Genomic DNA, 53,829 nt, shown 5'->3' with positions numbered 1-53,829 from the left:
GTCTTGACTCGTACTCGACAAAGGTGGACTCGGACCCAACTCTAGTAACCAATGAAGTCCATTGTTAGAAGAAAAATCCAGAAATGTTTTCCTCAAAAAACATCATTTATCGCCCACTGAGGAAAGAAAGACATCTTGGATGGCATTGGGTGAGTAAATTATTAGAAAATTTTCATTTTGGGGTGAAATAATCCTTTAACCATACAATGAACACTCACAGTAGCTTTTAGTCAATATAAAGCATTATGTTATGTTATGTTCTTACACTGCAGTAAGTAATGCATTCATAAAGTGATTCTCTATTAAAGTTGTTTAAATGTGAAAAACTTTGTTTATTAAAGTTTATTGCAAACGAAGATTGTGGCTGTACCTCGGGGGTACCACCCCAGCGATGAGCTATTCAGTGGGTGTGTAAAAAAAAAAAAAAAAAAGTTTATATTGTTGTCATGAAGACAAGAGCCTGGTTTTTCTGCGGCCTCCCTCTGTCACCTACAGCAGCAGCAGCGCGCCAGTGCCGCGTCAGGCCCGCTTCTGGTGTGTAAAGACAGAAAACGCGAAGCAGCCACCACGCTTCTGGCACGCAGCAGAGACGCCACGGAGCCAGTGTGTCACCGGCCTTAAAATGATTCACGCTACGAACTCCCAAACTGACAAATGATTCGCGAACCCGCTCCGAACTCCGAACTCCGAACGGACTCAAATGATTCACGCTACGAACTCCCGACCTGACAAATGATTCGCGATCCCCAAAATGACTCTAATGATTCGCGATCCCGCTCCGAACTCCCAAGTTGACTCAAATGATACGCGATACCCAAACTGAATCAAATGATTTGCGATCCCGCTCCGAGCTCCCGAACTGATTAAAATGATTCGCGCTCCGAACTCCCGAACTGAGTCAAATGATTCGCCATCCCCAAACTGACTCTAATGATTCGCGATCCCGCTCCGAACTCCCAAACTGACTCTAATGATTCGCGATCCCGCTCCGAACTCCCAAACTGACTCAAATGATTCGCGATCCCAAAACTAAATCAAATGATTTGCGATCCCGCTCCGAGCTCCCGAACTGATTAAAATGATTCACGCTCCGAACTCCCAAACTGACTCGAATGATTCGCGATCCCCCAAACTGACGATAATGATTCGCGAACCCGCTCCGAACTCCCGAACTGACTCAACTGATTCGCGATCCCCAAACTGACTCTAATGATTCGCGATCCCACTCCCAACTCAAAAAAAAAACTGACTCAAATGATTCGCGATCCCGCTCCGAACTCCCGAACTGACTCAAATGATTCACAATCCGAAGTTCCCATCCAAATCAAATGACACCGCCAGCGCTACTATTGGCTTAGTTCTCTAATTTCATAACATTTACTGGAATTTAGGTAGGAAAAGAATGTTGTTAACAAATAAAATATCAATATTTCCATTCTGAACTGCTTTCTATGTCAAAACATCCACGACCATAACCAGGTGAGCAGATCTCTCTCTCACTATTTGATTGCTCTAGTCTTTATCCACTCATCATCATCATCATCATCCACCAATCAGAACACAGGAGAACTCTTTGACCACAGCTGCTGTGCTTCAAAAGCTCTGCAGCTCAACACTGGTTTTCTCTGAGGTGGTCAGATCACATCAGATTGTGGTTAATCTTGCAGATCATGACTTTCATCTACTCTTCCTCTCCCTGCAGTTTGGTAATTTAAAGATTCCTCCTTTGAACTCCCACCTCTTCTGTGGGTTTTATTGTTCTGGGTCTGAATTTGGGCTTCTGGGGTCTCAAAAAAGAAACATTTTCAATCTCCAAGGTGAACATTATGACAACAACAGTGTTGTGCTAGTTACTAAGAAATAGTAACTAGTTACTAGTTACCTAATTCAAAAAGTAATTCAATTACTTTGTTGATTGCTTACACCAAAAAGCAATGCATTACTGTTAAAAGTAACTTTTTAGTTACTTTTTTAAAGAACTTTTTTTTAATGTTCCCATTAATGCGCTTTTATGTGTTATGGTCTATACAACCACAAAGTAAAACAGAAAGTAATTTTAAACACTATTTAGATTACGTCGGACCAGCACAAACTGAATATTGTATATCACAAGGATTTCTGAAATAAATAACAAAACACCTGAATAATATATTCAGAATCAAAAACTAAAGTGGCTTCTGCATCATAAAAGCTGTTGTGTTGAGCCCTTAAAAATATTCCTTTCCCAGCATAAGTATGAATACTATCAACAATGGACAACATAACATTTTGAAATAAATAAAAGCAATCTGAATTATTCAGAATCTGTTTCGAGAAACATACACACAGGCTGCATGTTTTCAAAAATGTTTCACCTGTATGAGAAAAACAAACAGAGAATCACTTAAGACACTTTGCTGTAGACCCATTCCACATAATAATATTCATTAAAACTATGTTAAAACTGTATGTTTGGATGGAGTGCATGTATGGACAGCATCCCAAATGCAAACTGAAAAGCTTGTTAATTTATTGACTTCTCACAGTAAAAATAATAATGACTTTTGGTTTATAAAGCACATTTATAAAACCCAATGCACTTGTATCAGTATAGATCTGTAACCTCAACATATTTTAGCCTACCTATCAGTAGAATAAATAAAAACCATGATTTTTTGGGGGTGAAAACTTTAAAAACATGTATATTATGTATAATATTTGTAAGAAAGGTACGTCTGTTAAAATTCTCAGTCATCCAGGTCATAGTTATCCAAGAAGGGTTGGATAACACAGAGGTTAAATACCTGGCACTCCCCATCAGTCATTTAGAAATGAAGAAACCCCTTGGATGAGAGGCAATATCTTCAAATATGGACCTACCAAGTCCAGTTGCCCTTGATTTAACCCTTTTTGGGTATACAAAGACAAAAGGCACAAACACAACCCCAAAAGAATTTAACAATCTTCAACAGTTTCATGTTTAAAACATGTTGAGAGGTTTAATCCAGCATCACCCCTACTTGATCAAGACTCTCAAGGCTTCAGATAAATTATTTAATAAAATATCATTATCCCTAGGTGATAAATGAACTTCGTCCTTTAGAAACAGTTGAGGCTTGTTAAATTTGAGGGTGATGCACGATACCCCCCTGCACTCCCAAGACAAAGGTAGCCATGACACTGTTCACCCATTTACGGGACTTGTCAATTTTCCCCAGAAGGCCCAATCTCCACCGACGTCTGTGGTAGAGGTCTTCACAGTGCACCCGAGACCCGTCGACTCCGGACCCGACCCGGGACCCGTACGGGTTCGGGTCTATATTTTAAATCATCAGCCGGGTCCGGGTCCGAATCTATTACCTCGGGTCCCGGGTCTGTTTAACATTGTGTGTAATACCCGTGCGATCGAAGTCATCTGACTCGAAGAACATCCGGCCGTGATCAAATACTGCTTGTGTTTTTTGTAACTTGCAACTTGTAAAATTAGGAAAAGAAAAGAGTGAGCCAAAAAAAGTGATCTCTCTCTCTCTCTCTCTCTTGCTCGCACACTCAGAGTTAATATACAAGTGCACGCACGGTATTAATGCTTGCAGACTTGACACACTCATGTTTAATATATTTAAAATCAGCAACACAATCTAAGGTGAACTGTCACATGAATGTTTTCTATTACGCTCAAATTGCGTTAAAGCATTTTAGGTTGATACAGCTAGCATGCATGTGCAGTCTCAAGCGCATTTCATGTTTCTATGGCAAGCAGTGAGGGACACTTCCACCGCCAAACCGCGTTTTACATTTTCTCCCATTTTTATAATATTATAAATGAACCGTTTACTCGTAAAGTTTTAGTGGTTCAGATTCAGACTCGATGCAGAGCAGAGAGCACAGACAGAGATCAGATGATAGTAAATAAATAACGTCAGCGGCCATGGCATTGCACGAGCGATCGTTATTATAGTTCAAAAGGCAAACAGTGTAAGTTATTATGCGAATTAACTCGAGTCAGAATGTACATGTGCACAGTAGCATTTGTCATCCGTCACCGTGACATCAAGTGGACTTCTGAAGCTGAAATAATGAGTGGATTCAGCTTGGACTTGGAATAACGAGAGGAATAACATGAATAACTTTTTGTCGGAGGATTGTAATGCATCACAGGCAGTCGGGTACAAGGAAGAGAGACTACGGCTCTTTAAATTAGGTAAGACAAAAAGCTGTATTCTTCGCAACAGGTTTATTGACTTGTAATAGCAATTTAAGGTGGAATATGTGAACGTCGGGTCCGGTCGGGTCTGTGTCTTCCCGGCGGGTTTGGGTCCAGATTTCAAATAATATACGGGTCCGGGTCGGGTCCGGGTCGGCATTTCTCGGATCTACACGGGTCCGGGGCCAGCTTTTGAAATATTAGACGGGTCCGGGTCGGTTCGCTGTAGTACATTACGGGTCTCTGTCGGGTTCGGGCACAAATTTTTGGACCCGTGAAGACCTCTAGTCTCTGGGTGATGTCAGACAGCACAATGGTCATCTGAGGGAAACGCCGATAGAGATGTTGCAGATCGATGCTCTTCCTGCATCCCGAGTCGTTCCCGCCGCAGTGAATCAGCAGGACATCAGGGGCTGCTCTTCCTCTGAGGGACCGGTAGAAGAAAGGAAGGAGTCTGTGCCATCGAAGTCCACCCCAGCCAAACCAGTGAACCTGGGCCTCTCTTCCCCACGACGAATGTAGCTGCTGCCTATGATCCAAATCACTGCATACAGCAATCACAATCAAAACATTGTTTTGTCAGTGTTTGTACACATATTTTAACACACACAAGTAACTTGTCTCCGGTCATTGATTTCTTTCTATCTGAACAAAACAGAAAAAAGCCTATGCATACAATAAAATACAAATTAATTGATCTTATCTGTTCATTGAATTAATAATATGACAATATAGGTATTACACAAGGTGTAATTTATTATTTTATTCTCTCTTATGGTCAATGTGTTGCTTTCCATATTTTCTAATACATTTCTAAATGATACTATATCTACATGGCTTACCTTTGTTGTAATCCATGTTGTAACAGCTTATACTGTCTGAGAAAATAGTGCAGTTGAAGTTCTAAAAGAAGTTTTCGAAGTTGAGGAAAGAAAAATGAAAAGGGCAACCATTAGTTATAGATGTTATTGGTGACATTCGTAATAACATCTATTGTAATGTCCATCTATTATCTATGTTATTTAACAGGCCAAAGCAGACGTTTTTGTCCATAGCGATTTACAATATAACTTTTTTTTATACAGTATGACTGATTTGTCCATTTCTCTTGCAATGTAGATAACAGTTAACGGCATTTTGTGGTTATATTCGTTAAAACTGCTGCTGCTATTAACGTTATACAACACCATGCATCAATTAACGCTGCAACGTGGGTCAGTACAACTTTGATAAAAATGTAAAGGACCAATATTTTCTGATAAACCTTTTTATTTTTCTAGCGAAATTTTTTATACATAAATGTAAATTTCAGGATGCTAAGCCCTATTTTTTATTTTATATAAGGAACTTAAATCCTACCTGGACACTCTCAGTACATCCAGCAATTCCAAAGCCTTTAAAACTGTCTCATTATGTCATTTGCATAATATTCTTCTGACTATATAATCTGTAGCTGTACTCGCAATTGTATTTACCTTTGGCATTGATTTTGTATGCTGTTAGCATTTCAATTAAAAAAAAAAAAAAAAAAAAATTAAAGAGATTAAAGAGATTAACATGAAACTACCTCTGAAAACTGATGAATTTGATTGATTATTAGTTTAGTTGTTCTTCTTCTACTGTGTGGTTTTTCAGGCCCATATGGGTAAGAAAAGAAAACAGGGATAAGGCTCAGGTTAATACAGACATGGTGACTGACAAATGCAAAAGTGTCGACGAGATGGACACAGAAGAAGAATTGGTGACATCTTTTCCATGCACTCTGAGTAAAAGTCCACCGGGGAGAAAGGGGAAATTAAAGATGAACATTGATGAGAAAATTGATTCACTCATTAATGCTGTCGCTGAACTCACATCGAAATGTGACGGTACACTTCAGAGAGTCGAGTCCATGGAGAGGGTCTTGGAAAATACAGCTTCTTCTATTACCTCTCTTTCTCCCACCGTAAGTGAACTGTTACGTGAGAGCAGATCCCATAAAGAGAAGATTCTGAAACTCAAAAAAATGTTCAACTGAATAAGCGACTGAAGGAGGAGTGTATGGGGATGCAGAACTACTAAAGAAGATGGGATCTCAGGGTTTACGGGGAAAAGGAAAGTAATCCAAACAAGGAGAGTAACACACGAGATACTGTTATCAAGATCCTCTCCAAAGTATCTCCAAAGATTGCGCACAAACTTCCAGATGTGGTGAATTCAGTTCATAGACTGGGACAGAGAAGAGGTGATGGTCACCCCAGAGTGATAATTATTCAGTTCGCCATGCGTCTTATCAATATTATATTGTGAAACAATAACCGATTTAAAGAAGAAGTATTATGATGGATATGTAATTATTGGTGGTGATTTCAACGATGCTCCATATGCTTTCCACCCAAACATTGTTCACAAATTTCAGATTTATTTGATTTTATAACTGACACATTACAAGTTTCTGATGTGTGGAGATATTTGAATCCCAATTGTTGTGACTATACTTGGAATAATAGCACTTTTCTTTCAAATCTAGAATAGATTACAAGTTGATTTCTTATTAATTAATCAATTATGTTTCAGAAACAAAATTACTTGTGCCCCTCTATCAGATCACAAATTGATATCAATCTTTTTTGATGGGAGTAAGAGTAGTATGATTCGTGTATACTGGAAATTTAACAACAGTCTACTTTCTGACAATTATTTTGTGGAACAAGTTAAATTTATAGCAAATATTTTAGAAAATAATAATTTAAATTTTATTCAAAGGTGGGAGTTATTTAAATTTAAAGTCAGGATAATTGCTATGAGAACAGGTAAAGAATTAAAGAAAAATAAACTTAGGAAGATTACAGAGATAACCGAGCAACTTAATACTTTAATCAAACAAAATACTCTATCTGAAGATGACAAGTCTAAATTATATCTTCTTAATTTAGAAATAGATAATCTATATATAGAACTAGCTAAAGGCGCTTATGTGAGATCAAGAGCCAAATGGTTTGAGGAGGTGGAGGGGAATATTAGTTATATCTTTTCTCTTGAAGAAAGAAATTATACAAGAAACTCTATGCTATATCTGAAGCATTAATAGAGATTCTTTCATTTATATTCAAAGATGAAATATTTTGTGTATTCCTTTTATGAAAATCTTTATACTTCCCATTCTGACAATGGAAAAACAAGCACTTTTTTACAAACAGTTAAACCTTTTGTTTCAACAGTTTCTAATGATTATAGTGAATATTGTGAAGATGATATTTCCAAAGCTGAAATCTCTAAAGCTCGTTTTTCAAATCCCCTGGATCAGATGGGTTAACTGTTGAATTTTATTGTGTCTTTTGGGATCTGATAGAAAACCCTTTATTTAGCATGTATAAAGAATGTTTAGAACAGAAATAAATGAGCACAACAATGAAACAAGGTATTATCAGTTTAATTCCAAAACCAGACAAAGACCCCTCTATCATTGACAACTGGAGACCAATAACATTATTAAACATTGATTATAACATTTTAGCCTTAGTTTATGCTATTAGATTAAAGAGTGGTTTAAATAAGATAATTGGAGAATCTCAAACTGGTTTTATGGCGAAACGCCATATTAGTTCAAATATTAGGCTTATATTGGACCTGTATTAATAGTTCTGTTATATTACAGAACATTACTTCTAGAAGATTCTCCATCAACAGAGGAGCGAGGCAGGGTTGCCCAATTTCCCCCTTTTTTTAATTCTTGTGGAACTATTAGCTATTAGTATAGTTAAAAATCCAAATTTACATGGTATAACATTATTTAATAAAGAAATAAAAATATTACAACTGGCTGATGATACAACTTTATTTCTAAAAGATGAGACTCAAATTAAGAATGCAATCACATTAGTTTTTCTGATGCCTCAGGTCTCCAGTTAAATATTACAAAGTGTGAAATTCTTCCAGTACATGATTCTTCTGAACATTAGATGTTTAACATTCCAGTGAAAGAATACGTTAAATATTTAGGAATTTATATATCGAAAAATTTGACAGACAGCATCTTAATTTTAATAACAAGATTTAGAAAACAAAAATGAATTTTTGACAATTGGTTAAGAAGGGATTTAACTATTTTAGGCAGAATCTTATTAACAAAAGTAGAAGGTTTATCCAGATTCATTTTTCCTGGGCTGTCTTTATTTGTTCAAGATTCTACTGGTAAAGAAATTAATAGGTTATTAGTTTATTTTTTTATTTATATTTGGGAGTCTAAGACCTTTCCAACGATATGTTGTTTGTTTAAGATTAGATTAGATTTGATTGTAATATAGTGAAGTAACCGTAGTGACAGTTAAGGGGTTAATTACCTCAGAAAGGATTTCTAGTGCACCCCAACACTTATGAACAATAATAATGTTAAATGGTGACTAATAATTATATATTTTTTGTAAAAAAACAAACTGTGATTAGTTTTTTTCATACGCCACAGCTATGCATGACTTCACACTAGACAAATTCAGCTAAGATGAATACTTCTCAATATTCAGTTAAGTAATGAATGAATGCATGTGTTAATGAAAAAAAAAGACTACATTTTATTTACTGATAACAACAGGAGACATGAATAAACAAGTAAAATAAGAAAAGTAACCATCACAATAAATAAATACAGGTCAACAACACATGAAACAAAGCTTTATTCAAACATTGTTCTGTTTTTGAAAGTGAACAGACCGTGAACTCACATCAGGTCCATCACTGCTGCAGTCAGACTGAGTCTGATCATGATGATAGAGAGACATCGAGTCCTGTCTGAGCACAGAGAGGATGAGGAAGACCATGATGAAGACCCTGAACACGAGCAGGAGAACGTGTGTGGGACGATCTGAATCTGATCATGATGAGAGAGAGACATCGAGTCCTGTCTGAGAGCACAGAGAGGATGAGGAAGACCATGATGAAGACCCTGAACACGAGCAGGAGAACGTGTGTGGGACAATCTGAATCTGATCATGATGAGAGAGACATCGAGTCCTGTCTGAGAGCACAGAGAGGATGAGGAAGACCATGATGAAGACCCTGAACACGAGCGGGAGAACATGTGCTGCTGTGTCTGCTCCAAACATCTGTGTCTGTTCTCCGTGAGCACCACGACCTGGAAAACATTTACACATAGTAAAACACTCTATATCATGTTGTCAGCGCTCTATTTACTGCTAAATTTAATTTAAGTTTATATTTTTACAGTTGCATGTTAACTTGATTAAGCTTAATTTCTTCTGTGGTGTAGTGAAGTGGACTGGTCAGCAGAAGGTTTCTGGATCAATCTCCAGCGGTGTGTCTTTACTCCCGGTGACTCCAGAGGGATCGAGGTCCTGTAATAATATATATAATACAGTTTCTGTTTGGGGTTTTAAAGGGTCAGTTCATCTAAACATATAAATTCAGTCATTAATGACTTGCCTCCATTCTGTTCAATCCTTTCTCCAAACACAAAAGGTGATTTTGGTCAAGTTTCTCCTGCTGGTTTGTGTTCATACAGTATCAGTCGATGGAGTCTGACTTCCAGATTCTTCAGGACATTATTTGATGATGCTTAAGAAGCTTTCATTGACTGATTTATGAACAGAAGCCTGACCAGTCTCACATCCTCAGTGTCTTCTGGTCTTTCTCTAGATGCTCTCTCTGCTCTGGAGTCACTGAGGATGAAGAGACCACAGCAGCATCCGGCTCAGATGAAGCAGTAAGAGCTGGAGAGACAGGGGCGGACTGGCCATCTGTGTGATCTGGAGAATCACAGAACGGCCGGTACTCCAGGACGGCCGGTGGGCTGGCCCACCACCCGCCAAGCATGCAGTCATCACCGTTTTTTTTAGTCCCAGTCCGTCCCTGTGGAGAGATGGAGCTCTTCACTCTTGACACTTCATCTTCTCCATCCTCAGATCACACAGCCGTCTGCAGACATTTCAGATCCTGCAAAGATGCACAAACACAAAACAAAAGCAGTCATTTTAACAGCACAGTGACATTTCATTTCTGTATTAGAAGTAACAGAATGATCTTACTTTATATGTTGGTTTCAGGTTTTTTCCACAAATGACACTATCACCTTCTTAATCACAAAAGATCTGCATCAAATGAACAGCAATCAAGAATCAGAAAAGTGCTCTAATAACTCTGTTTGACATAATTAAAATAAACCACAGCTTAAGATGTAAAAGATGTTTTATTGATTACTGTAGTGTACAGCATTCCTTCATCAGTCTCTCTTCATCAGATAAACACACGTGTGTCTCATCTGTCCCTGTAACATCCAGACAAGAGTCAGTCTCTGTCATTTATCTGTGATATACTGTATTCACATGTTGAGATAGATGCTGATGTGTTCACTCACTTTTCATCCAACACAAATGTTCCTCAGTTTATCAACAATACTAATGGTCAAGTGAAATAGATAACTTATGTTTACTTAATGTATTTAGATTTATTTATTTACATTAATCTAAAACAGTGTAGACCGTGAATTCTACATAATAACACACATCTCTCACTCAGATGTCTGTTCATGTTGTGATTTGTTCTTCTGCAATGCTCTTAGAACATTTTCCTGTCTCATATTAAATAGATATTTAATCGTCTTTAAAGTATATATGGTTTATGTAAATCCACTTTGGAGACGTGCATGTGCTTATTGGAGCTCTGCTGATCGCTTTACGTAATAAAACAGTTTTTTTATTTTTTACAAATATACTGTAATGTTACTGGCTAGCGTCTTTACACCTTAACAAATCAACAGTTTATTCTACAGTAACTCAACAAATACGATTTTAACACGTGAACCGTGTTTTGTTTTATCCCTGCAGAATCTGGGCTGAAGCAGTAGGACATCCGGGGATTTCTCGCCTACTGTTTTATGAATACTGAGATTTCGAACGTACTTTTTTCCTTTACATACTTTTTTTTCCTCCTACTATATAGTAAGTGAGTAGGCATAGCAGAACGCAAATACGCAAAAGATTAAAACATACTAATTTGTCGCATACTGCTTTTTCCATACTATATAGTAGGGAAGTATGCGATGCGTTATTTCACACACACCATTGCAGCAGGTGGCGCTAAACACATTTAACGATAGACTGACAGCAGACAAATGAACGCAGACAAATGGGCGGGGTTTGTTTGTTATTGACACCTGAGGTCTCTTGCGCATGCGCAGTCTTCATGACGAGGATACGCCTTTGTGTTGAAATCGAAAGTAAACTCTCGATACTTACCGAATGTAACTTCACATTTCGAAGACTTAAAAACTGTCGTAAAAATCTCATTACGGTAAGTTCAGTTATAAGCTTTTGATTTCACGTCATATTATTGTATAATGTTTTCGTTTTTCAGCTTGTTGTCATACTAAACTCGATCTTTAAACCGTTGTAGTGAGTTGTGACGCCTGTAAAATCAGATGATCGGAAGTTCATCTTCAGGATTATATCTTCAGATTAATTCACGGATTATTTACAAATTAATATGCAAAGTTGGGTGTTGAAGTTGAATGATAAACAGGATTTTATTTTTGGCTGATGTTACAGTTTAACTGGTGTCCGTGATAAGTTGTGACAACTTCTTCGTCGTCCTATGTGATGATCGTTTCTTCCATTACAATTAATCTTTCGCACTACATGATGCTGCTACTATTGTAAAGTCCATCACTTATGGACTGAGCTGAATTCATCTAGAAAACAGCTGTGGTTTCAGCAGATCTCGTCCAATATCGTCAAACCACAATTAGAGCTGTAATCGGGCCATAAAAGTTAGGTTTCGGCCCGAGCCCGACAAGTAGTACATTTTGATTGACAGCTTTTTAAAAGCCCGAACCGTTTACAGCCCGACATTATTCAAATATGCGCACGCACAAAGCTCTTTTGCCTTGTCAAGAATGAGTCATTTATACACGTTTTAAAATAATTTATTCATAACTAAAGAAGACCACTTGGAAGTTGGAATAAAGAAATAAAATAAGTCCTCTGTGAAATCTTAACATCTCAGCACTCTAAATAGACATCGGCTCATTTAGCCTCTAAATAGACCAACGCACCAATAAAAGAAAGAGTCTTTTTTTAAAATTAAATTAAGATAAATTTTAAATTAAGATGTGTATTTGGCAATAACGAAATTAAGATAAAGGCTCCTCCGGACATTTAGTAAAAGAATAATGCCAACATTAGCGTAAATACTCTGTCCACATTATGCATTTAATGCTCAATGAATATTTAGTTATCATTTGAAAAACCTTTACTCACAGAGATTAGACTAAGCCTACATGTTTTTGTGGTGAAACATTATTGAGTCCACTGTAGATGTCTTCTTGCTCACTGATGGTGGTCATTAGTCACTCATTATTCTCATTATAAACACGGTCAAAACTTTTCCACACCTCAGACTTTGCTTTAGTTGCTGGTGTAACCAAAACTTAATCGCCAGAGGCAAGCCTCCATTTCACCTTTTCAACCTCCATTTCTCATCTTTCTTGCTATTTGAAACACATCACATGCCCGCTCGTTTACCTCACAAACAGGAGCGCAAGACCGAGCCCGCGTAAGATGATAAAGATCTTCAGCTCTAAACCGCATACAGGTGTGTTATATTTCAGCCTCTCCAAGAAAAAAAGAACGAAGTCCTCAGTTGCGCGTTATTTGTCTTATTTTCCCCAAAAACAACAACCCAGTGAGGAAAAACAGTGTCAATTCTTAATTGCTGAGCTGCTGCTGAATTTAATCTGAAAATAAGCAGAAATGAACCTGTCATCAGATTATAGAAGGAACGAGATTTAAAAGAAAGAAAAGCTCAAATATGAGGCCTGTTTGAGCGACAGATGGAATATATTTGATATTTCTGATCTCTACAGATTATTGTTTTTGATTATTTTAATAATTATCTTCCTCATCACAATTCTCTGAATTATTTAAAGTGTAATGGATATTCTGTCATATAATAATAATTGAAGAATGAATGGATATATAGTCATGTATGATTAGTGAAGTGTTTGATATACAGGCCTCGTGTCAGTCTGTCATTATGGAGATCAGAGAGAGATCTTCATCTCCAGATCACACCAGAGAGTCTCTGAAGAGCCACAGATCCATGAATCCTCCTGAATCCAGTGATGATCCAGTGACCTCTGACCCCAGGTGAGATATGATCCAGTGACCTCTGACCCCAGGTGAGAGATGATCCAGTGACCTCTGACCTCAGGTGAGATATGATCCAGTATTAGAGTCGACAGACTGAACAAGAGACTGTAAGCAGACGTTACGATATGAAGCTCATAGAGGAAATAGTGTATTATCCCTACAGTTATGGCATACAGTGATATTTAAAACTGAAACATGTTCATAGACTAGACAGTAGTAGCAGTAGTTCTAGTGTTTTATCATGAAGAACAGTTAATAACACACTTACCCAGAAGTGCAGCTCAGAATCAGTTTATAGTTGTTTGGCTGCTTTATAATAGTCTTGTAGAGCTTTTCTTTCGTACAGACACTGGGTTTTCCCTCAAGATAAATGTAATTTGAACAATTTGTTTGGATGCTTGACCCCTGTATGACTGAGAGTGCGGGTCAGAAAACCTCACAGCATTGCTAAGAGTTTGTTTATTAGTGGAAGACAAACTGTCTTCTGCTGGAAACCATTCACACATGTGGAGAAGGCGTCCGGATCAGATGATCATGATGTAAATGTGTTTTGGCGTCACATCTGACTGATGCTGCAGATTCTCACTTTCTGTCATCATCACTGTTTACAGCAAAAGAGTGTGATATTTCTGTGTGTTTTCTCAGGATCTGCAGTCAGAGATCTTCATCTCCTGATCACAGCTATGTGTCTCTGAAGAGTGACGGATCCATGATTGATCCTCCTAAACTCAGTGATGAAGCAGTGACCTCTGACCCCAGGTGAGGATAATCGTGTGGTGATGATTGAACTGCTTTATGGGAGTCATACATACTTAGGTGTGCTCCGATCACGATCAGCCGATCGTTATGTGCATCTCGTCAGTAAAGCCGGTTCTCTAATCAGCGGTTAATTCCATCAGGTGCGTGATTTCACATAGAGCAGCTGTTACTACACAGAGCCGTTGTTAATAGAGAAGATGCGCAAATCCACTTCATTTTCAGCGTTTTTTTGGCGCATCTTCTCAGTTAATAACGGCTCTGTGTAGTATAGCTGCTCTATGTGAACTCACGCACCCTGGGGGGGGTAATTGACACAGACCCAAACACTTAAAGGAGTCATGGTGTTCATTTGTTTCTTTTAATGGCAGCTGTGAATGTATTGACTGAACAATTATTTGAACTGTTCATTAAACTAAACATGCAATTTATCCACAAAGTGTGCAGCTTTTGTTACTGCACTGTAACTTTCTGGGCTTCTGGAAGAACATTCCCAGAGCCTCTTGATATGGAAAGTCAGAAACGTCTGGTCCATTTATTGTGATCCTCATGTGTGCTGCAAGATTGTCTCCTTGCAGCCTTTTGCAGATGTTTGTCTTGATCTGCAAATGCATTAACTGTTAAATGTGATAGCTAAACATATCGCTAAAAGCAGCAAATCCTATTGTGAAAAGTTTATATTACACTGTTCATGGTTGAGAAGTCCCTTTCACAGTTTAGCTGGGTCTAAACTTGTCATCCGGTGATGACTGGACTTTTGACGCTTGTCAGGGCCAGGATGTGCAGCACTTACCACAGATGTGTGCAGTGGAAATCAGGGATCAAACAGTGTTGTGTTACAGCTACCGGAGCTGATCGCGGTCACTCTGGTCAATGCTCGTGTTTACACCAGACGCGCCGCGGCACTTTTTAAATGGGCGCATAGTCTATTTTTGATGCACACTCGTCCAAACCGCACAGCAAATACAAAATAAAAGTAAAGAAATCATGTACATTTCAAAATAAACACCTTGTGCAGACTCTCAATCGTATTTCACATTAATATTTATTCATGCTAGGTGGCCAGAAATAGATGACAAGATCTTCATCCTCAAAGTTAAGAAAACCTCACATTATTATGACAACACCATTTTTACAAGGACAAATATATAAAAAAAAGGTGTTGTGGATTTTAATTGAAGGAGTTTTAGGAGTGGAATAAACAGGTGAGAGATGATCGAGTGACCTCTGACCTCAGGCGAGAGATGATCCAGTATTAGATTCGACAGACTGAACAAGAGGCGTTACGTTTACAGCACTGGAGTGCATTGAGGCAGAAAAACTGAAACAAGTGGAAGAAAAAACCCATAAAATAATGAACAAATGTTTTGTGCCTTTTGTTTTTCAGAAAATGCAACAAAACATGATTTTCATTTTTACAGAGCACCGTCATCAAAGACACTTTGAATCGAAACAGTGGTTTATGATTTCAAGCATTAAAGAGACAGACTGCACTGATGAATAAAACATGAATTTGATGTAAACAATAGATCTACATAATATTCACATATGAAATTCATAGAGGAAATAGTGTATTAGCCGTACAGTTATGGCATATTCTGTTGTTAAGTGATGACGTAAGAAGCGCTGTTTCCGGGTCCAAGCCTCAACTCACTTCACTTGAAAATACGACCGCAGCAGCCGTTTATGAGCACCGTTTATTCATATTAATAATTTAAGCTAAATGCTTTCAGACTTACGGTATACACTACAGTCTCCGTGCTCACAGCGTCCCAAACACAAATCATTTTTATATATATTTTTTTATATTTATATTTTCATTGTTTGGCTATCTGGGACTTCGGTATGGAGTTAAAGGTTAAGATTATAACTTTTTAGCTAGTATTCTATCACATTTTGAGTTTATATTAACACCTTTTTGTTGTTTTCTCATGGTAACTGATGGAGCGTTTGGACACGGAAGCGCTGCTACGTGACGTCAGACTTAACAAGCGAATAGTGATATTTAAACCGGAAACATGTCCATAGACTAGACAGTAGTAGCAGTAGTTCTAAGGAGCCAATTTAACGGCATATATAAACGCAAAAAAATGTACGTTTTGCAAACGAAAATTTAAGTACTGAGGAAAATAAATTTGCTTTTTGCAAACAAAAATTAAGAATTGCAAAATATAAATGAAACGGCACGAAAGCAATGATTTTTCAATACGTATTTTCCATGGCAATATCTATTAATTTATCTGCAACGCTGTTTTTATTTTGCGTGTCAGTCTAGTTTGAGCTTGATACCATTTTCCCTTTGCGCTTCACTTTTCTGCACGTCTCTCTTTGTGGCACTGTTTTGACGTGGGGGCGGAGTCAAGGGACGGGGGCGTGTACAACATGACTCCCTGGAAGTGACGTCATCGGCCCGAGACGCAGCTCTCTGACCCAGGTCCTGTCATGATGAGCGAGACTTTCGAGTGGATCGTTTCTTTTTATTCAATAGCATTAAAACATTCATGTTATCATTTTATTTACTTTATTAACAAATGTATGTGTATTAGCAGCGTTTGCGCAAGCTAAAGAAGTTGTTACCATGAACATCTGCTGTTTATTTCTCTCGATGTGCAAACCTTTATAGCATTAAAGGGTGTATTGTTTCATTTGGTTAACTGCAAGTGTTTGTTTAAAATCTCTTAACTTGTGGAGGACGCCAGTGCACAGAAGCGTTAAAAGCAAATTTATATTCCTCAATACTTAAATTTTCGTTTCCAAAATGTAATTTTTTTGTGTATATATACTAGGGCTGCACGATATTGGGAAAAATGTACATTGCGATATTTTATTTTTCTGTGATATATATTGCGATATGAAATAAAAAAAAATTGTTACAAACAGAAATGGGGTGAGCACACTTACATTCTCATTTTAAATGATTTAAACATCGACACCATCGTGTCAATTGATTAATATGCGCGAGGGAGAGAGAGCAAGACAGTGCTCGTGTTGTTTGAAGACATTGAGCGTGCGGCCAGGGCTCGCTTTGCGCGCGAGCTCTTTCTCTCAGGCCGGTGACAGGTGTAATAAATAGGCGTCGGCTCTATTTCTAGCATGCACGTGTTTTCCACGCGTCTTGAGCCGCACCTGAGACGCGCGTCTCACGCAGGCAGTCTGCAAGCTCTAACCAGTTAACATGGGAGCCGAATTAAAAACGGACACGCCACTGAGCTGAGACGCTTGCTCCACGCATCTAGTTTGTCGCCGGCCGCGCGTTCGTGCTCTCTCTCTCCCAACTAAGCAAGCCAGAGGCGACAGCGGCAAGGAACCGAAACTCCATCTGTGACAGAATGGAGAAAAAAACCTTGGGAGAAACCAGGCTCAGTTGGGGGTCAGTTCTCCTCTGACCAGACAAAACCAGTAGTTCAATTCCAGGCTGCAGCAAAGTCAGATTGTGCAGAAGAAAAAAAATAGACTAGACAGTAGTAGCAGTAGTTCTAGTGTTTTATCATGAAGAACAGTTAATAACACACTTACCCAAAAGTGCAGCTCAGAATCAGTTTATAGTTGTTTGGCTGCTTTATAATAGTCTTGTGCCGCGTTTCCACCGCAGGAACTTTACCCAGGAACTAGGGACTTTGGCCTGGTACTCGGTGTGTTTCCAATGCAGGAACCAGGAACTAAATAAAGTTCCGGGTAAAAAAAAATGCCCCTCAGAAAGTCCCTGCTGGCGAGGTGGTACTTTTTCAAAGTTCCGGAACTTTCGGGGGCGGTACTTGGACGCTAAACATGCTGATTGGTTGAGTTCACGCAGCATTGGTTGAGTTTAACCATCATTTATTCGGATCATTTTCAAAATATTGCTATTATTGTGTCATGAAATGTGATTTTAAAAGTATTTCAAGCGAGAATTTAGTTGTTTAAAACTCAAATCTGTGGTTTATTTATAAAGACAGCGCTTTTTTAAAAAATGTGTTTTGCTGATCTCAGAGACAGTGAGCTCCAGGCGATCAGCGAGAGATCAGTCCTCATGTATCCTCCGAGAGCAGACTCACTTTGGATAGACCTTTTGATGTGTGCCGCTGGCTCTGATGTCTCTTTAGTGGTTAAACATAACATATAATTTGTTTTGGGTAAATCTAACAGGTTATATTTGGTCTGTATTCAATTTATCTATTTGTTAAAATGAAAATAAAAAAGGCAAATTTATGTAATATTTCGTTTCATTGTAATGGCTGTATATATACACACATCCTTGAACTAAGTAAATTTCTGCAGCTGTTATTATGTTTAAATGAAAATGAAAGGAGCCAGTGGTATTTAATATCATTTTTCGTTTAATTGTAAATATACAGAGAGGAAAATTGCAGTAGCCACGGTCAGCTGACTGAAGTTATCAAGTACGCTGCTGTTTGCAGATTTACTGGACTTGCGTCGTCGTGGACATCACACTGCCGAGTCAAATGCACAAAGTCTAAACTACCGAGAATGCATGTCCAAAATCAGCGTACTTCGTATGGAGAAAAGCGCGCACCCGCACAGACCTACATCACCAGACTATTTGGCTAATCTTCCCGGTACATTACAACGCGGTGGAAAAGCAGAAAGCAACAGGTCTGGGGGGAAAAAAAGTTCCTGGTACAAATGTTCTGGGTAATTTCGGTGGAAACGCGGCATTGTAGAGCTGCGGTAAGTGTTCTTGTCACTAGACTGTACTTCAGTTTGTAATAGACAAATATCATTGGGCAAATATCAGTATTCAGTGTGCTAGACGTGATTGTAAAATACTTTGTTATATGACTATGTAGAGATCTGAAAGCCTTGAGCTTTACTTTCGTACAGACACTGGGTTTTCCCTCAAGATAAATGTAGTTTGAACTATTTGTTTGGATGCTTGACCCCTGTATGACTGAGTGTGGGTCAGAAAACCTCACAGCATTGCTAAGAGTTTGTTTATTAGTGGAAGACAACCGTCTTCTGCTGGCAAACCATTCACACATGTGGAGAAGGCGTCCGGATCAGATGATCATGATGTAAATGTGTTTTGGCGTCACATCTGACTGATGCTGCAGATTCTCACTTTCTGTCTTCATCACTGTTTACAGCAAAAGAGTGTGATATTTCTGTGTGTTTTCTCAGGATCTGCAGTCAGAGATCTTCATCTCCTGATCACAGCTATGTGTCTCTGAAGAGTGACGGATCCATGTTTGATCCTCCTAAACTCAGTGATGAAGCAGTGACCTCTGACCCCAGGTGAGGATAATCGTGTGGTGATGATTGAACTGCTTTATGGGAGTCATACATATTTAGGGGTGCTCCGATCACGATCGGCCTATCGTTAATGCGCATCTCGTCAGTAAAGCCGGTTCTCTAATCAGCGGTTAATTCCATCAGGTGCGTGATTTCACATAGAGCAGCTGTTACTACACAGAGCCGTTGTTAATAGAGAAGATGCGCAAATCCACTTCATTTTCAGCGTTTTTTGGCGCATCTTCTCAGTTAATAACGGCTCTGTGTAGTAACAGCTGCTCTATGTGAAATCACGCACCCTGGGGGGGGGGGGTGGAGGGGTATTGACACAGACCCAAACATTGGAGAAAAAAACCTTGGGAGTGTAGGGGAATTTACAGTTAAAACCCAAGGACCAGATATGTTGCAATGAAGACCAGGACTCAGAGATGAGTTCAATTAATAATAATAATTTTACTTGAAGAAAATAGTTTGCAATTTCATCAGCAGAAGTCAGCTTCAACACTCTCGAAGGAGTTCGCAGGCCGCCCCCCAGTACAATACAAAATCAACCACAGTTATTAGGCCAGTGACAATGCCCCTGAATTTTCGAGATACCCCTACCGGAGGTAGAACTAAACCCAACAATGTTTTTCCTCATCTCTAAGGTCTCCCATATATGAAATGGATTCTTGGCTAAAAATATTTTACTGCTAAGATTGTTAAATTAACAGATATTGTTATACACCACAAAACCAATAAAGGACTAAAATATAGCCTGTCCGTATGGGAGTTAAGGCATATAAACTAATGCAGATCAATCACACAAGCTCTGAGAGCTTTGAAACTTGACATGTTTGTAGTCAGGAAGTTGATTTAACTACTACAAAAGACTGGATGTGAATATCTTGATGTATGGAATAAATAGAGACATGTAAACACATATCTAAAATAAGCGGACATGCACAAATTCAATATCTATGCAGAATGTTTTCATTTACTTTGTGCTTGCTTTGCCTGGCATTATCATAGAAACACATATGATGGCTTGTTGGAAAGGTGGGGTTGTGCTGAATCCAGCAATACCAAATATGTAAATATATGATAAAAGAGAAGTGTTTTGTCACTCAATGTATGAGGTGTCCAAAATGAATGAAAATGGAACACTGACATAATTGAGTCCAAACCCATTCATTATCAGTGGTGAGAAGAATGTTGAGAAATTCAAATATAAGAGACATCAAAAAATATTTAATATGGCACCTTGTACTATATGGAAACAAAGATTGAAATCGAAAGATAACACCTTACCATAGCACAAACAGGAGACCAGGAGTTTTAACTTAATGAACTTTTTAATAAAACTATAACTTAACTTCACACAATACAACTTAAATTACTGTCTTAAAACAAATGGCAATCTAACTAAAGAAACAAACACTCTTCGGGGAAATGAGCCCTGTCTTCTCAGGCTGTTTAGTTTATTTTCTAGCAGCAACCATTTGGAACATCAACTGCTTTTAGTCACCATTGGAGAAGGGTCTGGCTGCAGACTTGCACTTGCACTCTCAGACACTGCTTCTGCTAGCGACTTCACTTGCAGTCTTTATTTTTTATTTTGTTCTATTTATTGATAACTTTTTGTTTGATTTTCCCAACATTTTATAACAGTTGCCATGTGGCGAAGACAAGAAAAAATAAACTAAATTACAATGTCAATTGCAATCGCTACTTGCACTCTCCGCTACCTGTGACTTCACTTGCAATCAACACAAATCGTGCATGTTGCCACTGGAGACAAGACGCTGTGGTTGTGATTAAACGATTAAAACTAATTTAGTACTATAATGTACAGGGTCCTGCAAGAAAAAGACAAGCACAGACCTTGGCCACAGAACAGCAGAATATGAACGCAATGCACAAAGTCTTTCGTTAAGCTTTTCGTTAAAAACTAACACTTAATATGGCATAATGTATTCAGACACATTAAGTTCAATTAAAAGAATAAATTCGATATAGAGTTATTATTCAATGTACTGCAAGTCAAGCAGATGGCTATGAACACAATGTGCAAACTTTGTCCTCCCATACAACATAACACTTAATGTGGCCTAATAACAGACTAAGATGATAAAGACAATTTAGTAGGCCTAGCCTAGCCTATATGTCTTGTTGTTGACTCTAAGTATATACAGACCAGCAAATATGAACGGGCATTATGCATTAAGTGATTGTTTAATTGTACATTAAACGTTTTCCTCCTATAGAAAATCATTATAAATAAAACGCATAATGTAGGTTAATGGACAAAGACAGTGAAATAAACAAGTTGTAGACAGTTTATTCTATATGGAAAAATGCTTAATGTGAAACTTTGCGTGTTGCGTTTATTCTGGGCTCACCTGCTTGCCTGTACATATTAGTTATGTATTTTAATAAAGTAGAGAAGCATGAGTTTGGCCTTTCTCATCTATGTCCATTATGCCACATTTTGCGGTATGTGAGGAAAATACTATATACATATTCCTTATATTAATGAACTGTACATTTAATTTGATATTTTAATAGCATCTTAATATATTAAGCCATGTTAAACGTTTTTTTTCTACGCTTAGCTAGAGACTTTGCGCAAACGTTCATATTCTGGTGTTCTGGCCATGGATTTGCCGATCTTGTCTTTTTCTTGCAGGACCCTGTACGTTATAGTACTAAATTATTTTTAATAATTTAATCACCACCACAGCGTCTTGTGTCCATTGGCAACATGCACGATTTTTGTTGATTGCAAGTGAAGTCACAGGTAGCGGAGTGTTCAAGTAGCAATTGCAAGTGACATTGTAATTTAGTTTCTTTTTTCTTGTCTTCACAACCTGGCTTTATAAAATGTTGGGAAATTCAAACGAAAAGTAATAAAAAAAAATAAACAAAATAAAAAATAAAGACTGCAAGTGATGTCACTAGCGGAAGTGCAAATGTCTGAGTGTGCAAGTCTGAGAGTGCAAGTACAAGCCTGCAGCCAGAGCCTCTTGAAACATTTTGGGGTCAACCCCCCATGTTGTTACAACTGCAACACACCACGCATCCACATTGTCATCAGTGACAGAGTGGGTCATATTTGGACAGTCAGGGCAAGAGCAAAACCCTGTGCAGGTCAAGCCCACGGAAAGACACTGGCATTTGGTGGCATCGGTGCAGTTTCCGCATTTACAGTAGAGGTGGGTGAGGTCTCTAACTCCTTTAGGTGCTGGTGCCTTCTGGAACATCACAGATTAAATGCAGCCACCTTCTCTGAGCCTCCATCCTCTACCAACTGGGTTCCAGAGAAGAGTTTTGGCCAGGTGGCTGTGATGCCACACTGCTGTTTGGTACATGGCTCTCAGCACATGTTGCTGGAAGCCATCTTCTGTTGGGGGTAGATTTGCTGCTGACACCTCAGCTCATCCAGGTTGGTGCTAGGATGCCCATCTTGGTGCCTCTTCTTTGTCTTTCAAGATCTTTTATTGAGTGTTGGTGGTCATATCTATCAAAAACTATAACGACACAGCTGTTACCTTTCTTTCCCATTAAAGTTTGCGATCTTTTTCCAGACACACTGACCCAGGTCACTGTACGTTTGAAAGGCTGAATCATTGAGACTTTGAAGAAGATCCATGCCATCAATGATATATGCTGATGGTTCTTTTACACTTGGCAGCTGCTGTTGTCTTCTTTATGCTTCCATCATCAAAAAACAAAGAGGGTGGGACAAAATCATGTTTAATCTGAGATACGAGATTTTTATGACTTGGGAGTGGGGAGATACGAGGTTATGCACTCATTGATAAGAATGATACAGACACAGACGTCGCTGCTGCCAGCAGTGTTTATCAAAGTCTGCGGTCGTGTCGAGCCTTTTGACAAGAGATAAGGCTTTAAGGGGTAACTAAACCCCTGGTCAGAGCCTGACTCCACCCACTGGCAATATTTGAAAAATGCTGAAAAGTGGGCAGAGCACAGCGGAGATAGAGGGGACAAACCAAGGGCAGGGCTGAGCCGGTGGGGCGTGAACCTGAGACCCTCAGTGACAGATTAATTGACAGCTGCTGTTAGAGTCGCTAAAATGGAGAGTGACTCTAGTGACGCAAGTAGTTTTGCAACAGAGCGTTTGAAGTAGAGGACTTTTCTCCCCCACCTTCACCTGAAGTGGAGGATGTCGAGGTGTCCGAGGACACAGGGCCAGGGTCTGAGCCATATCAATTCAAGCCACTGGCTCAAACTGCGGTCTTAACTCCCGGAATCTGATAGGCATCCGATGATGCTAGCGAAGCAGCCGTGCAAGAGAGAATGTGGCCAGTCTCCGAGTAAGGCACTGCGTCGCTTTTCAGCATGAGCTGTGTGGAGCATTACAGCTGTGTGGAGCATTACCGAAGCATTACAGCTATGGATTTTTAACAAAACAAGCCTACTCAAATGTATCTAACCTAACGATTTTCATTCGTTATTGTAAGAAATGAAAAAGAGTTATGCAAAGATAGGCTTACTTGGCGCCAGTAGACAGACCTTTTTTCTCCCATAAATAAAACCTGTTAGCCTACTTGCACAGTGCCAACTTTGAGTCAGTAAAATAATAATAAAAACAATAATTTAATACTGGTATCCAAAACATTTAATTCAATACAAGTATAATTAGAAATTAGATACATTTTAAAACTTCAATGCACATGTATAATAAGCCTAGTAATAATAACCCTAGTACTATTGATCATAACATACTTCTACAGAGACTGGAAAACTGGGTTGGGTACTCAAATGGTTCAGGTCATACTTAGAAGGGAGAGGCTATTATGTGAGTCTAGGAGAGCATAAGTCTAAGTGGACGTCCATGACATGTGGAGTGCCACAAGGGTCAATTCTTGCACCGCTCTTGTTTAGCCTGTATATGCTTCCACTAAGTCAAATAATGAGAAAGAACCAAATTGCCTATCACAGCTATGCTGATACCCAGATTTACCTAACCTTATCTCCAAATTACTACAGCCCAATAGGAGGATCTTTGATGACATCTTTGTACGCATACGCGAGTGGTTGTGTGGCAACAAAACAAACAGTATGGCGGGCTGTAAAGACGCAACGAGCACTTTCAAGTGAGTTAAGGCCCGTTCACACCAAGCACGATAACTATAAAGATAACTATAAAGATAACGATATTAGCGTCCACACCAGCGAATGATATTGTCTGTGTATTTTAAGCGGACGCGGCACGTCTGCTGCTTTAAATTCTCGAGCTCATTACAGCAGGATTGATTCTGATTGGTTGGCAATGTTTTGTCGTTCATCAGGGGGAAAAATCGTTCTGAAAGTGATTCTAACGATATCGTTTCTTTATCGTTATAGTTATGGTGTGGACTCTGCTATTCTTTAATATTGAGAACGATTTTTAGAACTATATCTTTATCGTTATCTTTGTAAATATCGGCCTTGGTGTGAACGGGCCTTTAGCGGGCAAAATCCTCAATATATAAGCACTTTAACATCTGAAGACCGGAGGAGGTTTGGAGAGAAGCTCAAAATTTGTATTGGTGACAAAATCGAAGCTATTCAAAGCCCATATGAGATCTGGGATGACAAAAAACGTTGGTCCGACTCGCCCGTGTCTTGGCCACCAATCTGCTGGGGAGACATTTATTCTTATTTAATAGAAACCCCTGGACCCTTCACTCATGAAAGATTAAAGGCTTTCAAAAGTCTGAAGGCCTATGATTATTTTGTTTCTCGAAAAGTTGGGCCAATCTTTTCTGCCAAACAGAAAGCAGTGATCGTGCTAAAAGCAGAGGTTAGACCTGGCCAAGGACACACAGCATGATTCGCATCTCCCGTGGGTGATCTCCCAATGTTCAATCGCCTAATTGCACGCAACCATTTCTTTCATTTTTCGCTATCCTTTTTGGAGAGAATTCGAAAAGACTTTTTATCAGGCCCTCAACTAACCGTACAATTGACCACACAGCAAGAGTGAACCATCCTCTTCTCTAAATCCTCCTCCAAACGTGCAAAACAATCAAATTACAGGTATCTAGCGGTGTTTCCTGCCACACGATTCCCATGATGCAACGCGACAAACATAAACAATGATGTCACAAAAGATCCGCCTATTGACTCCCTCTGCCAATGCATTGATAAAATTAATAGTTGGATGTGCCAGAGCTTTCTTCAGCTAAACAAGGAAAAAACTGAAGTCATTGCATTTGGAAACAAAGATGAAGTGTTCAAGGTGAATGCATACCTTGACTCTAGGGGTCAAACAACTAAAAATCAAGTCAGGAATCTTGGTGTGATTCTGGAGACAGACCTTAGTTTCAGTAGTCATGTCAAAGCAGTAGCTAAATCAGCATACTATCATCTCAAAAACATTGCAAGAATTAGAGGTTTTGTTTCCAGCCAAGACTTGGAGAAACTTGTTCATGCCTTTATCGCCAGCAGGGAGACTAGTGTAATGTGCTCCTCACCGGCCTTCCCAAAAAGACCATTAGACAGCTGCAGCTCATCCAGAACACTGCTGCCAGGATTCTGACTAGAAGCAGAAAATCTGAGCATATCACACCAGTCCTCAGGTCCTTACACTGGCTTCCAGTTAAATATAGGATTGATTTTAAAGTACTTTTACTCTTATATAAGTCACTAAATGACCTAGGACCAAAATATATTGCAGATATGTTCACTGAATATAAACCTAACAAGAGCACTCAGATTACTAAGATCAAGTCAGTTAGAAATACCAAGGGTTCACACAAAACAAGGGGAGTCCTCCTTTAGTTACTATGTCGCCCGCAGTTGGAATCAGCTTCCAGAAGAGATCAGATGTGCTAAAACACTAGTAACATTTAAATCTAGACTCAAAACTCATAGACAAGTAGACATTTAAAATACATCAATAACTGATCATAGTTTAAAATAGATAAAATCAGAGTTAAGGCTTGCTTTATGTGTAGCTCGATAAGGATTTCTCAATCGTTGCGACTTTAAATCCTGAGGACACAAAATGGCGTGGAAGTTCCTGCCGCGGAGTGAAGAAGAGGTGGCATTACGAGGATTCTCAGCCAGTTGAAATGTCCAATGGAGTTAAGAGATTTGCTCTCAATCTATTTTCAACACTTTAGATTGTTTACCACGTGGGGTTTGACCAATAGCATTGAATTGTGAAAAAATATGAAATAGACAAAATTTGGACATGCGAGGATTCAGTGACGATATTTTAATAGAGGTGTTCCGTTCCAATGTTAACCTGATTCAATTGGATCTGTGGTTCATATGAATTGTATAGTATACTGTGCCTTATGAAATGTATCATTATTAAATGTATCATAAATATAGATCAGCACTTACCTAATGTAAGTTACTTTGCAGTAAACATGAATTTGTCAACCTTCTTCTCACCACTGATAATGTGATTTGGACTTGAGGCTTTTTTATCCAGCGTTCTTTCATTTTGGACACCTCATACATTGAGTGACAGAACACTTCTCTTTTATTATATATTTACATATTAATAATTTAAGTTGTATTGTGTGAAGTTAAGTTATAGTTTTATTAAAAAAGTTAATTAAGTTAAAACTCCTGGTCTCCTGTTTGTGCTATGGTAAGGTGTTATCTTTTGATTTCGATCTTTGTTTCCATATAGTACAAGGTGCCATATTAAATATTTTTTGATGTCTCTTATATTTGAATTTCTCAACATTCTTCTCACCACTGATAATGAATGGGTTTGGACTCAATTATGTCAGTGTTCCATTTTCATTCATTTTGGACACCTCATACATTGAGTGACAGAACACTTCTCTTTTATCATATATTTACATATTTGGTATTGCTGGATTCAGCACAACCCCACCTTTCCAACAAGCCATCATATGTGTTTCTATGATAATGCCAGGCAAAGCAAGCACAAAGTAAATGAAAACATTCTGCATAGATATTGAATTTGTGCATGTCCGCTTATTTTAGATATGTGTTTACATGTCTCTATTTATTCCATACATCAAGATATTCACATCCAGTCTTTTGTAGTAGTTAAATCAACTTCCTGACTACAAACATGTCAAGTTTCAAAGCTCTCAGAGCTTGTGTGATTGATCTGCATTAGTTTATATGCCTTAACTCCCATACGGACAGGCTATATTTTAGTCCTTTATTGGTTTTGGGGTGTATAACAATATCTGTTAATTTAACAATCTTAGCAGTAAAATATTTTTAGCCAAGAATCCATTTCATATATGGGAGACCTTAGAGATGAGGAAAAACATTGTTGGGTTTAGTTCTACCTCCGGTAGGGGTATCTCGAAAACTAAAGCACTTTTTGACCATTTGTCACTAGCCTATATACCCTGACAGAGGATACTAATTGCGTCAATACATGAGTCAACAAAATTCTGATTGGTTCCAAAACCTAGATAAAACTCTCCAAAGACGTATATCTGATATGCTGGACACTGGCAGTTGATCGTTTTTGTCCTGGGACTGTCTGAGCTTCTCCCTGTACAGACAGATACTAACACACGTACACAGAGAACTTATCTAAAATTCAAGGCTTTCTAGCACTGGCGAGTGTCTTATCATTACGGTTGGATACACACACATAATATGTGGACATTAATCTTGAGGAAAAGAAATACAGCACACATAAGGTTACACATTTCACTCTTGCTATAACTTGATTAATAGTCAAACAAGAAATCATGTAATAAAATAATTAATATCAGTATGAAGGATATGGCAAATCGGCATCCACTCCTTCAGGAGAAACCAGGCTCAGTTGGGGGTCAGTTCTCCTCTGACCAGACGAAACCAGTAGTTCAATTCCAGGCTGCAGCAAAGTCATATTGTGCAGAAGAAAAAAAATAGACTAGACAGTAGTAGCAGTAGTTCTAGTGTTTTATCATGAAGAACAGTTAATAACACACTTACCCAAAAGTGCAGCTCAGAATCAGTTTATAGTTGTTTGGCTGCTTTATAATAGTCTTGTGCCGCGTTTCCACCGCAGGAACTTTACCCAGGAACTAGGGACTTTGGCCTGGTACTCGGTGTGTTTCCAATGCAGGAACCAGGAACTAAATAAAGTTCCGGGTAAAAAAAAATGCCCCTCAGAAAGTCCCTGCTGGCGAGGTGGTACTTTTTCAAAGTTCCGGAACTTTCGGGGGCGGTACTTGGACGCTAAACATGCTGATTGGTTGAGTTCACGCAGCATTGGTTGAGTTTAACCATCATTTATTCGGATCATTTTCAAAATATTGCTATTATTGTGTCATGAAATGTGATTTTAAAAGTATTTCGAGCGAGAATTTAGTTGTTTAAAACTCAAATCTGTGGTTTATTTATAAAGACAGAAAGACTTTTTAAAAAATGTGTTTTGCTGATCTCAGAGACAGTGAGCTCCAGGCGATCAGCGAGAGATCAGTCCTCATGTATCCTCCGAGAGCAGACTCACTTTGGATAGACCTTTTGATGTGTGCCGCTGGCTCTGATGTCTCTTTAGTGGTTAAAAATAACATATAATTTGTTTTGGGTAAATCTAACAGGTTATATTTGGTCTGTATTCAATTTATCTATTTGTTAAAATGAAAATAAAAAAGGCAAATTTATGTAATATTTCGTTTCATTGTAATGGCTGTATATATACACACATCCTTGAACTAAGTAAATTTCTGCAGCTGTTATTATGTTTAAATGAAAATGAAAGGAGCCAGTGGTATTTAATATCATTTTTCGTTTAATTGTAAATATACAGAGAGGAAAATTGCAGTAGCCACGGTCAGCTGACTGAAGTTATCAAGTACGCTGCTGTTTGCAGATTTACTGGACTTGCGTCGTCGTGGACATCACACTGCCGAGTCAAATGCACAAAGTCTAAACTACCGAGAATGCATGTCCAAAATCAGCGTACTTCGTATGGAGAAAAGCGCGCACCCGCACAGACCTACATCACCAGACTATTTGGCTAATCTTCCCGGTACAATACAACGCGGTGGAAAAGCAGAAAGCAACAGGTCTGGGGGGAAAAAAAGTTCCTGGTACAAATGTTCTGGGTAATTTCGGTGGAAACGCGGCATTGTAGAGCTGCGGTAAGTGTTCTTGTCACTAGACTGTACTTCAGTTTGTAATAGACAAATATCATTGGGCAAATATCAGTATTCAGTGTGCTGGACGTGATTGTAAAATACTTTGTTATATGACTATGTAGAGATCTGAAAGCCTTGAGCTTTTCTTTCGTACAGACACTGGGTTTTCCCTCAAGATAAATGTAGTTTGAACTATTTGTTTGGATGCTTGACCCCTGTATGACTGAGAGTGCGGGTCAGAAAACCTCACAGCATTGCTAAGAGTTTGTTTATTAGTGGAAGACAACCGTCTTCTGCTGGCAAACCATTCACACATGTGGAGAAGGCGTCCGGATCAGATGATCATGATGTAAATGTGTTTTGGCGTCACATCTGACTGATGCTGCAGATTCTCACTTTCTGTCTTCATCACTGTTTACAGCAAAAGAGTGTGATATTTCGGTGTGTTTTCTCAGGATCTGCAGTCAGAGATCTTCATCTCCTGATCACAGCTATGTGTCTCTGAAGAGTGACGGATCCATGATTGATCCTCCTAAACTCAGTGATGAAGCAGTGACCTCTGACCCCAGGTGAGGATAATCGTGTGGTGATGATTGAACTGCTTTATGGGAGTCATACATACTTAGGTGTGCTCCGATCACGATCAGCCGATCGTTATGTGCATCTCGTCAGTAAAGCCGGTTCTCTAATCAGCGGTTAATTCCATCAGGTGCGTGATTTCACATAGAGCAGCTGTTACTACACAGAGCCGTTGTTAATAGAGAAGATGCGCAAATCCACTTCATTTTCAGCGTTTTTTGGCGCATCTTCTCAGTTAATAGCGGCTCTGTGTAGTAACAGCTGCTCTATGTGAAATCACGCACCCTGGGGGGGGTAATTGACACAGACCCAAACACTTAAAGGAGTCGTGGTGTTCATTTGTTTCTTTTAATGGCAGCTGTGAATGTATTGACTGAACAATTATTTGAACTGTTCATTAAACTAAACATGCAATTTATCCACAAAGTGTGCAGCTTTTGTTACTGCACTGTAACTTTCTGGGCTTCTGGAAGAACATTCCCAGAGCCTCTTGATATGGAAAGTCAGAAACGTCTGGTCCATTTATTGTGATCCTCATGTGTGCTGCAAGATTGTCTCCTTGCAGCCTTTTGCAGATGTTTGTCTTGATCTGCAAATGCATTAACTGTTAAATGTGATAGCTAAACATATCGCTAAAAGCAGCAAATCCTATTGTGAAAAGTTTATATTACACTGTTCATGGTTGAGAAGTCCCTTTCACAATTTAGCTGGGTCTAAACTTGTCATCCGGTGATGACTGGACTTTTGACGCTTGTCAGGGCCAGGATGTGCAGCACTTACCACAGATGTGTGCAGTGGAAATCAGGGATCAAACAGTGTTGTGTTACAGCTACCGGAGCTGATCGCGGTCACTCTGGTCAATGCTCGTGTTTACACCAGACGCGCCGCGGCACTTTTTAAATGGGCGCATAGTCTATTTTTGATGCACACTCGTCCAAACCGCACAGCAAATACAAAATAAAAGTAAAGAAATCATGTACATTTCAAAATAAACACCTTGTGCAGACTCTCAATCGTATTTCACATTAATATTTATTCATGCTAGGTGGCCAGAAATAGATGACAAGATCTTCATCCTCAAAGTTAAGAAAACCTCACATTATTATGACAACACCATTTTTACAAGGACAAATATATATAAAAAAAGGTGTTGTGGATTTTAATTGAAGGAGTTTTAGGAGTGGAATTAACAGGTGAGAGATTATTGAGTGACCTCTGACCTCAGGTGAGAGATGATCCAGTATTAGATTCGACAGACTGAACAAGAGGCGTTACGTTTACAGCACTGGAGTGCATTGAGGCAGAAAAACTGAAACAAGTGGAAGAAAAAACCCATAAAATAATGAACAAATGTTTTGTGCCTTTTGTTTTTCAGAAAATGCAACAAAACATGATTTTCATTTTTACAGAGCACCGTCATCAAAGACACTTTGAATCGAAACAGTGGTTTATGATTTCAAGCATTAAAGAGACAGACTGCACTGATGAATAAAACATGAATTTGATGTAAACAATAGATCTACATAATATTCACATATGAAGTTCATAGAGGAAATAGTGTATTAGCCGTACAGTTATGGCATATTCTGTTGTTAAGTGATGACGTAAGAAGCGCTGTTTCCGGGTCCAAGCCTCAACTCACTTCACTTGAAAATATGACCGCAGCAGCCGTTTATGAGCACCGTTTATTCATATTAATAATTTAAGCTAAATGCTTTCAGACTTACGGTATACACTACAGTCTCCGTGCTCACAGCGTCCCAAACACAAATCATTTTTATATATATTTTTTTATATTTATATTTTCATTGTTTGGCTATCTGGGACTTCGGTATGGAGTTAAAGGTTAAGATTATAACTTTTTAGCTAGTATTCTATCACATTTTGAGTTTATATTAACACCTTTTTGTTGTTTTCTCATGGTAACTGATGGAGCGTTTGGACACGGAAGCGCTGCTACGTGACGTCAGACTTAACAAGCGAATAGTGATATTTAAACCTGAAACATGTCCATAGACTAGACAGTAGTAGCAGTAGTTCTATGGAGCCAATTTAACGGCATATATAAACGCAAAAAAATGTACGTTTTGCAAACGAAAATTTAAGTACTGAGGAAAATAAATGTGCTTTTTGCAAACAAAAATTAAGAATTGCAAAATCTAAATGAAACAGCACGAAAGCAATGATTTTTCAATACGTATTTTCCATGGCAATATCTATTAATTTATCTGCAACGCTGTTTTTATTTTGCGTGTCAGTCAAGTTTGAGCTTGATACCATTTTCCCTTTGCGCTTCACTTTTCTGCACGTCTCTCTTTGTGGCACTGTTTTGACGTGGGGGCGGAGTCAAGGGACGGGGGCGTGTACAACATGACTCCCTGGAAGTGACGTCATCGGCCCGAGACGCAGCTCACTGACCCAGGTCCTGTCATGATGAGCGAGACTTTCGAGTGGATCGTTTCTTTTTATTCAATAGCATTAAAACATTCATGCTTTCATTTTATTTACTTTATTAACAAATGTATGTGTATTAGCAGCGTTTGCTCAAGTTAAAGAAGTTGTTACCATGAACATCTGCTGTTTATTTCTCTCGATGTGCAAACTTTTATAGCATTAAAGGGTGTATTGTTTCATTTGGTTAACTGCAAGTGTTTGTTTAAAATCTCTTAACTTGTGGAGGACGCCAGTGCACAGAAGCGTTAAAAGCAAATTTATATTCCTCAATACTTAAATTTTCGCTTCCAAAATGTAATTTTTTTGTGTATATATACTAGGGCTGCACGATATTGGGAAAAATGTACATTGCGATATTTTATTTTTCTGCGATATATATTGCGATATGAAATAAAAAAAAATTGTTACAAACAGAAATGGGGTGAGCACACTTACATTCTCATTTTAAATGATTTAAACATCGACACCATCGTGTCAATTGATTAATATGCGCGAGGGAGAGAGAGCAAGACAGTGCTCGTGTTGTTTGAAGACATTGAGCGTGCGGCCGGGGCTCGCTTTGCGCGCGCGCTCTTTCTCTCAGGCCGGTGACAGGTGCAATATAAATAGGCGTCGGCTCTATTTCTAGCATGCACGTGTTTTCCGCGCGTCTTGAGCCGCACCTGAGACGCGCGTCTCACGCAGGCAGTCTGCAAGCTCTAACCAGTTAACATGGGAGCCGAATTAAAAACGGACACGCTACTGAGCTGAGACGCTTGCTCCACGCATCTAGTGTGTCGCCGGCCGCGCGCTCGCGCTCTCTCTCTCTCTCTCTCTCTCACGCGCGCTCTTTGGCCCATACAGTTAATGAATAACGGATCAACTACGACGGCCTACATCGCAGATCCTGCGATGTGACTATCGTGGATTTGTACATTGCGATATCGATGCTTAAACAACACATCGTGCAGCCCTAATATATACAGCATTAAATTGACTCCATATAGTTCTAGTGTTTTATCATGAAGAACAGTTAATAACACACTTACCCAGAAGTGCAGCTCAGAATCAGTTTATAGTTGTTTGGCTGCTTTATAATAGTCTTGTAGAGCTTTACTTTCGTACAGACACTGGGTTTTTCCTCAAGATAAATGTAGTTTGAACTATTTGTTTGGATGCTTGACCCCTGTATGACTGAGAGTGCGGGTCAGAAAACCTCACAGCATTGCTAAGAGTTTGTTTATTAGTGGAAGACAAACTGTCTTCTGCTGGCAAACCATTCACACATGTGGAGAAGGCGTCCGGATCAGATGATCATGATGTAAATGTGTTTTGGCGTCACATCTGACTGATGCTGCAGATTCTCACTTTCTGTCATCATCACTGTTTACAGCAAAAGAGTGTGATATTTCTGTGTGTTTTCTCAGGATCTGCAGTCAGAGATCTTCATCTCCTGATCACAGCTGTGTGTCTCTGAAGAGTGACGGATCCATGATTGATCCTCCTAAACTCAGTGATGAAGCAGTGACCTCTGACCCCAGGTGAGGATAATCATGTGGTGATGATTGAACTGCTTTATGGGAGTCAGAAACACACTCGATACACACAGACACTCGACACAATGAGCACACGAGCTCAATGAAAATGTGATTAAATATATTTATGAAATGTCATGAATATATCTAATAATTTGTTTTTCTTTAATTACAGGATACAGCTAGACATTTACAAAAAAAAAAAAAAATTACATTTCTTAGAATACAAAAGGCTTACAAGGGGGGGGGTTGGTTGGGGAAAATTGGCACAGACCCAAACACTTAAAGGAGTCATGAGCCGAATTTTCCACTCTGGGGTCAGTGCGAGCCAGGGCTTAAAATGGGCCAGGCTCGGGTCATAGTCTCGGGCCAGTAGCACTGAGGCTAGAATAGCGCAGGGTTTCCACAGTCAGGGCCTGAAGTACGCTGCTCGTCACTAAAACACACCCTTTACACGCCTCTCAGGAACAACGTAACAAAACACCATCATTTCACCAACAAAGAGAAGTTATCAGAAAACTAAGAAAGAAATTACTGGAACATGTTCGATCACACAGGAACATGATAAAAGCTGCCGTTTGTTTGCATGCTTTGTTATATATTCAAAAACAAAAACAATCTATGTTTTAACTATAGAATAAGTTATACATTGATCATAATGAATTAATTTATCAGGACTCAAAATTAATCGCACATAGATACTTATTTATATTTTATTTATTTTTAAAGCTTGTGAAAGTAGCCTGCTTATTCAGTCGAGTCGGTTTCTGTTTATTTGTAGTCACAGTAGCCTGTACATCATATTTAGAATGAATGATAATATCTCTATTTTTATAAAAGCTCCCGAACAAAAATTTATTATATTTCTATGATAGGCCACGTTGAGCGAAATTCTCGAGACGAGACTTATGAAAGATAAAATATGTTAAATAAATACACAATTGTGATGGAGAATAAGAAGCTGACGTCTGATCTCTCCTGGTTGCATTTACCATGTTTACTATGGTAACATTTATGTTTAGCAAAATAAAAGTAAAGAAATCATGTACATTTCAAAATAAACACCTTGTGCAGACTCCCAGTCGTATTTCACATTACTATATATTCATGCTAGGAGGCCAGAAATAGATGACAAGATGTTCATCCTCAAAGCTAAGAAAACCTCACATTATTATATGACAACACCTTTTTTTACAAGGACAAATATAAAAAAAGGTTGTTGTGGAGTTTTAATTGAAGGAGTTTTAGGAGTGGAATAAACTGAATGAAACTGGACAAAACATTAACATTTAGACTATGTTAGACTATGTTAGAACACACAAAAACCAAGAAAAACTACATTGGACCCTAGACTGCAGTGTTAGACACAAATCACGCAGTCTCGCGAATCTTACCGCTGCGCTTCTGATCCGCTTCAGGTGTGAGTTGGCACCGTGCGGAAGATGCCACGAAACGTCCTCAGAACCGTAATGCGTGTGCGAAATCAGGAGTCACACTTACTCCGTCTGCAGTGCGTATGCGTTGCGTATTTTTTACTCACCCATGTTAACGGATTCCAGCATTCACGCGGTTGCGGTCCGTCAGTGCACTCCAGGAGCGGTGCGTTTGCAGCAGTGCAGCCATCGTTTACTTACCGAGTCTATTTTTGCTGTGCTGCATTGTTTGCGGTAAAAATTTACATGGATTGACACAGAAATGCAGTCGTTTCACAATAAACATCTACTAATTAAAGCCTACTGTGTTTCACACTCAACACATGGGTTTTTGGCTAGGTTTAAAACAAGAAAAAGAGCACCTTTTAGATAAACAATGAAAACATCATATATGCACTTTTATGGAGGCAGAAAACAAAGTTCAATAAGATCCCAGTGGGATTGCTTGTAATAAACTATTTTTTTCTGCTTTTTTTGTCAGTGGTGTTTTAATTTTCAACATTTGCAACATCCTAACAAGAAAAGTTGGTTAATTGTTGTGTTTTAATGTTTTACCGCTTGATTGAGCAGCTTATTATACAAATCTACGAGTCCAATGCATGAATAATGTATTGTTTATATTTATTGAGTTTAAACTATGTCTATGAAAGATTGTTACTGTACTGTGATAAGAGAGTCACAATGCTGAAGTAGCGGACTGCAAACGCGTCCTGTGTGAAAGCACAATGAGTCCGTGCTGCTTCTGCTCCACATACACACTGCAGACGGAGTATGTGTGAAACAGGAGCTTCTACTCACAGTAGAGCGAGTGTTGCCATCTTCAGTTCCCTGTGAGCGGTTAAGGGCTATTTGGTTTGTTTAATAAAATAAATTGTAATCTGGCGCTATAAAGAAAATCTAATAAAATTTACTTGACCTTCAAGGGGGGTGGGGCGAGCCGTTAGGAGGGCGGGGCGCCCCCCTTACATAAATGTAGGGGAAACCCTGATATTTCTGCATTCAACTTATTTAATAATTGTTATTATTTATAGGCCGTTACGAGACACACACGCACTGCAGACGGAGTATGTGTGAAACCGTTATTATTCATAGTCCTACTTTAAACACAGTGGGCAACCAAAAATACCAAAATTAACTAAGAAAAAAAAGAAAAAAAACTTTATCCATGATGTGGAACTTTTAATTATAAACAAACAGAAATACAGCAGACTCATATTTTGAAATCTCTGCTTGTCTATCGCTGGCTGCTCCTTCAGAAAGATGAGGGAGATAAAATATGCATCTTACAGCCATCTAACATGTTACAATAACCACAGCATAAAGTACAGACTGTAATAATTCATCAGCTGTCAATCACAAGCGATCATCTTGAATAAATGTGCTCTAGTCACTGATTGTGAACTGCTGTGAAACACAAGTCTGTAGAAGAGCAACAGTGCCACGGTTTTACTCTGAATGTGCAGCGATCAGATTTATTTCATCACAACAGACTTCTGAAGTTTAATGATCACTTTAAACTGTATCGTGATTCTCCACATTTAAGAGAGTAAAGAATAATAATGAAGATGTTTGTTCTGCAGTGTAAGGTGTTGAAGACTCTGTGAGGAGCTGCAGGAGCTTGTTTTATTGGCTCTTGTGCTCCTGAACACACTTCACTGTTCACACACATCTAGTGTTTGCTGCAGATCAGAGTAAAATGCTCACACTGTCGAGTCCTGACAGAGAGATGAGTTAGGATTTTATTTCACAAAGAGTTAAACAGATCAACAAACTGAATTTATACTGAAAATACAAGACTGAAATCTCTATCGGTTTAGATGTTAATTTACACATCCTTTATTTTGAGACATGTTTAATCAGTTGTTCTTGTGATATTTCAGCAGAGCAGATGGAGAGCGAAGCGTCTCTGGAGGAGTCTCCTCTGTCTTCTGTCTGAACAACACGAGCGTTACAGCGTCTCTGAATAAACATGATCAAGCAGTGAATGATGAACTACAGAGAGTCAAAGAGCAGCACAAAACCAGCATGAAGAACAAGTATGAGAGATTATGTGAGGGACTGAAACTCCAGGAGAATGAAAGCCTCCTGAACAGCATCTACACACAGCTCTACATCATAGAGGGAGAGAGAGAAGGAGTGAATGAAGAACATGAGGTTTTACAGATGGAGAAAACAGCCAGAACACAACCCTCACAAGACGCTCCAATCTACTGCAATGACATCTTTAAAGCCTCCGCTGAAGCAGGATCTGAGGAGAAAGAGCAGATCAAGACTGTTCTTACTAAAGGCATCGCTGGAATCGGAAAAACCGTCTCTGTGCAGAAGTTCATTCTGGACTGGGCCGAGGGAAAAGCCAATCAGGATGTAGATTTCATGTTTGTGCTTCCATTTCGAGAGCTGAACTTGATCCGAGATCATCAGTACAGTCTTCACAGACTTCTGCTGGACTTTCATCCTGAACTTCAAGATCTGGACTCACAGATTTATGAGGAGTGTAAAGTTGTGTTCATCTTTGATGGTCTGGATGAAAGCAGAATCACACTGATGTTTTCAGACGCTCAGAAAGTTTGTGATGTGACTGAGACTTCATCAGTGGCTGTGTTGATGTCAAAGCTGATGAAAGGAGAGCTGCTTCCCTCTGCTCTCATCTGGATCACCTCCAGACCAGCAGCAGCCAATCAGATCCCCTCCGAATACATCCACCGTCTGACAGAGATTCAGGGATTCACTGAGCCTCAGAAGGAGGAATATTTCAGGAAGAGAATCAGTGATGAGCATCAAGCCAGCAGAATCATCTCACACATCAGAAGAGCAAGAAGCCTCCACATCATGTGCCACATCCCCGTCTTCTGCTGGATCTCATCCACTGTGCTTCAGAAGCTCCTGGAAGAAGATCTGAGAGCAGAAATCCCTCAAACTCTGACTGAAATGTACATCCACTTCCTGCTGATTCAGATCAACATGAGGAAGCAGAAGTATGAAGAGAGAGATCCAGAGAAACTCCTGCCGTCCAACAGAGAAGTGATTGTGAAACTTGCTGAAGTGGCTTTCAAACAGCTGATGAAGGGCAATGTGATGTTCTATGAGGAGGACCTGATTGAGAGCAGCATAGACGTCACTGACGCCTCAGTGTATTCTGGGATTTGCACTGAGATCTTTAAGCAGGAATCTGTGATTCATCAGAGGAAAGTCTACAGCTTCATTCATCTGAGCGTTCAGGAGTTTCTCGCTGCTTTCTATCTGTTTTACTGCTACTTAACAAAGGACAAGAAAACACTGCGTGAATTCAGATTATATAGATCTGTTAAAGTCTCTCTGTATGATCTACTAACATCAGCAGTAGATAAAACTCTGAAGAGTGAGAATGGACGTCTGGATCTGTTCCTGCGGTTCCTGCTGGGCGTCTCACTGGAGTCCAATCAGAGACTCTTACAGGATCTACTGAAACACACAGAGAACAGCTCAGAGACCATCAGCAGAACCACACAGGACATTAAAGATGAGATCAAAGAGGAAGATGATCTCTCAGCTGATCAGTCCATCAATCTGTTCCTCTGTCTGCTGGAAGTGAAAGATCAGACTCTGTTCAGAGAGATTCAGGAGTTTGTGAAATCAGACAAACACTCAGAGAAACTCTCTCCTGCTCACTGCTCAACAATCTCCTACATGCTTCAGATGTCAGAGGAGCCTCTGGATGAACTGAACCTCCAGAAATACAACACATCAGTTGTGGGGAGAAGAAGACTGATACCAGCTGTGATCAACTGCAAAAAAGCTGTGTGAGTGTTTCATCATCAACTAAACTATCATATTTAATAATGAATCTGACTCCTTTACAATAAATGTTCCTGAATGAGAGATTTTCTCCTGAATAACAGAATCTTAAAGGAGTCAGGACAGGTGTTTTTAATCCAGTAGATATTAGAGTAAAGCCTGTGTTAGCGGCGCGGGTAAAAACAACCCCATCACATGAGAAACTGGTTCATTAAATCAGCAGCAGCTGCAGCAAAGAGACGCTCCACACATTGATCAGTAAAGCTGACCTTCAGACATTTCACTTGTGCTTGAAGTGTCTGACTCTTTACTGGACAACACTAGACACTATTTTACATTATTATACATTTAAAGAGAGACGCAGTATGCCATAAAATAGTATTTCTGTGAAGGACTACAGAACAAGCTCTGATTCACAACATTAGTGTCCAAACACAGAAATAAAACCCGGTCTATTCACCTTATTCCGCCCCGCCCACTTTTAATACTTCGCATTTCCGCATTTTGTCATCCGACTTCCGCTAAACCGATACGGCACGTCCGGTTACTAGTTTAGTAGTTGTACGATTGTTTATAGTTTGCTATAACTGTGGAGAAATTACAAAGAACGTTATTTTATAAATTGGGAGCACGATGAAAACGTCTTACGACGATCAAATGGTCTCAAATTGTCCCATCCATCGTCGCTGTTAACGTGGGTAATGTTAGACGATATGAAGAAGTGGCCAGAGTTAACCTATATATTTAACTGCCCTGTCAGGAGGAGTTGATGGAGCAGCAAGGAAAAATGATTTTAAAAAAAAAATGTACCGAGGCTTACCAGTATTTACATAGTGAGACAGTTGGTCGTGTACTGTTACACAGCGAGGGTTTTTTCGTCTTTTTAAAATTGAACGTGCAACCAGCCAGTCGAGCAGTCTAACCTCTCAGCGTGGTGCTGGTTAGTTTTGTGTGTGTGTGTGATGTTAATATACACGAAGTTATAAATGTTTAAAAGTATAATAACGTGTTTGATGACCATCATCAGACTAAGTATTTTGTCTAATAACTTAATTCCACAGTGGAGTAAGGTAAGTGAACGTTTATCAATTACACATTAGAAAAGGAGGAGGCTGGAACTTGGAAGTGAAAAACGCCTTATATCCAGGTATGCATAATTATTAGGCAGATTTTATTTTACAGATAAAACAAGCCAAAAAAAGATTATATATCACTTATAAAAGATTAAATGCAAAATTAATAGTTAAGATTGGTTTGGAATTGGTAAATTTTACAAAAAAAATATGATCAGAAAATCAGCTTGCCTCTTAATTCTGCGGTGTATATGCAAAAGGTAAGGTAAAGGTAAGATTTGGTTGGTGTACGTCAAGTCTAATCAATGAATAAGGTAAACGTCAAGTGTAATAATAATGAATGATTCTGAAATAAGACAACTGTGAAATCTTTGAAATGTATTTTAGGTTTGCCATGTTCTGTACAGGGCTGAGGGCCTGTAAGCTGCTCATCTGGGTTCCATCACAGCAAGTTACATGTGCCGCACAATCAGCAATTCTGTGCCAAGACTGTAGCTAGACTACAAACCTTTTATTTTAAGTGTATGCTTCCTCGTGTCAGATGAGTTTCAGACAGGCTACCTGCTGCTTTCAACAAGATAGTTGCAGCTTTGTAAATAAGCAGGAATGAGAATAATTAGGTTAAGGATAGGATATTAGGTAATTGGGGTGGGGTGTAGAGGGTGTGGGTGAAGAACTATATCAAATAAGTTGTTTTAAATCAGTTGTGTTAAACAAGAGACAGACTGTGATTTGTTTTTTAGAACATGGATCATTTAATATAAGTTGTATAAAATCATTTGTGATGTATTGATCAGTGTTTGTTGTTTTCAGGAAGCAAGAGACACCTTCTACTGACCATCCTATAAAATTTCAACATTTAATTTCCATATGTAATAAACCAAGATGGAATTAACTTGCAAACTTGACATGAGTTATTCCTTCAAATCAGAGATTAAAGATGAAAAAAAGATCAAATTAAGATAAATAAATAAAAACTATTTACAGCAGGTAATGTCAGGTGACACTGTAAAGGTTCATAATAACTATTACAGCAGGTAACTTTTGGTGACTTTGTAAAGGTTCATAAAAAATAACTATCACAGCAGGTAACTTCTGGTGACTTTCAGCAAGATCAGGGGCATGTGGATCTGATCACCCTCACAGCTGTCCACTGCATCACTGGCGGTCATCGATACATCTGTGGAAATAATTCAACATTTTTACATTAGAACTTACAATATATCATGAAAATTAATATATTATGTGACCCGAACTTAGAACTGTGTGTGTGTGTGTGAGAGAGAGATGCATTAGAGAAAAAACAGTATACACACTATTAACTGTAGTGTTCAAACGTAGGTCAGTATCTGAATGAGAAATGAGGCTAGCTGGCCTGCTATCACCTGCAATCTCTGTAGCAGGAATAAAGTGAGCTATTGTAATGTACTATAATATCTTGTACTACCCTAAATATTAAATAAATGGGTGGACAATGGTCATCATGGAACATTCGTTGTACTTTGTTAACTGCCTGTTCCTGATCATAAATGTATTCATAGAACGGACTTCATAAATCTAACGTTAGGCGAGCAAACACATAGCTAGTTAAGGTTAGCTTACCCGAATCTGATAACCTTTCCATCCCCGGCGTGACCTCTTTAACGGGACATCGTAGTCGAGCCATTTCTCGGGGTAAAAGTGTTCGTCAGTCGCCTTCCCGTCCATGAAATGGTACGAACACACATAAGAGCGCTTGGGTGGGCGCTTCAAATTTAGCGCCTTCATCCATTTCCTCAGGTGCTTCTCTTCTTTAGGTGGTGGGTGTAAATTGTAAAGTGCACCACAGCACTCCGACCGCGTCACAATGTGTTCGCTACATCGTTGGTGCAATTATTTTTTAATACAATTGTTATGCAGCCCCTAACTGAGCATATATCATACTTCTGTTCGTTCTGCGTTCTGTTATCTAGCCAGCCACTAGCTTAGGTACGTTACATCCGGTCCCTCAGCCGGAAGTAAGATGACAAAACGAGCGCAATGGCGGCACCGTTGTTGCCATGGAAAATAAGGTGAATATATCAGATCAGGATCTGAAGACTATAATAAACACAAATCCAGCTCTAGAGCATCAGATCTCACAGTCAGCTCAAAACAATGATGTGCAGGACACCACTGATGATCTTAATGATTGTGAAGGAGAGGAATGAAGAGCTTCTCTCTCGTGAACACGCTGCTGGAGAAGATTCTTCTGTGTGTTTCAGGAAAAGTTCATCAGTAGTTTAGTGCTCGAGCGCTGCTCAACAATGTCAGAGACACGGCTTCAGATCCACAACAAACCTGCTCCTTCTTCTCATTTACTCATTTATCTGTTGATTTCTTGAATTAATGCAGAGATTTGTGTGAATTCTGCCGTTCTGAAACACCTTGATTGATGTTTCACTTTGATTCATTCAGAATATAAATCCATGCACTGAACAGGTGACACTTTTAATGATCTGATGTGAAGTAAACCAGCTTTTCTTGATTTTATGTCAAGAATACAGTGAAATACGGTCTAAATCTGATGCAGTGCTGTGTAGCGTACAGTAAAACATAAGCACACGCACACAGTCTTGAGATTTACTGCTGCTTGAATTTGTTCTGAATAACAAACACAGAACTTCAGAAGTGCTCAGTTTACTTCACTGAAAAAAATGATTTTCTTAGGATTTTTGTCTTGATTTCTAGAACAAATATCTAAAAATTCCTGAATCAAGATCAATTTACTTGAGAAGAAAAATTATTTCAGATTTTAAATCGTTTTCGGAAAAATGTATCGAGTTTGTGAATTTTTTGCTCAAAGTAAGAAAAAAAATGCTGCCAATGAGTTAAGAAAAATAATATTAATAATTCAAAGGGAAAACTATTATTTTTCTTGCCATTAGCAGAATCTTCTTTCTTCAGAAAACAGGTCTTTCTATCTGAAGTGATTTTTCTTCTTCAGTAAATGTATCTTGATTTCAGAATGTCGAGGTGTTTTTGCTCAAACAGTGACTGAAGTTGAAAAGATGAATATTAGTGTCAGAAACGCTGGGTTTATGATAAGTGCGCTCTGTTTTGATTGGCTGATGTCATGTGATCTCTCTCCTCGTCTCCTCATTGCTCTCCGCTGCTGTTCTGCTTCAGAAGTGATCAGGAGGAAGCAGAAAACACTCCTTTAGCAGCTTGATTCATCAAATACTCTTCTGCAGTGACAAGCAGCTTCTGAGAGATGGAACCGTGTTTATAGTACAGTGATATTATATAAACATAAAGATTAGTGATGGAGGAATATTGATCATTTTAATAACTGATATTAGGGCTAGGTGCATGGAGATAGAATTGTTGCATAATTACAAATTAAATTAAAGCTGCAAGCAGCGATGAACGGGCCCTCGCACCCGGGCTCCCCGCCAACGAGTGGCATTAGTAAAAAGGTGAACGGTGAGAAATATGCATTTAAAGTCATAAATATAAGTGGAATATATCAAAGTATATTCCATATACACTGTTCCAATCTTCCTGTTGCCAGCAGGTGGCGCTATCATTATTATGGAATATCGGTCTTCAAATGTGTTCAGGCCAGGACTCTTATCGAACATGTGAAGTTTGGGGAAGATCAAATATTTTATGCCTGAGTTACAACAACTTCTCTTGCTCTGGCGAGACATCAAATTTTGTCATGGCGTCATGGACACGCTCTTTAACAAAAACTAAAGATTACCACAATTAAACATTGGACAGGCCTTTAGATTAGACTGAAAACAATAAAAATACATTAATGTCAAAAAATCTCTAGGAGTAGTTTGTCTCAGCGTAAAATATGACACTTCCTGTTGCCAGCAGGTGGTGCTATGACTATAACTGAATATAGGCATGTAGATCTGTTAAGGGCAGAACTCTTATCTAACATGTGAAGTTTGGTGCAGATTGGACATTGTATGTCTGAGTTACAGCAACTTCCTTTTTCATGGCGAAACATCCAAATTTGTCAGGCCGCCATGGACACGCCCTTTAACAAAACCTCAAGATCGTCGCAATTTAACTTCGCAAAGGCCTTTAGATTACACTGACCAAGTGTGGTGTTGATCTGAATAAATCTCTAGGAGGAGTTCGTTAAAGTACAACCCCTGAAAATGGCCAAAACAACACTAATTTTGCAGAGAAAATTCTAAATAACTGACTTCCTGTTGGGATTCGGATTTCGTACCAAGAGACTTTTTCGTAGATATTGGTGTGTTACATGTGTGTATCGATTTTTGTACATGTACGTGAAACATAGCTCGAGGCACACTCCGTTTAAAGTGTATACGCACTCCGTTGAAAGTGTATAAGTGGCGCTATCGAGCCATTTTGCCACACTCAATGGAATATTGGCCTTCAGATCTGTTTAGTCCAGGACCCTTATCACACAAGTGAAGTTTGGGCAAGATCGGACATTTTATGCCTGAGTTATAACATCTTTTATTCCCATAGCGAGACATCGAACTTCATCACGGCGCCATGGACACACCTTTTAACCAAAACTCAAGATCTTCACAACTAAACATCACACAGGTCTTTAGATTAGACTGACCACAAAAAAGACATGATGTCATAAAATTTCTAGGAGTAGTTTGTCGCAGTGTAAAATATGTAACTTCCTGTTGCCAATAGGTGGCGCTATGACTATAACTGAATATTGGCATGTAGATCTGTTCAGGTCAAGAGTCTTATCCAACATGTGAAGTTTGGGGCAGATTGGACATTGTATGTCTGAGTTACAGCAACTTCCTTTTTCATGGCGAAACATCGAAATTTGTCAGGCCGCCATGGACCCGCCCTTTAACGAAACCTCAAATCCTTCGCAATTTATTATCGCAAAGGGCTTTAGATTACACTGACCAAGTTTGGTGTTGATCTGAATAAATCTTTAGGAGAAGCTCGTTAAAGTACAACCCCTGAAAATGGCAAAAACAACACCAATTTTGAAGGGAAAATTCAAAATAACCGACTTCCTGTTGGGATCCGGATTTCGTACCAAGATACTTTTTTGTAGGTATTGGTGTGTTACATGTGTGTACCAATTTTTGTATATGTACGTGAAACATAGCTCGAGGCGCACTCCGTTGAATGTGTATAGGTGGCGCTATAGAGCCATTCTGCCACACCCGGTTGAATATTGGCCTGTAGATCTGTTCAGGCCAGGCCTCTTATCACACAGGTGAAGTTTGGGGTAGATCGGACATTTTATGCCTGAGTTATAACATCTTTTATTCCCATGGCGAGACATCGAACTTCGTCGCGGCGCCATGAACAAGCCTTTTAACGAAAACTCAAGATCTTCACAACTGAACATCGCACAGGCCTTTAGATTAGACTGACCACAAAAAAGACATTGATGTCATAACATTTCTAGGAGTAGTTCGTCGCAGCGTAAAATATGTCACTTCCTGTTGCCAATAGGTGGCGCTATGACTATAACTGAATATGGGCATGTCAATCTGTTCAGGTTCGGAATCTCATCAAACATGTGAAGTTTGGGGCAGATTGGACATTGTATGTGTGAGTTATAGCAACTTCATTTTTCATGGCGAATCATCGAAATTCGCCAGGCCGCCACGGACACGCCCTTCAACGAAAACTCAAGATCTTCGCAATTTAACATCGCAAAGGCCTTTAGATTAGGCATACTAAATTTGGTGTTGATTTGAAGAAATCTCTAGGAGGAGTTCGTTAAAATACAACACATGGAAATGACCAAAATTATACAAAATATGCTCATAATATTAAAAATAACCGACTTCCTGTTGGGTTTAGAATTTCGCTCCAAGAGTCTTTTTTGTAGGTATTGGTGTGTTACATATGTGTGCCAATTTTCGTGCATGTACGTGAAACATAGCTGGAAGGCTGTTGATTTTCTTGGTATAGGTGGCGCTGTCGAGCCATTTTGCCACACCCTCTTCTGAATCCTATATCAGACGAAAATTTTCACCAGGTTTGACGTGTGTGCAAAGTTTCATGACTTTTTGAGCATGTTAAAGCCCTCAAAAATGCGATTCATTCGGGAGAAGAAGAAGAAGAAGAAGAAGAAGAAGAATATTAAAGCTGCAAGCAGCGATGAACGGGCCCTCGCACCCAGGCTCACCGCCATCGTGTTGCTTTAGAAAAAAGGTGAACGTTGAGAAATACGCATTTACACTCATAAATATAAGTGCAATATATCAAAGTTTATTCCATATGTGTGCCAATCTTCCTGTTGCCAGCAGGTGGCGCTATCGTTATAATGGAATATTGGCCTTCAGATGTGTTCAAGCCAGGATCCTTATCACACATGTGAACTTTGGGCAAGATCGGACATTTTATGCCTGAGTTATAACATCTTTTATTCCCATGGTGAGACATCGAAATGCGTCATGGCGCCATGGACACGCCTTTTAACAAAAACTCAAGATCTTCACAACTAAACATCACACAGGTCTTTAGATTAGACTGACCACAAAAAAGACATTGATGTCATAAAATTTCTAGGAGTATTTTGTCACAGTGTAAAATATGTCACTTCCTGTTGCCAATAGGTGGCACTATGACTATAACTGAATATTGGCATGTAGATCTGTTCAGGTCAAGAGTCTTATCAAACATGCGAAGTTTGGGGCAGATTGGACATTGTATGTCTGAGTTATAGCACCATCATTTTCATGGCGAATCATCAAAATTTGTCAGGCCGCCATGGACACGCCCTTTAACGAAACCTCAATTCCTTCGCAATTTAACATCGCAAAGGGCTTTAGATTACACTGACCAAGTTTGGTGTTGATCTGAATAAATCTCTAGGAGGAGTCGTTGAAATACAACCCCTGAAAATGACATAAACAACACCAATTTTGCAGGGAAAATTAAAAATAACGGGCTTCCTGTTGGGATTCGGATTTTGTACCAGGAGACTTTTTTGTAGCTGTTGGTGTGTTACATATGTTTACCGATTTTCGTACATGTACATGACATGTAGCTCGAGGCGCACTCCATTGAAAATGTATAGGTGGCGCTATCGAGCCATTTTGCCACACCCGATGGAATATTAGCCTCCAGATGTGTGCAGGTCATTACTCTTATCAAACATGTGAAGTTTGGGCAAGATCTGATATTTTATGCCTGAGTTACAACAACTTCTACTCCCATGGCGAGACATCGAAATTTGACATGGCACCATGGACACGCCCTTTAACGAAGACTCAAGATCTTCACAATTTAACATCGTACACGCCTTTAGATTAGACTGACCACAAAAAAGACACTGATGTCATAAAATTTCTAGGAGTAGTTCTTTGCAGCGTAAAATATGACACTTCCTGTTGCCAATAGGTGGCGCTATGAATATAACTGAATATGGGCATGTCAATCTATTCAGTTTCAGAGTCTTATCAACCATGTGAAGTTTGGGGCAGATTGGACATTGTATGTCTGAGTTATAGCAACTTCATATTTCATGGCGAATCATCGAAATTCGCCAGGCCTCCACTCACACGCCCATTAACGAAAACTCAAAATTTTCGCAATTTAACATCGCAAAGGCCTTTAGATTAGGCATACCAAATTTGGTGTTGATCTGAATAAGTCTCTAGGAGGAGTTCGTTAAAATACAACGCATGGAAATGGCAAAAATGACACAAAATTTGCTCATAATATTAAAAATAACCGACTTCCTGTTGGGTTTAGAATTTTGCTCTAAGAGACTTTTTTGTAGGTACTGGAGAGTTACACATGTGTACTGATTTTCATACATGTACGTGAAACATAGCTCGAGGCGCACACTGTTGAACGTGTATAGGTGGCACTGTCGAGCCATTTTGCCACACCCACTTCTGAAACCCATATCAGATGTAAATTTTCGCCAGTTCTGAGGTGTGTGCAAAGTTTCGTGACTTTTTGAGTATGTTTAGGCCCTCAAAAAGGCGATTCATTTTGGAGAAGTATAATAATAATAATAATTAAAGCTGCAAGCAGCGATGAACGGGCCCTCGCACCCGGGCTCACCGCCATCGTGTGGCTTTAGTAAAAAGGTGAACATTGAGAAATATGCATTTAAACTCATAAACATAAGTGCAATATATCAAAGTTTATTCCATAAGTGTGCCAATCTTCCTGTTGCCAGCAGGTGGCGCTATCGTTATAATGGAATATTGGCCTTCAGATGTGTTCAAGCCAGGACCCTTATCACACATGTGAAGTTTGGGCAAGATCGGACATTTTATGCCTGAGTTATAACATCTTTTATTCCCATGGCGAGACATCGAACTTCGTCATGGCGCCATGGACACACCTTTTAACAAAAACTCAAGATCTTCACAACTAAACATCACACAGGTCTTTAGATTAGACTGACCACAAAAAAGACATTAATGTCATAAAATTTCTAGGAGTAGTTTGTCACAGTGTAAAATATGTCACTTCCTGTTGCCAATAGGTGGCGCTATGACTATAACTGAATATTGGCATGTAGATCTGTTCAGGTCAAGAGTCTTATCAAACATGTGAAGTTTGGGGCAGATTGGACATTGTATGTCTGAGTTATGGCATCATCATTTTTCATGGCGAATCATCGAAATTTGTCAGGCCGCCATGGACACGCCCTTTAACGAAACCTCAATTCCTTCGCAATTTTACATCGCAAAGGGCTTTAGATTACACTGACCAAGTTTGGTGTTGATCTGAATAAATCTCTAGGAGGAGTTCGTTAAAATACAACCCCTGAAAATGACAAAAACAACACCAATTTTGCAGGGAAAATTAAAAATAACCGACTTCCTGTTGGGATTCGGATTTCGTACCAAGAGACTTTTTTGTAGCTATTGGTGTGTTACATATGTTTACCGATTTTCGTACATGTACATGACATGTAGCTCGAGGCGCACTCCATTGAAAAGGTATAGGTGGCGCTATCGAGCCATTTTGCCACACCCAATGGAATATTAGCCTCCAGATGTGTGCAGGTCAGTACTCTTATCACACATGTGAAGTTTGGGCAAGATCTGATATTTTATGCCTGAGTTACAACAACTTCTACTCCCATGGCGAGACATCGAACTTTGACATGACGCCATGGACACGCCCTTTAACGAAAACTCAAGATCTTCACAATTTAACATCGTACAGGCCTTTAGATTAGACTGAACACAAAAAAGACATTGATGTCATAAAATTTCTAGGAGTAGTTCTTCGCAGCGTAAAATATGACACTTCCTGTTGCCAATAGGTGGCGCTATGAATATAACTAAATATGGGCATGTCAATCTATTCAGTTTCAGAGTCTTATCAACCATGTGAAGTTTGGGGCAGTTTGGACATTGTATGTCTGAGTTATAGCAACTTCATTTTTCATGGCGAATCATCGAAATTCGCCAGGCCGCCACTGACACGCCCTTCGACGAAAACTCAAAATCTTCGCAATTTAACATCGCAAAGGCCTTTAGATTAGGCATACCAAACTTGGTGTTGATCTGAATAAGTCTGTAGGAGGAGTTCGTTAAAATACAACGCATGGAAATGGCAAAAATGACACAAAATTTGCTCATAATATTAAAAATAACCAACTTCCTGTTGGGTTTAGAATTTTGTTCTAAGAGACTTTTTTGTAGGTGCTGGAGAGTTACACATGTGTACCGATTTTCATACATGTACGTGAAACATAGCTCGAGGCGCACACCGTTGAACGTGTATAGGTGGCGCTGTCGAGCCATTTTGCCACACCCACTTCTGAAACCCATATCAGATGTAAATTTTCGCCAGTTCTGAGGTGTGTGCAAAGTTTCATGACTTTTTGAGTATGTTTAGGCCCTCAAAAATGCGATTCATTTTGGAGAAGTATAATAATAATAATAATAATAATAAACGGAGCAATTCCAAGAGGGTCCTCACACCATCGGTGCTCGGGCCCTAAATATAGCTGCAAGCAGCGATGTCGGGCTCAAGCCACCAATGCCATCGCCACCCCGGTGGCATCAGGTAAACTGTGCCCAGCGGGCACATGCATTCACAATATCCCTCTGGCAGTGAGGTTTTAAAGGATATGGCAGTTAAAGGGTTAATCCGAATCATCTAGACTTTAAAATCACATTCACAGAACAATATATATGTATAACTTTAGTAACACTTTACAATAAGATTCCATTCATAAACATTATGTTAACATGAACAATATTTATATAGCATTCATTCACGTCAGTTAATATTCCAAACTTAAACATTAAAACATTGTTTTATTGTGATTTTTTTCCAAGCACATTTTACCAATTCCTAACCATATCAATCTTAATAACTACCATTATTTTTTTATTTAATCATTTATGAGTGCTATACAATAGTCCAGGAAAGCTGGAAGAGAAAAACAGGTCAAGAAGAACTGACAAAAAGAATTGCAAAATAATTAGGAAATAATGTGAAGATTAATTTTTAGTCAATTCTGCAAGACAGACTTTCAGGAAAGGAGGTGGTATAAAAATGAGCTCCTAAATCTTAATCCCAGATTCTGGAAGATATACTCCTCAAACCATCGGACAAGAGGAGGTGGTGCTGGTCCTTCACGAGTCACTCTAATCTGTTCATAAAGCCTATATATAAAGTCTTTATATATAGTATTTCACAATACTTCATGGTATTCTAATTAAATCATTTTTTGGAATCTTAGATCTCTCAGAGCCTGACACCGAGTAATTCTGGAGACTCCAGGAAAGTGGCAGTTCTGTAAAATGTTGGCGCTGGAGACTAAATGCTCCCTGATAGTTTCACACCTAATTCACTTAACACACACGCACACACACACACACACACATTACCCACAGTGACAGTGGGACTGAGTGACATCAGATGTATGATAGTTTTTTAATTTTCTATCATCCATATAGTGTTGTATAGTCATGAAACTATTGTCATGAGACCAGTCATTCTGAGGAAATATGCCTCAGAATGACTTGTCTTTTATGTGTACATTTTTTTTTAAAGTGTTTAGAAGCTGCACTTTAAAAAAATAAAAATACATTTACTGGTTCCTTTTTTACTATTATTTAAAAAAATCACCACGACAAAACCCTTCAAGCTATCCAAAATTCATTCACACCTGTTCTGTAAGATTAATTCTTTAAACAGTGGTAAAAGAGGATGTGGGGCTGAACCTTCAAGAGTCACTCAAAACGTATCTGTCCATAAAGCCTATAAAGAATTATTCTTAATATACAGTTCACAATACTTCAGCTTGCTATTCTAATTAAGTGAGGGTCATTTTATCAGTAAAATACATAAAATACATATTATTTTATTTGAAAGATTTCTATAAATTATTTAAATCATACTCGTTTCTCCAATAATTATTTAAAAGTAATCCTATAGCTCCCTCAGGTGGCCATTATAGGTACTAAGAATTGCAAGCTTGATTTATAAGTTATGATAGTTTTCATTTTATGCTGGCTCTTGAAAATGATAAAGCTATGAAACTTACTGTGCTTCCTTCAAATGATGATTTCTACGTATATAAAAAATTATGAAGAGTTGGAATTAAAAATTTTAAATGCTGGCTCTTGAAAATGATAAAGCTATGAAACTTACTGTGCTTCCTTCAAATGAGGACTTCTACTTATATAAAAAATTATGAAGAGTTAGAATGAAAAATTGTAAAGATATAGTAAAATAACTATTGTATTTTTTTATGTAACTTTAATAAATCTCTGTGGCAACACCATTTAAGGTATCCTAAACCCATTCACAATTTAACATCTTCAGTATATGGCTTCATGTTAAAACAGTTTGGTGTGAACTACTTGTGTCTTCTTGGAGGAGAATGAATTCATTTACAGGCTGAGTTTATCATAAATCCACAATAACATTTCTGAGTTCTGTATCAATCTGTGTTGTTGTTTGTTTATTTTAATTTTTTTATTTTTCATAGGAAGATAACTGACCCTTTACTCTCCTTTTTAATAAATGTGCTTATAAAACCAAGAACAAGCTATTTATAGCTGTATTTATAAACTGCTTACTAATGACTATTAATATTGGGACACGGCTTTATAAAGCATGAACTGACTATTTACTAATGAGTGCAGTTATTATAAAGTGTTATCAATGCATTTGCTAATCTTAACAAATTAGACATTATTTTACAGTGTTATCAAATCCTTAAATGATTTGTAAGTGTTTTGTAATGATTTTATTGGCCTACAAGCATTTGTGAAAGTTCTGCTTGCATTACAGCTTAGTCTTGATCTGTGAGCTGAACAGATTTACTGTTACATCCATGAGATTATGTAAATTCAAATAAATATCATGTCACAGGATGTCAGAGGTCAGTATCAAATGAGTTTGAAATTATTATCTGCAGCACAAATAAGGTTTTTTAGGATTTAAAAAAAAAACCTAAAACTGTCAGAAAAGGATAAGGCCTAAGATTTCTATGTGAGTGGCTAAATTTATTTGTTTTTATAACTATAATGCATAAACTATGAAATTATACAAAATGTATAAAAAAGTACAACAGTTATTGTTTTCCAAAGTTTTTTATTTATTTAATTTATTTTTGGGATTTACATAAAAACAAATTAGCCTACTGCAATCATTCTAAACAGCTTGAATAAAACCTGTTAATATTTATTATAGACCACTGTAACTGTGTATAATCTAAGAAACAAGTTTATTATGAAAATAAAAGTGTGTACACCAGATAAATTGGACGATAAAGAAATTGCTAACAATAGTATAATAGAGCATGTTTTTAGGTTTTTAGGCGTTTAGATGCAGAAATGGACAAATCAAATGTAAAATAAAATGTAATTGATTTAATTAAATATAGATTAATTCTTGTTAGAGCAAAATAATAAATAAATACGTACACACATTAAAAAAGCCGCCAAGATGAATGAGTTTAATTTTTTATATAGATTAAAATTGAAGACAGAAGCAGCTGGTATATGCGGTCACTTAATATTCAAATCCAGTAGATCCACTTCAGATTTATTTCTCAACAGTTTATGTTCATGTGGCTGTTTTCAGTTTATATTCGCCAAGCTATTATGTATTTGAAATAATCTTGTCCGTGATGTGTTCGTTCTTACGACGTAAGGCAGAATCCTGCAGCTCGAGAGATACATGTTTTCTGCCAGTCGCGCTTTCAAATAGTCTTGCACACTTAAACGGGTCACAAACACATGCATTTAGTTCGTGTTGTGTTATAATGGGTGTATTGTGTGCATTTGATGACAATTTTTATTTAAAAAGCTCTTAAACAAGAATAAATTCGTTTGTTTTGAACTTGTGACACTGTGTGCGCTGATCGGAGCAGTGATTTCAGATAGGCAGCCGCGAATATTTCATTTTCACACAAACAGTTCAAAAAACATCTGAATGTAGCTCCTGGTGTGTTCTAATTGGGTGAATTGTGTAATATCGCTTTAATTTTTAATTTTAAAAGCTATAAAACAAAGAATAAACTCGTTTTTCTGAGCTCATCATTCCACACGCTCCTGCTCAGAGCGTGATTCATCTCTCGTGTTTCTCACGTATCACTGACCACACATCATTATTAATGAGCCCTGACCTGGTAATAATCATATATGTTTGGTTTAGCTTGTCAGTGTGAATTAAATCCAAGTATTTA

The 53,829-nt window shown here is 38.6% G+C and overlaps 1 protein-coding gene and 1 long non-coding RNA gene across 2 annotated transcripts; both read left to right on the top strand.

The window, feature by feature from the left end:
- Positions 1-9,161: 9,161 nt before the first annotated feature.
- Positions 9,162-9,897, top strand: LOC113109256 (uncharacterized). Its single transcript, XR_003292910.1, has 3 exons — positions 9,162-9,313; positions 9,429-9,490; positions 9,815-9,897. It is a non-coding gene; the product is annotated as an uncharacterized LOC113109256 (long non-coding RNA).
- Positions 9,898-11,333: 1,436 nt separating this feature from the next.
- Positions 11,334-39,909, top strand: LOC113109183 (NLR family CARD domain-containing protein 3-like). The gene is made up of 7 exons (XM_026272830.1): positions 11,334-11,467; positions 13,187-13,320; positions 13,969-14,082; positions 19,198-19,311; positions 29,834-29,947; positions 33,818-33,931; positions 37,239-39,909. Exons 1-7 carry the CDS (start codon positions 11,360-11,362, stop codon positions 39,139-39,141), a joined length of 2,601 nt encoding a protein of 866 aa, XP_026128615.1. The 5' UTR covers positions 11,334-11,359; the 3' UTR covers positions 39,142-39,909.
- Positions 39,910-53,829: the final 13,920 nt, after the last annotated feature.

Source organism: Carassius auratus, chromosome 9 (genome assembly GCF_003368295.1).
Source record: "Carassius auratus strain Wakin chromosome 9, ASM336829v1, whole genome shotgun sequence".
In the NCBI taxonomy this organism is placed as follows: domain Eukaryota; kingdom Metazoa; phylum Chordata; class Actinopteri; order Cypriniformes; family Cyprinidae; genus Carassius; species Carassius auratus.
Note: the sequence above shows the minus strand (reverse complement) of the source record. Positions and strands in the feature narration are given on the sequence as shown.

Excerpts from the sequence above, each read along its gene's own strand:
- LOC113109183 (XM_026272830.1), top strand. The coding sequence starts at position 11,360 with ATGACGAGGATACGCCTTTGTGTTGAAATCGAAAGTAAACTCTCGATA. Across the intron at positions 13,321-13,968 it reads CCAGTGACCTCTGACCCCAG|GATCTGCAGTCAGAGATCTT; the intron begins GTGAGATATGAT and ends GTGTTTTCTCAG. Across the intron at positions 19,312-29,833 it reads GCAGTGACCTCTGACCCCAG|GATCTGCAGTCAGAGATCTT; the intron begins GTGAGGATAATC and ends GTGTTTTCTCAG.